The sequence below is a fragment of the Mesoplodon densirostris genome, chromosome 17 (genome assembly GCF_025265405.1).
Source record: "Mesoplodon densirostris isolate mMesDen1 chromosome 17, mMesDen1 primary haplotype, whole genome shotgun sequence".
Taxonomy (NCBI): Eukaryota; Metazoa; Chordata; class Mammalia; order Artiodactyla; family Ziphiidae; genus Mesoplodon; species Mesoplodon densirostris.
The window spans coordinates 18043483-18115327 of NC_082677.1; the positions used below are offsets into that span (position 1 = coordinate 18043483).

Genomic DNA, 71845 nt, shown 5'->3' on the forward strand with positions numbered 1-71845 from the left:
TGTTCTAAGAGCAATGGTAAATCATTATTAAGCAAGGGTGATGATAGGAGAATTGTGTTCAGTAACAATCATTGGCTGGTAAGGTAAGGACAGGAAATGTACTTTGGGTTTCGTGATGTGTAAGGTCGAAATAGTGTGAAGCCCTGAAGTAAGAGATGGTGAACAGTGGATGGGATCAAGAGATACTTGGCAGCTAAAACAGACAGGAGTAGGCGATGCTTACTGAAGTTTGGGGAGAGGGAAGTATCAAGGATGATTTCTGTGTTTCTGGGTTGCTGTAGCTGATGAATGTAAGTAGAGTAAGATAAGCAGCACTGAGGGGGAGTTCCCTGGTGGTCCAGTGGTTAGGACTTGGTGCTTTCACTGCTATGGCCTGGGTTCAATCTCTGGTCGGGGAACTAAGACCCTGCAAGCCTTGAGGCGAGGCCAAAATACAAAAAGAAAAAGAAAAAAGGTAAGCAACACTGAGAGAGACTCAGACATAGGGAGTAGAGGGTGATGAATTCAGTTTGGATTGTGTTGAGTGGAGACATCCAAATGACGGTCAAGGAGGGCAACTGGAAATACTGGTCTGGGGCTCAGAGGAAGGGGCTGGGCTAGAGAGATTTGAATCCCCTATTTTGGTGATTATTAAAGCAGGAAGTGAGGGTGAGACTGCCTGGGTTCAGCATTTGGAGTGAGAACAGGGCTTAGGACTGAAGTTCCAGCATTCAAGGGGCATGTAGAGGAGGATGAGCTTGCAAAGGAAACAGAAGGTATGGTTAGGGAGGGGGGAAGAAAAGCTGTGTGTTTTCTCAGAAAACTGAGGGAAAAGAGATTCAGTGCCCAGTGATGCTGTTGAGAGGTCAAGTAAGGTAAGGAAAGGAAATGTCCTTTGGTTAGTGATGTGGAGGTCACTGGTCACCTTAGTGAGAGCTGTATCACTGCAGTAATGAGGGTGGAAACTAGAGTAGGAAGGACTGAGGAAAGGGCAGAATATGAAGACAGTGAATCTAATCAGTTTCTTAGGCTTTTATTTTGCTCAGAAGGGGAACAGGGCAGGATAGTCGCTAAAGAGTGGTGTGGGGAAATTGATGGGGGAAATCCAGTTGAGAAAGACATTGAATATACAAGAGAAGAGCAGTCATCAATTTTCCAAGTTACAGGAGAGAATCCAAGGCATAGGTGGCAGGATTGGCCATACTCCTTCAGTCAGCAGTTATTTAATTGAGAAACTAGTATATGTCAAACTCTGTAATAGGCGCCAGAGATACAGCAGTAACCAAGCCAGACACCTGGCCTTGTGGAGCTTATACTCTAGTGGCAAGAGACTAACATACATGTATAAATAAATAATTTCATCTAGTGTTAACTGCTATGTAAAAAATGATATGGAGTAACTAAGGGGGAAAGTTTTTGAATTTGTGTTCAGTGCCAGAAATCATTTTTTAAATTGTGTAAAATACACATAAAATTTCCCATCTTAAACATTTGCAAGTGTACAGTTCAATAGTGTTAAGTGTTTTTATATTGTTGTGCAACCACACTCCAGAACTTTTTCATCTTGCAAAATTGAAACTCTATAGCCATTAAACAAGTCACCTTTTCTCCCTCCCCCTAGCCCCTGGCAAATACCATTCTGTATTTCTGTCTCTAGGAGTATGCCTACTTTAGGTGCTTCATATAAGGGAAATCATGCAGTATTTGTCTTTTTGTGACTGGCTTATTTCACATAGCATAATGCCCTCAAGGTTCATCCATGCTGTAGCATATCAGGATTCCCTTTTTATGGTTGAATAATATTCTATTATATGTACAAACCACATTTTAAAACAACAAATGACTTTTTAGCATAAGTACCCTAGTTATATGCTAGTATAAGTATATACTTAAAATTTCATTTTTTAAAAAAATCTGAAATTCAGATTTATCTGAGCATTCTATATTTCACCTGGCTACCCCAAATTGAAAACACATGCTTGATCAATAAGGGTTACAATCTTTTTTAACTCTGACTTCTTTCTCCAGTGCCAAGTCTTTAAGTAACAGAGGCCTATGGAAGGTAGAGGGAGAAGTTTAAAAGCAAACAAAAAGATGAGGAAAAAGTAGAGAGAAAAGGTTAACATGGTGATCGGAACAAAGGGGCACGTCACTCGAGGAGAGCTATACAGTCGTCCCTCGGTATCCACAGGACATTGGTTCCAGAAGCCCCCGTGTGTACCAAAATCCTTGCACGTTCAAGTCCTATTAGTTGGCCCTTCCTATCCACAGATGCGAATCCTGCGAATATAGAGGGCCGACTGTAGTTGTCAATATATTAAGTATCCACTCACACTGCAGGGTCAAAAAGCAAAGAAAGGCCTTGGGGACACCCAATCATGGGCTCTGGTCTCGGCCCAGCCACTAAGCGTCCTTAGACAAATTATTTAATGTCTGGGCCTCTTTTCACATTTGTAAAATAAGAAAACACTGAACTCCTAGGGTTGCTGTGAAGATAAGATACCACAGGTAAAAGCATCTAGTACTAAGCTGATGTGGCCTATTGCTCCTCTCCCCCATACTCTTTGCTGCTTTTTGGATTAAAAAATTTTTTTAATTTATTTATTTTTGGCTGCGTTGGATCTTCGTTGCTGCGCGTGGGCTTTCTCTAGTTGCGGTGAGCGGGGGCTCCTCTTTGTTGCGGTGTGCAGGCTTCTCATTGCAGTGGCTTCTCTTGTTGCGGAGCACTGGCTCTAGGTGCCCGGGCTTCAATAGTTGTGGCACACGGGCTCAGTAGTTGTGGCTCGTGGGCTCTAGAGCACAGGCTCAGTAGTTGTGGTGCACGGGCTTAGTTGCTCTGTGGCATGTGGGATCTTCCCAGACCAGGGATCCAACCCGTGTTCTCTGCATTGGCAGGCGGATTCTTAACCACTGCGCCACCAGGGAAGTCCCCGCTTTTTGGATTTTTAAGATATAGGGTCAGAGTAAGCCACAAGGGCTTTAAAATGCCTAATGGTGGTTGCTTGCAAGAGCCTAATTAGAACCTTTTGTCCCTAAAATTCTCCCCGCTCTATTGGCAAAATTTCCACCATCTGGATTTCACTTTGTGGTGTAAGGCTTTGAACCTTGTTAAAAATCACACTGCGTCAAATGGTGTGGTCCTATTACCAGTCCTTCGGGCGTGGTCTGGGAAATAGGTTTGGTTCCGGCAGTAAAGCGAGGAGGTAAGCACGTTCCTGGCTTGAGAAAACCTCCGGGTTCTGGTAGCCAGCGACTCGGCGGGGCTGCAGGGCGGCCAGGCGGAAGGGTAAGCCTCCCTCCGCTCCGCTCCGCCCCGCCCCGGCCAAGTAGCCCCGCCCCCTCGCCGCCCCGCCTCTCCCGGCGCACCGGGCAATCCTGGCTGTAGGTGCCCCGCAGTCGCGCCGGGAGCAGGAAGCATGCGCGGCGGCTGGGAGCTGGGCGACGCGGCCGGAGGCCCGCTGCTGCTGTGCGCCGCGCTGCTGTCCGTGGGCTGCGCACTGGGTCTGCGCCTGGGCCGCGGGCTGGGGGCTGCGGACCGCGGGGCGCTAGCCTGGCTCTGCTTCGACGCCTTGGTACACTTCGCACTGGTAAGTGTGGTCTCCTCAGCATCGAAAACGCGGGCGGACGCCGCCTTTCTTGGGACCCTTCCCTCCCTCGTCCCAGAGAGTTTCCAGAAAATGACATGGACGACTCGGCCGCCCCGTCCCCTGTGGCGGGAGACCCGGGAAACCTCTGGAGGCCGCGGTGCCCGTGGCCTTTGGCCATATGCTACACCTCTCCGAGGTCCCAAGTCTGTAAAATGAGAGCGCAGCCTCCCTATGGTGCCAATTCCTCTACCAAAAAAAACAAAACCCAAAAAGTCAGAAAACCATGAAAATTGTTATTCGTGTACGGTGTTGTTAGTCGGTTTGTAAACTGCCGAAAGGCCTTGGCTTACTTAACATCTTATCCTGCACATAAATGTTGAACGTAATTGAGAGAGTTTTTGAATGCCCCAGAGGGAGCAGGGAGAGGTGATGAGGCATGCTGGGCCCTGGACCAAAACCAGCCCCCCGCCCCGCTATAGTAGTCACCATTTATTGGGTGACGACTGTATGCAGGCACAGTACTGTGTTTAAAATTTCTGACCTATTTCTGAACACCCCATAAGGTACTTATTACTGTCCCCATTTTACAGAGGAGAAGACGGGCCCTGCAAAGTTAGGTGACTTTATAGTGCCACACAACTGGCATGATTCAGAGTCAGGTTTAGTCTGGCTCCAAAACTTGCACTTTCTTTCACGCCAGGCCTTAGGAAACATATCCTTAAAAGTTCAACTCACTTTATAAATGGCCAGGACGGTTCTATTTAAGGGATTCTATTGAAAATGCCCCCCTCCCTGTGCACGCACCTCTTATTTTAAAGCTTTGTTTAAAACTATGCCACAATATCTTTTGCAAATTTGACCTTGCTTAAATCTAGGCAAACCTATAGCTAATGTGAAGCCACAGTCTATACAATCCATCCTCCTCGGCAGCTGCGGATTCAACCAGTGGAGAATAGAAAATACCAGAAAGAAAAAAAAATTCCAGAAATTTCCAAAAAGCAAAACTTGAATTTGCCACCCTCACAACCTACTTCCCTGCAGCTATTTGCATTAGCGTTTCCATTGTGTGAGGCATTAAAGGTAAGCTAGAGACGAGTTAAAATATAAGGGAGGATGTCAGGTTCTATGCAAATACTACTCCATTTTTACCTAAGGGACTGGAGCATTTGCGGATTTTGGTATCCCCAGGGGTCCTGGAAGCAGTCCACCTGAGGATACTGAGGGAGAGATGGAGTATTGAGAAAGAAAGAGAAAGCAAAGTTTTGGATAATCATCTAGGGCTATAGATGTTTATCCGTTGGATATGTGAACATACCAGATGTTGCTGGAATGATGAAATTCCTTCTTTCCTAATAGTCAACTTGTGGAGATAACAGACAGTAAATACTTCCCTTAACTTCTTTATTTATAGAGTTGATTTTTAAGCTGTCACTGAACACAAGGTGTCCCAAAGAACGGGCAGTAAACAGGTTGCTAGGCCCACTTAAGAGAGTATTATATTTTAGACCCACAAAAAAGTTATAAAAGCACTAAAACATATACACATATGTCTACCACCTGGTTTAAAATTAATTCTACTTTTCACGCACAGACTGTGACAGGTAGCACTACACACATCTCCATTTGTGGCAACTTGAGGTGTAGCCCCATGGTTGGAATCATTGCTCCACTCTCCCCCGTCCTTGTTCTGAAGGAAATGCCTCCCTGCCCCCACCCACGGCCCCATCTTGTGCCATTTACCTGTCCCAGGTGCAAAACATCCCACTGTTTGAATGCACCATATCTTAGTTCTTTAATTCTAAAATGCACATTTTTTCACACGTTGCAACAATGAATGACATAACCACTGTGGCTTCTTTTGTTGATATTTTATGTCTCTGAGATTGGGATATATCTTACAATTGATGAAGAAATATAAATAAAAACAGGCCCGTTAATATTGGCTGGTTAAATTTACTATTTACACACTGTTTCAACCAGCATCTTGGTACACAAGTCTCAGAGATTGGTGAGAAGGCACTTGACTAAGTGGTTGAGGCCTGCAAGACAAATGCATGTCCGTATTATCTTTGGGATAATTGGGAGTTCGTTGCAAGAATGCCTAGAAATGTGGCAGGAGCTAAGATTGGAATGTAGAGGCTGGAGGAGATCTGAAACCACAACTCACTTGTTCCCACTAGAACCTGAGCTGCCGCTCCTCACCCCTTTTGCCTTTATTTCTCAAATAGAGATGTTTGGGTTTGTTGGCCGCCATCAAATGCAGAGCTCCCCTATTGGACAGAGTTTCAGACCAAGCATTCCCAGAGGTAGTTCACCTCCCAGATGTCCAGCCAGACTGTGGTTATTTGGGGCTGCAGAACTGACCTTCAGTTTGGTCAGCTATGGCCAAGATGAAGGTCTGGTTCGTTTCCCATCTGGTAGGAGCCATGGTGACATACATTAGGAAATCAATGGCGAGACTCACCATCCCTCAAAAGTTGGCAATAGGCATTTCTTGCACTGGTGCTTCATGGGTTTTCCCTCATCTGCAATCTAAGTATAGCATTCTAGGCATGGCCAGAGCCTGGAAGCAGGATGTGTACTCCTATGTTTGGGAAACATCTGGAAGTCCAGATTGATTAGAGCACAAGATTTACATAGGGTAAGATTCCAGCAACATCTCTCCAACTGACAAACATCTACAGACCTAGATGATTATTGAAAACTTTACTTTCTCTTTCTTTCTCAATACTATAATCCTCCTTTGGTATGCATGGTAGGTTGCTTCCATGACCCCTGGGGATACAAAAATCCTCAAATTCTCAAGTCCCTTATATAAAGTGGGAGGACAGGCAGGAAAGGGAACTTGAATGACAGGTAAGACTTGGAGTTTTATTCTGTGGTAGGAAGCCATTGAAGGGTTTCAAGCAAGGAAGTATGGCCAAAGTAGATCTTTCAAAAGATAGTTTGGTGGTGGTGTAAGTCAAACTGTAAGGGGTCTGAGATTCTACCCTTCTTACAAGTTAAACAAGTTAGCCTGGTTGATTCCCCAAGCTCCACAGGGCAATACAGTGAGGGCCAGATGATACCTGTGCATGCTGGGGGTGCATTACAGGAGAAAACCCCCAAATTAGGCTCCCTTCTTTTTTTTTTGGGGGGGGGGGTGGGGTACGCAGGCCTCTCACTGCTGTGGCCTCTCCTGTTGTGGAGCAGGGAAGCCCAGCCTCCCTTCTTATATGGAGCTGCTGGTGACCTGCTCGTACTTCTCTCTGGAGAGAGACTGTATCTTTACTCAGGCATGAAAACAAATCCCTGGGGGAGAGGAGGCGAGGACTTTTTCTCAGGAGGGAGATGTCTCTAAGCTCTACTTCCCTGGAATGTCTCCTTACATAAATATTCTTAAATTATCTGTAAATGCCTGTGCTCAGACACCCCAGACAGTGCAGGACGAGGAGATAGTCAAGGAGAATTGTCTCCCAACAGGTGCAGGGTGGATTGGAAAGGGCAGTTCAGGGGCGAGAAGATCAGCTAAAAGCAATTGTAGTATTTTAGGAGTGAGAAGAAAGAGCTGAGCTAAGGTGATGGTGGAAGTTAAAATGGGAGGAAAGATAAATACGAGAGACTTTGCAGGGGAGAATTTTGTAAGTCAAAGTGACCCTTTTTACATTGTGGGTGGAGATGACCTTGGGGTTTAGAACCTGGCCGACATGGATAATGTTGATAACGTTAACGAAGACAGGAAAGTCGGATTTTAGAACTGTGCATCTGGGGCTGGGGGTGTGGTTGAGGGGAAATGGCCAGAAGGCATTGAAAATGTAAGACCTGTTGGGAAAACAGTCAGGGCAGAATAGAGAGTTGGAAGCTCTTCACTGCCTTGGAGGAGACAACAGGAAGCCCTGGAGATGAGTGACTTCTGAGTAAGAGAAAACAGAAACGTGAAAAGGCTGAGGGATGACAGCAGAGTCTTTTAAAATGTCTGCATTGAACAATCAGGGAGAGGAAGATCAGGAAGGGGAGAAAGTGGGAAAGACCAAGAACAGGATAGTGCTGGGTCCTGGGACCCAAGGGAGGGAATTTCAAGATCCCTGTTCGATGCGCAGCACCATTAAAAAAATTAAAATTTAACATTTAAAGAAAGGTAAGGCTGAGCCAGGGCCTCTGGGACCAGCCATCAGGAAGTCAGTGGTAGAGTAGTAGTGCTTGAATGGAGGGACCAGGAGCCAGAGGCAGGGGCTTAGCAGGTGGGATAAAGAAGACGTGGAGGCTGCATATGCAAGACCTTCAGGAGATTTGGTGGTGGGAGCAAGGAGAGTGTAGGGAGGCACCGGCTTAAAGAAAAATGGACAATCTAAGGGTTTTGAGTTTTATTCAGGGACCTTACTGAAGACTATGGCCTGGGAGACAACCTCTTGGGAGCTCTGAGGAAACTACTCCCAAACGATGGGGGAGAAACCAGCTTGTTTATGGTTTTTGGCTCAGGAATACGTGCAGTCAACCTACATCTTGGTAAAAGATCACTGCTAGTAGCAAAGAGCAGATATCTCCAGTTAATGATATCAGTGCTTTTCCATGTAGAGGAAGATGCAAGAATCTGGGCTCTTAAAAATTCTTCCTGAGATATGCATCTAACTACCTGTGGGGCCTGTTTTTCTGAAGCACAGAGTGTCTCACCCTGTCTTTCATCCCAGGTTCCTCTCAGGGTGCACTGTCAGCGACTGCAGTGGCTATTAACTTAATTCTTGTAGAGCTGGGAGCTGAGCAACACCCTTTGTTCTTCTTTGTTTACAAAGGAAAGCTCAAAAGACAGGCGGGGCAGGCGAGAGACTCTGGGTTTAGGATGGGAAGGTCTGAGCATGTTTGTGAGCAAGAGCCTGGTCAAGGGGAGAGTGAGGGGCAGAGGTGTGTGCACACAGACACCGTGTGCTGCCTGGCCGCGTGAACTGACCTCCAGCAGAGCTGCATCTGCCTGAGTCTACCACTTGTCCTCTGCTCAAGCCCCTTGACTGGTCACTCCCACCTTTTCATCACTGTGGAGCATGACTTGGGCTTGTCCGTCAGGGTGCAGGGCAGTTGTCACAGAAAATCTGGGCTGGGTAGTCTCTCCATTCATTCTGCCTTAACACCCACGGGTAGTCTTTCTTCAAGAAGTCCTGAGGCTGCTTAAGTCCATATTGATTTGTGTATTTTGGACATTACCCTTTTCCATTTAACATCACCATCTGTTCTTCGCCTTCCACCACAATAACTTCAGCCTCCGACCTTGGGACTTTCTAAAAATTTCTTCCTCCTCCTACTTTACCATGAGGTCTGAAGTTGCCTTTTAATTCACCGTCTGTTACTGGCTCCTGTCTTCCTTTACTTTTCTGGCATCATCATCTTCATCAGTTCTACTCTAAGATAGATATCCTCTCTGGTAAATGAATGTATAGTCCTTGTGCTGTTTGGTGAGCCTGATAAATCACAGTTAGTTTAGGTGTGTATTAATGGTAAATGTTTATTATGGTTAATTTTACGTGTCGGCTTGACTGGGCCATGGGGTATAAAAAAAGATGTTTTTTTTAACATCTTTATTGGAGTATAATTGCTTTACAATGGTGTGTTAGTTTCTGCTTTATAACAAAGTGAATCAGTTATACATATACATATATCCCCATATCTCCTCCCTCTTGCGTCTCCCTCCCTCCCACCCTCCCTATCCCACCCCTGTAGGTGGTCACAAAGCACCGAGCAGATCTCCCTGTGCTATGCGACTGCTTCCCACTAGCTATCTATTTTACATTTGGTAGTGTATATATATCCATGCCTCTCTCTCACTTTGTGCCAAATTACCCTTCCCCCTCCCCGTATCCTCCAGTCCATTCTCTAGTAGGTCTGCGTCTTTATTCCCGTCTTGCCCCTAGGTTCTTCATGACCATTTTCTTTTTTCTCTTTTTTTTTCTTTTTCTTTTTCTTTTTGTTTTTCTTTTTTTTCTTTTTTTTTTTTTTTTTTGCAGTACGCGGGCCTCTCACTGTTGTGGCCTCTCCCGTTGCGGAGCACAGGCTCCAGATGCGCAGTCTCAGTGGCCATGGCTCATGGGCCCAGCCGCTCCATGGCATGTGGGATCTTCCCGGACCAGGGCACAAACCCGTGTCCCCTGCATCAGCAGGAGGACTCTCAACTGCGCCACCGGGGAAGCCCTTCTTTTTGTTTTTTAGATTCCATATATATGTGTTAGCATACAGTATTTGTTTTTCTCTTTCTGACTTACTTCACTCTGTATGACAGACTCTAGGTCCATCCACCTCACTACAAATAACTCAATTTCGTGTCTTTTTATGGCTGAGTAATATTCCATTGTATATATGTGCCACATCTTCTTTATCCATTCATCTGTCGATGCACACTTAGGTTGCTTCCATGTCCTGGCTATTGTAAATAGAGCTGCAATGAACATTGTGGTACATGACTCTTTTTTTTTTTTTTTTTTTACAACTTTATTGGAGTAAAATTGCTTCACAATGGTGTGTTACTTTCTGCTGTATAACAAAGTGAATCAGTTATACATATACATCTGTTCCCATATGCCTTCCCTCTTGTGTCTCCCTCCCTCCCACCCTTCCTATTCCACCCCTCCAGGTGGTCACAAAGCACCGATCTGATCTCCCTGTGCTATGCGGCTGCTTCCCACTAGCTATCTATTATACATTTGGTAGTGTATATATGTCCATGCCTCGCTCTCGCTTTGTCACAGCTTACCCTTCCCCCTCCCCATATCCTCAAGTCCATTCTCAAGTAGGTCTGTGTCTTTATTCCTGTTTTACCCCTAGGTTCTTCATGACATTTTTTTTCTTAAATTCCATATATATATGTTAGCATATGGTATTTGTCTTTCTCTTTCTGACTTACTTCACTCTGTTTGACAGACTCTAGGTCAATCCACCTCATTACAAATAGCTCAATTTCGTTTCTTTTTATGGCTGAGTAATATTCCATTGTATATATGTGCCACATCTTCTTTATCCATTCATCCGATGATAGACACTTACATTGTTTCCATCTCCTGGCTATTGTAAATAGAGCTACAATGAACATTTTGGTACATGACTCTTTTTGAATTATGTTTTTCTCAGGGTATATGCCCAGTAGTGGGATTGCTGGGTCATATGGTAGTTCTAATTGTAGTTTTTTAAGGAACCTCCATTCTCCATAGTGGCTGTATCAGTTTATATTCCCACCAAGAGTGCAAGAGGGTTCCCTTTTCTCCACACCCTCTCCAGCATTTATTGTTTGTAGATTTTTTGATGATGGCCATTCTGACTGGTGTGAGATGATATCTCATTGTAGGTTTTTTTGTTTTTTGGGGTTTTTTTGCAGTACGCGGGCCTCTCCCGTTGCGGAGCACAGGCTCCGGATGCACAGGCTCAGCGGCCATGGCTCATGGGCTTAGCCGCTGCACAGCATGTGGGATCTTCCCGGACCAGGGCACGAACCCATGTCCCCTGCATCAGTAGGCAGAGTCTCAGCCACTGCGCCACCAGGGAAGCCCCTCATTGTAGTTTTGATTTGCATTTCTCTAATGATTAATGACGTTGAGCATTCTTTCATGTGTTTGTTGGCAATCTGTATATCTTCTTTGGAGATATGTCTATTAAGGTCTTCTAACCATTTTTGGATTGGGTTGTTTGTTTTTTTGATATTGAGTTGCATGAGCTGCTTGTAAATTTTGGAGATTAAGCCTTTGTCAGTTGCTTCATTTGCAAATATTTTCTCCCATTCTGAGGGTTGTCTTTTCGTCTTGTTTATCGTTTCCTTTGCTCTGCAAAAGCTTTTAAGTTTCATTAGGTCCCATTTGTTTATTTTTGTTTTTATTTCCCTTTCTCTAGGAGGTGGGTCAAAAAGGATCTTGCTGTGATTTATGTCAAAAGAGTGTTCTGCCTGTGTTTTCCTCTAACAGTTTGATAGTGTCTGGCCTTCCATATAGGTCTTTAATCCATTTTGAGCTTATTTTTGTATATGGTGTTAGGGAGTGTTCTAATTTCATTCTTTTACGTGTAGCTGTCCAATTTTCCCAGCACCACTTGTTGAAGAGGCTGTCTTTTCTCCACTGTATATTCTTGCCTCCCTTATCAAAGATAAGGTGACCATATGTGCGTGGGTTTATCTCTGGGTTTCTATCCTGTTCCATTGATTTATACTTCTGTTTTTTTGCCAGTACCATACTGTCATGATTACTGTAGCTTTGTAGTATAGTCCGAAGTCAGGGAGCCTGATTCCTCCAGCTCCATTTTTCTTTCTCAAGATTGCTTTGGCTATTCGGGGTCTTTTGTGTTTCCATACAAATTGTGAAATTTTTTGTTCTAGTTCTATGAAAAATGCCAGTGGTAGCTTGGTTGGGATTGTATTGAATCTGTAGATTGCTTTGGGTAGTAGAGTCATTTTCACAATGTTGATTCTTCCAATCCAAGAACATGGTATATCTCTCCATCTGTTTGTATCATCTTTAATTCCTTTCACCAGTGTCTTATAATTTTCTGCATACAGGTCTTTTGTCTCCTTAGTTAGGTTTTTTCCTGATATTTTATTCTTTTTGTGGCAATGGTAAATGGTAGTGTTTTCTTAATTTCACTTTCAGATTTTTCATCATTAGTGTATAGAAATGCAAGAGATTTCTGTGCATTAATTTTGTATCCTGCTACTTTACCAAATTCATTGATTAACTCTAGTAGTTTTCTGGTAGCATCTTTAGGATTCTCTATGTATAGTATCATGTCATCTGCAAACAGTGACAGCTTTATTTCTTCTTTTCCGATTTGGATTCCTTTTATTTCTCTTTCTTCTCTGACTACTGTGGCTAAAACTTCCAAAACTATGTTGAATAATAAGGGTGACAGTGGGCAACCTTGTCTTGTTCCTGATCTTAGTGGAAATGGTTTCAGTTTTTCACCATTGAGGACGATGCTGGCTGTGGGTTTGTCATATATGGCCTTTATTATGTTGCGGTAAGTTTCCTCTATGCCTACTTTCTGGAGGATTTTTATCATAAATGGGTGTTGAATTTTGTCAAAAGCTTTCTCTGCATCTATTGAGATATCATATGGTTTTTCTCATTCAATTTGCTAATATAGTATATCACATTTATTGATTTGCGTATATTGAAGAATCCTTGCATTCCTGGGATAAACCCCACTTGATCGTGGTGTGTGATACTTTTAATGTGCTGTTGGATTCTGTTTGCTAGTATTTTGTTGAGGATTTTTGCATCTATGTTCATCAGTGATATTGGCCTGTAGTTTTCTTTTTTTGTGACATCTTTGTCTGGTTTTGGTATCAGGGTGATGGTGGCCTCGTAGAATGAGTTTGGGAGTGTTCCTCCCTCTGCTGTATTTTGGAAGAGTTTGAGAAGGATAGGTGTTAGCTCTTCTCTAAATGTTTGATAGAATTCGCCTGTGAAGCCATCTGGTCCTGGGCTTTTGTTTGTTGGAAGATTTTGTTGTTGTTGTTGGAAGATTTTTAATCACAGTTTCAATTTCAGTGCTTGTGATTGGTCTGTTCGTATTTTCTATTTCTTTCTGGTTCAATTTTGGAAGGTTGTGCATTTCTAAGAATTTGTCCATTTCTTCCAGGTTGTCCGTTTTATGGGCATAGAGTTGCTTGTAGTAATCTCTCATGATCCTTTGTATTTCTGCAGTGTCAGTTGTTACTTCTCCTTTTTCATTTCTAATTCTATTGATTTGAGTCATCTCCCTTTTTTTCCTGATGAGTCTGGCTAATGGTTTATCAATTTTGTTTATCTTCTCAAAGAACCAGCTTTTAGTTTTATTGATCTTTGCTGTTGTTTCCTTCATTTCTTTTTCATTTATTTCTGATCTGATCTTCATGATTTCTTTCCTTCTGCTAACTTTGGGGGTTTTTTGTTCTTCTTTCTCTAATTGCTTTAGGTGTAAGGTTAGGTTGTTTATTTGAGATGTTTCTTGTTTCTTAAGGTAGGATTGTATTGCTATAAACTTCCCTCTTAAAACTGCTGCATCCCATAGGTTTTGGGTCGTCGTGTTTTCATTGTCATTTGTTTCTAGGTATTTTTTGATTTCTTCAGTGATCTCTTGGTTATTAAGTATTGTATTGTTTAGCCTCCATGTGTTTGTATTTTTTACATATTTTTTCCTGTAATTGATATCTAGTTTCATAGCGTTGTGGTCGGAAAAGATACTTGATACGATTTCAATTTTCTTGAATTTACCAAGGCTTTATTTGTGACCCAAGACATGCTCTATCCTGGAGAATGTTCCATGAGCACTTGAGAGGAAAGTGTATTCTGTAGTTTTCAGATGGAATGTCCTATAAATATCAATTAAGTCCATCTTGTTTAATGTATCATTTAAAGCTTGTGTTTACTTATTTATTTTCATCTTGGATGATCTGTCCATTGGGGATAGTGGGGTGGTTAAAGTCCCCTACTATGATTATGTTACTGTCAATTTCCCCTTTTATGGCTGTTAGTATTTGCCTTATGTATTGAGGTGCTCCTATGTTGGGTGCATAAATATTTACAATTGTTATATCTTCTTCTTGGATTCATCCCTTGATCATTATGTAGTGTCCTCCTTTGTCTCTTGTAATAGTCTTTGTTTTAAAGTCTATTGTATCTGATATGAGTATTGCTACTCCAGCTTTCTTTTGATTTCCATTTGTGTGGAATATCTTTTTCCATCCCCTCACTTTCAATGTGTATGTGTCCCTAGGTCTGAAGTGGGTCTCTTGTAGACAGCATATATACAGGTCTTGTTTTTGTATTCATTCAGCCAGTCTGTGTCTTTTGTTGGGAACATTTAATCCGTTTCCATTTAAGGTAATTATCGATATGTATGTTCCTATTACCATTTTCTTAATTGTTTTGGGTTTGTTTTTGTAGGTCTTTTCCCCCTCTTGTGTTTCCTGCTTAGAGAAGTTCCTTTAGCATTTGTTGTAAAGCTGGTTTGGTGGTGCTGAATTCTCTTAGCTTTTGCTTGTCTGTAAAGGTTTTAATTTCTCTGTCAAATTTGAATGAGGTTCTTGCTGGGTAGAGTAATCTTGGTTGTAGGTTTTCCCCTTTCCTCACTTTAATTATGTCCTGCCACTCCCTTATGGCTTGCAGAGTTTCTGCTGAAAGATCAGCTGTTAACCTTATGGGGATTCTCTTGTGTGTTATTTGTTGTTTTTCCCTTGCTGCTTTTAACATGTTTTCTTTGTATTTAATTTTTGATAGTTTGCTTAATATGTATCTTGACGTGTTTCTCCTTGGATTTATGCTGTATGGGACCCTCTATGCTTCCTGGACTTGATTAACTCTTTCCTTTCCCATATTAGGGAAGTTTTCAACTATAATCTCTTCAAGTATTTTCTCAGTCCCTTTCTTTTTCTCTTCTTCTTCTGGGACCCATATAATTTGAATGTTGATGTGTTTAATATTGTCCCAGAGGTCTCTGAGACTGTCCTCAATTCTTTTCATTCTTTTTTCTTTATTCTGCTCTGCAGTAGTTATTTCCACTATTTTATCTTCCAGGTCACTTATCCGTTCTTCTGCCTCAGTTATTCTGCTATTGATTCCTTCTAGAGAATTTTTAATTTCATTTATTGTGTTGTTCATCACTGTTTGTTTGCTCTTTAGTTCTTCTAGGTCCTTGTTAAACGTTTCTTGTATTTTCTCCATTCTGTTTCCAAGATTTTGGATCATTTGTACTATCATTATTCTGAGTTCTTTTTCAGGTAGACTGCCTATTTCCTCTTCATTTGTTAGGTCTGGTGGGTTTTTACCTTGTTCCTTCATCTGCTGTGTGTTTCTCTGTCTCCTCATTTTGCTTAACTTACTGTGATTGGGGTTTCCTTTTTGTAGGCTGCAGGTTCATAGTTCCCGTTTTTTTTTTTTTTTTTTTTGGTGTCTGCCCCCAGTGGCTAAGGTTGGTTCAGTGGGTTGTGTAGGCTTCCTGGTAGAGGGGACTAGTGCCTGTGTTCTGGTGGATGAGGCTGGATCTTGTCTTTCTGGTGGGCAGGACCACATCTGGTGGTATGTTTTGGGGTGTCTGTGGCCTTATTATGATTTTAGGCAGCCTCTCTGCTAATGGGTTGGGTTGTGTTCCTGTCTTGCTAGTTGTTTGGCATAGGGTGTCCAGGACTGTAGCTTGTTGGTTGTTGAGTGGAGCTGGGTCTTAGCGTTGAGATGGAGATCTCTGGGAGGCTTTCGCCGTTTGATATTACGTGGAGCCGGGAGGTCACTTGTGGACCAGTGTCCTGAACTTGGCTCTCCCATCTCAGAGGCACAGCCCTAATGCCTGGATGGAGCACCAAGAGCTGGTCATACACACGGCTCAGAATAAAAGGGAGAAAAAAAAAAAGAACGAAAGAAAGAAGAAAATAGAATAAAATAGTTATTAAAATAAAAAATAATTATTAAAAAATTTTAAGTATTAAAAGAAAAGAAAGAAAGAAAGAAAGAAGAGAGCCATCAAACCAAAAAACAAATCCACCAATGATAACAAGCGCTAAAAACTATACTAAAAAAACAGACAAGCAAACAAAAAAAATAATGGACAGAACCCTAGGACACATGGTAAAAGCAAAGCTATACAGACAAAATCACACACAGAGCGTACGCATACACACAAAAAGAGAAAAGGGGAAATATATATATATATATATCCTTGCTCCCAAAGTCCACCTCCTCAATTTGGGATGATTTGTTGTGTATTCAGGTATTCCACAGATGCAGGGTACATCACGTTGATTGTGGAGATTTAATCCGCTGCTCCTGAGGCTGCTGGGAGAGATTTCCCTTTCTCTTCTTTGTTCGCACAGCTCCCGGGGTTCAGCTTTGGGTTTGGCCCCGCCTCTGCGTGTAGGTCTCCTGAGGGCGTCTGTTCTTCGCTCAGACAGGACGGGGTTAAAGGAGCAGCTGATTCGGGGGCTCTGGCTCACTCAGGCCGGGGGGAGGGAGGGGCACGGATGCGGGGAGAGCCTGCGGCGGCAGAGGCAGCATGACGTTGCACCAGCCTGAGGCGCCGTATGTTCACCCGGGGAAGTTGTCCCTGGATCCTGGGACCCTGGCAGTGGCGGGCTACACAGGCTCCCGGGAGGGGAGGTGGGGATAGTGACCTGTGCTCGCACACAGGCTTCTTGGTGGCGGCAGGAGCCACCTTAGCGTCTCATGCCCGTCTCTGGGGTCCACGCTGATAGCCGTGGCTCGCACACGTCTCTGGAGCTCCTTTAAGCGGCGCTTTTAATCCCCTCTCCTCGCGGTCCAGGAAACAGAGGGAAGAAAAAGTCTCTTGTCTCTTCGGCAGCTCCAGACTTTTTCCCGGACTCCCTCCCGGCTAGCTGTGGTGCACTAGCCCCCTTCAGGCTGTGTTCACGCCGCCAACCCCAGTCCTCTCCCTGGGATCCGACCTCCGAAGCCCGAGCCTCAGCTCCCAGCCTCCACCCGCCCCGGTGGGTGAGCAGACAAGCCTCTCGGGCTGGTGAGTGCCGGTTGGCACCGATCCTCTGTGCGGGAATCTCTCCGCTTTGCCCTCCGCACCCCTGTGGCTGCGCTCTCCTCCGTGGCTCCAAAGCTTCCTCCCTCCGCCCCTGCAGTCTCCGCCTGCGAAGGGGCTTCCTAGTGTGTGGAAACCTTTCCTCCTTCACGGCTCCCTCCCACTGGTGCAGGTCCTGTCCCTATTCTTTTGTCTCTGTTTTTTCTTTTTTTTTTTTGCCCTACCCAGGTACGTGGGGAGTTTCTTGCCTTTTGGGAGGTCTGAGGTCTTCTGCACAGCGTTCAGTAGGTGTTGTGTATGAGTTGTTCCACATGTAGATGTATTTCTGATGTATTTGTGGGGAGGAAGGTGATCTCCACGTCTTACTCCTCTGCCATCTTGAAGCTCCTCGGTACCCAGATATTTTGGCAAACGTTATTCTGGGTGTTTCTGTGAGGGTGTTTTTGGATGAGGTTAGTATTTAAATTGGTAAAGCAGAGTGCCCTCCCTAACATGGGTGGGCTTCATCCCATCAATTGAAGGCCTGACTAGAACAAAAAAACTGGCCTTTCCTCAAGTCAGCAAGAAATCCTTCTGCCTGACTACCTTCAAACTGGGACATTGGCTTTGTACTGCCCTCGGACTTGAACTGAAACAGTGGCTTTTCCTGGGTCTCAAGCTTGCTGACCTTCAGACTAGATCGCCACCATTGGTTCTCCCTGTTCTCAGGCCTCTGGACTTAGAACTACATTAGCTTTCTTGGGTCTCTAGCTTGCTGACGACTCACCCTGCAGATGGTGGGACATGTCAGCCTTCATAATTGCATAAGCCAGTCCCTTATGATAAAGCTCTTTAGATAGATAGATAGATCTAGGTAGATAGCTAGACCTATACATACATATAGATTTAGATATAGATATAATCTCCCAGTGGTTCTGTTTCTCTGCAGAACCTTAGTATAAACTTAGAAATGGTGCCTAATTAAAAGCCTAGGGAATAGCACCCATAATGACCCACTGTCCATTATTTAGGGTGTGGGTAGACAGCCCTTGTACTTCTGCAGACCAAAATTCAGTCTGTTTTCTAACATCATGAAGAAGGATGTTCCTTAGCAATAGGGATAGCTGTCTATGTAGCCACATCTCAGAAATGACGTGTTTTTCTGTTGTTCCTCATTTCCACAAAATTTGAATGCCTGCTGGGGTACTTGCGTCTTGCTGTGCTAGATGCAAACAAAATGGATGGCCCTTGTCCTCTCAGAGCTTATGGAATAGCAGAGTTTTTCTCCTATTGTTTCGTTTGGAGAATAATAGGTACTAATATCACTCTCAATGTGAAACCCATATGAGAAATTTCTTTTGCAGATAAGTGCTAGGAGAAGCTTAATTTCTCCTAAAAAAATTGGTCTATTTCTCTCTGGCAGCAAGAACAATAGAAATGTTTCTCCTTTTCACTTTGGCTGCTTGGTAACTCAGAATCACATTAAGCTCTATAATAACAACAAAAGATGGTCTGCATATAGACATTCTTATTGACCCTGATCCAAATTCAAGGTAAATTATATATATTTTACCATTTAATGAATGTTTTTGTTGTAATTGACCTAAAATCTTTTGTATAAGGAGGAAGTATGTAAATACTTCAAAAAATTTTAATACAAGTAAAATTTATTTCCTTTGAAATGGAAACGATACTCTAGGGAAATATCATTTGTCCTTTATAACACTAAGCACAATTTGTAGCTGTTTTGTCTTTCTCTGTCTCTAGTACCTGGCATGTTTGCCTGGTTTGTAGGAGCTATTATGGAATATTTGTTAATATTGAATGAATGGAAGAATGATTCTATCCTTTCAGTTTATAGCAGTATCAGTCATTTACATTTTAAGCCTCAAATTGCTTGGATATCTAAAATGTCAGTTCTTTTTCTATGTCAGACAGTCTTTTAAAACAAAATTTATTTAAATTGTATACTTCCACAATCATTGCAAAACATAACATTTATATATCTAAAAGGAAGAAAAATTACCTAGAGATAATTATTGTTAGTATCCTTTTTTTTTTTTTTTTTTTTTTTTTTTGCAGTACGCGGGCCTCTCGTTGTGGCCTCTCCCATTGCAGAGCACAGGCTCTGGACGCGCAGGCTCAGCGCCCATGGCTCACGGGCCCAGCCGCTCCGCAGCATGTGGGATCTTCCCGGACCAGGGCACGAACCCGTGTCCCCTGCATCGGCAGGTGGACTCTCAACCACTGCGCCACCAGGGAAACCCTATTGTTAGTATTCTTAATAGTCTTCCAGGGACTTCCCTGGTGGTCCAGTGGGTAAGACTCCGTGCTCCCAATGCAGGGGACCTGGGTTGGGGGAACTAGATCCTGCGTGCATGCCGCAACTAAGAGTTCACATGCCACAACTAAAAAAAAAAAAAAAGCTCCCACATGCCACAACAAAGATCCCATGTGCAGCAAGTAAGACCCAGCACAGCCTAGATAAATAATCTTCCAGAATTTATATGAAAACATATATCCAGATAAATATTTTTTTCAGAATTCTCTTTACAAAAATGGGATCATATTATTCATTCTTTGTTACTTTTTTCATTTAACTATGTCCAGTGACCATACAGATCAGACTACTGAACTACCTCATATTTTTAAATAACTGCATAGGATTCCATTATACTTTATGTAATCTATTTAACCGATCCCTAATTGCTGGACTTACAGGCTCTTCCCAGTTGCTGGCAATTATATAGAATGCTCTCTGTACATTTTCATTCACTTGTCTTAAGTATTTACACAGGATGAATCCTGGAAGTAGAATTACTGGCCCTAAGGGAAGCCAGTTTTTAAAGATTTCAGAAAGATGGTACCCATTTATATTCCCATCAGCTACTTTCTCACACTCATCCAGTACGAGGTATCGATATTGTATCAGATACCTCTTTCACGTCCTCTCAGATCTTATTGGCTTCATCGGACCCTTGACAATATGCTCTAGTCCTGCCACCATGACAGTGACCAACTCCAGCTTCGCTGGGGCCCAACCAGGCAGCACCTGCTCCCACCTCCTGCCCCAGGCCCCTTGGATGCCACTTGGGTGTGAGATCCTGGGGACCCACTCAGCTCCCACACACCTACCCACAGGCTGAACCTTTGACGGTGGTATTTGGGAACTACAGGATAAATTCTTCTTCCATCCTCCCCCAAGATGAAATCCCCAAAGAAGCAGTAGTTCATAAAATCTCTAGAAAAATGTAAGGTTGAGACATCAGTTAGCTTGTTACTAAGCAGCCTTACTGAGTTACTAATCCCAGTAATGCACCCTCATATCTGATTCATCCTTCTCCTTTGTCCCATTTCCCATTTCCCCTCCTCTGCCTCCTTGGGATAGCAATCCCCATAATAGTAGTAGAACAAAGCATGATACTTTCTGTGGGACCCGGGTCAAAATATCCTTTTCCCATAGAATGAATATACCATAATTGAACCAACCATGCAACCTTCAGTTTTGGGTTTTGTTTTTTTTTTTTAAGTTTTTGGCTGCCTTGGGTCTTCGTTGCTGTGCGCAGGCTTTCTCTAGTTGCAGCAAGCTGGGGCTGCTCTTTGTTGCAGTGCGTGAGCTTCTCACTGCGGTGGCTTCTCTTATTGCGGAGCACGGGCTCTAGGTGTGAGGGCTTCCGTAGTTGTGGCTCGCGGGCTCTAGAGCTCAGGCTCAGTAGTTGTGGCGCATGGGCTCAGTAGTTATGGTGCACGGGCTTAGTTGCTCCGTGGCAGGTGGGATCTTCTCGGACCAAGGCTCAAACCCGTGTCCCCTGCATTGGCAGGCAGATTCTTAACCACTGTGCCACCAGGGAAGCCCCTATAGTGCTTTTGAATAGCCAACGAAGCGAACTCATTACCCTTTTTCAAACACGTTACTATATATCCTTCCAGATGAACTTTAGATTCATTTTGCCAAGTTCTAAAATTTGGTATTTTGGTTTGGGATTTTCTTAAACGTATAGATTAATTTGAGATTAAATGATATCTTTGCAATACTGAGTCTCTTCCAAGAATTGAGTGGATCTCGGTTTGTTTAAATAAATCTTCTCTTATAGTCTCTTAAAATTTACTTCTAAATATTTTATATTTTTATTGCTATTATGAGATTTTTCTCCCTTGTATTCTAACAGACTATTGTTGTGATAAGTGAAAATTGCTGGGTTATATCTATATCAATATAGTAACCAGCCACTTTTCTAAATTCTCTTTTTCCCCCTCCAGCTTTATTGAGTTATAATTTATATACAATAAAATTTACCCATTTTGTATATGGTCTGATGAATTTTGGTGATTACATATAGAGTTATGCAACCAACCACCATCACAGTAACAGTATAGAACATTTTCATCTTTTTGGAAGTCTTCTTATGCCCCTTTGTAGATGATCCCAGCCCTGACCTCTGGCCCCAGGAAACACTAATCTGATTTGTTGTCACTAAAGTTTTGCCATTTCTAGAATTTCATATAAATGAAATCATACAGTATGTAGTCTTTCATTTAGCATGATCTGCTGACTAGTATCCCAGTATATGGCTATATCCCAATTTATTTATCCATTTACCAGTTAACATTGGGGTTGTTTCTAGTTTTTGGCTGTTATAAATAATGCAGCTGTGGGTATCTACTTCTAAGTCTTTGTGTAGGCATATATATTATTTCTCCTGTGTAAATGCCTACGAGTGGGATTCTTTAACTAGAGTAGAAACTGCCAAACTGTTTTCCAAACTGGCTCTACCATTTTCCATTCCCACCAGCAATACTTGAGCATTCCAGTTGCTCCACATTCTCACCAGCATTTAGTGTCTTAGTCTGCTAGGGTTGATATAACAAAAATATCACCGACTGGGTGACTTAAACAACAGACATTTATTTCTCATGTTCTTGAGACTCGGAAGTCCAGCATCTACCCATATCCATGTGGGTTGAATATGGGTTGAATCGTGTCCCTACCAAAAAAACCCATGTTGGGGTCCTAACCCCCATGACCTCAGAATGTGGCCCTATTTAGAGATCTGGTCTTTACAGGTATAATTAACTTAAAATGAAGTCATTAGGGAAAAAATGAGGTCATTAGCATGGTTCCTCATCTAATAACGACTGGTGTCTTTATAAAAGGGGGGAATTTGGGGCTTCCCTGGTGGCGCAGTGGTTGCGAGTCCGCCTGCCGATGCAGGGGACATGGGTTCGTGCCCCGGTCTGGGAAGATCCCACATGACGCGGAGCGGCTGGGCCCGTGAGCCATGGCCACTGAGCCTGTGCATCCGGAGCCTGTGCTCCGCAACGGGAGAGGCCACAACAGTGAGAGGCCCGCGTACCGCAAAAATAAATAAATAAATAAAAAATAAAAGGGGGAATTTGGATGTAGGGACATATACACGGGGAGGACACTATGTGAACATGAAGGCATAGATCAGAGTGATGCTTCTACAAGCCAAGGAATGCCAAAGTTTGCCGTCAAGCCCCTAGAAGGTATAGAAGGAGGGGCATGGAACAGAGTCTCCCTTGCAGCCCTTGGAAGAAACCAACCCTACTGACACCTTCATCCTGGACATCCAGCCTCTGGAACTGTGAGACAATAAGTATTTGTGGTTTTAAGTCACCCAGTTTGTGGTACTTTTTTGTGGCAGCCCAACCAAATTAATATACCATGTTTCCTGGTAACTTGAGTTCATTCATAATGTTGATTTGTTCTTGGCCTCTCCTGACCTCTCCTACATATTAATTTTCAGAATCTGATTGGATTCATTCCCTGTTTCTGAATTTGTGTTGCAGAGAGTAAGAATTTCACGAGCCCAGCTCATCTGTGTCTGAGTGTAGCATTTTGGATAGGCTGCTTTGTAGGCCAGGCCCCAGCCTATGCATTGTCTTCCTCCTTGTCCCTTCTGATCCTCTGATCCAGTCACCTACAGCCAAAGGAGTGGCTGTCACAGTGTATAACACGGTCCAGCCCATGGGAACTGGGGGTGGAGTCATGCTGGGCACTGCGTGCATCGTGACCCGCACATCTAAAGGAGCACCCAGGGACTTCCTGGTGATCCAGTGGTTAAGACTCTGCACTTGCAATGCAGGGAATGCGGGTTCAATCCCCAGTCAAGGAACTAAGATCCCACATGTCCTGTGGCCAAAAGATATTAAGAAAATAAAATAAAGGAATGCCCAGGGGCTTCCCTGGTGGCGCAGTGGTTGAGAGTCCACCTGCCGATGCAGGGGACACAGGTTCATGCCCCGGTCCGGGAAGATCCCACATGCCGCAGAGCGGCTGGGCCCGTGAGCCATGGCCGCTGAGCCTGCACGTCCAGAGCCTGTGCTCCGCAACGGGAGAGGCCACAACAGTGAGAGGCCCGCGTACCAAAAAATAAAGTAAAATAAAATAAAATAAAATAAAGGAATGCCCAGTACTGTGTGTGGAAAGTGAGAAAGCCGCCATAGTCAAGCAAGGGCCTTTAGGAGCCAAATAGGCCAGCCTCCCCCTTGTATAGGAATTTTACTGATAGTCCAGACAGATGTTGGGTCATCCACCCTTTGCTTGAAAACTTTGTCAGTGCCGTCTTTCCAAAATAGAATAGCTCTAGTTACAAGAAAATGTTTCCTTATGTTGAGCTAAAATTAGCCTCCTTATGACTTCTACTTCTAGGGTCCTACTTGTGCCCTCTTGTGTAACCCAAAGGGAAGTTGAATCTCGTGTCTATGAAACAGCTCCACTGTTTCTCACGACATGGTTTCCTGGTGCTTCTCTGTCCTGTCACTCACCCTCACACACGCCACAGGCTGCCTTTCAAGGGTGGTGCTGGTTACGCAGGGCTTTTACAGAGGAGGTCTGACTGTTATTCAAGAAGCCTGGGGCAGAGTGGGCAGGTGGGAAGAGTATGGGCTTTGGGGTCCAACGATGTGCTGGTGCAGCTGGCCCAGCCATTTCCCACCTGTGAAACCTTGGGCAGCGCCCCTTTCCCTGCTGAAAACCCTTTCTGTCATGCGGAGGGGAAGGAAGGTCTATATGTGCATTATGGCATATGTGTGCATTAAACGTGTGTGAGAAGTACAGGCTGAGGAGTCTTTGCAGAGCATGTACAGAAAAGTCAAGATTCTCACTACAGTGGTTTCCCCCTTTATTGCATAGTAAAAAGGTACAACTAATTATTTCATAGTTTGCTAAGACTCATATTTTGCATTAAACCCTTTTGGCAGCAAAGAGAAATGAAAAGCAAAATGTATGTTTGCAAAAAAAAAAAAAAAGGAGGGCTTCCCTGCTGGTGCAGTGGTTGAGAGTCTGCCTGCTGATGCAGGGGACACGGGTTCGTGCCCCAGTCCGGGAGGATCCCACGTGCCGCGGAGCAGCTGGGCCCGTGAGCCGTGGCCGCTGAGCCTGTGCGTCCAGAGCCTGTGCTCCGCAACGGGAGAGGCCGCAACAGCAAGAGGCCCGCGTAACGCAAAAAAAAAAAAGTACGAAAGGACTTTTTTCTGTCTTGATTTCTTTATTGTGTTAATCCTTCAGGCTGCTATAACAAAATACCACAGACTGGGTGGCTTATAAACAACAGAAATTTATTTCTCACGGTTCTGGAGGCTGGAAGTCCGAGATCAGGACACCAGCATGGTCAGGTGAGAACCTGCTTCCTGGTTCATAGCTGGCACCTGGGTGGATGGGACCAGGGGTCTCTCAGGAGCCTCTTTTATAAGGCATTGATCCCATTCATGATGGTTCCACCTTCAAGACTTAAGCACCTCCTAATACCATCATCTTTCGGGGGAAAGATTTCAACATGAATTTGGGGGCCATGTCTATAAAGTATGGAAATAATATTTTCTTCAAATGGTTGTTATAGGATTAAATAAAGCTTTGTAATTTAGGGCCGTGCTTCTCAAACTTGACTGTGCATAGTAATCACCTGGGGATCTTTTTATAATGTAGATTCTGACTTCATAGCTCTGGGATAGGGTCTGGGATTCTGCATTTGTCACAAGCTCCCAGGAGGTGCTCGTGCTGTGGTTTGTGGACCACATTTGAATAGCAAGGATGTAGGGCACTGGCACAGTGCCTGGCATTTAGCAGAGTTCAGTAAATGTTAATTCTTCTTCTGTCCCTTTTGTGACCCCTCCTCGCCATACCCTTTAGTTGGATTAACTTTTAATTTTCATCCCATCCCTATGTAATAATGTGGTAATACACATGTCCAATTAAGATGAGCCTTGGAAGGTTTCAAATCTCTAAGAAGTAACAACTGCCTCAGCAGAGAAGCGTATATTCTTAAAACGGGAGAAATATTCTTTAAATCCTAAGTCAAACACTAAGCTGCTATGTTGTAGGAACAATAGGATTTGTGTGGCTGTATGATTCCTGAAGTACACAAAAGGGCCAGCATGGTCCATTGTTAATGTCAGGCGACAGCCCATCTGCTAGGACAGGTTCCGTCAAATGGAAGTCGTCATCTCATTAAGTGGATGACAGCTGGGCGGCATATATTTATGAAGTCACTAAAGCCTTGTCATTGAGGTACTGTAGGAGGCTGAAGCAGCTGATCCTTCCAGAAACAATGATGTATGCTGTTGCCATGATATGGAAAAATCAAGTCTGATTAGACTGAGATTTTGTGAGTCAGATCAGAAAATGCTAATAAATTTTGACAGGATTTATGTACTGATTCTATTCTTATTCCACTTTTTTCTCCTACTCTTAATGCATGTTACACTGTTTTTCTGGTTCTTCATCCAAACGCACTTAAAAAAAACTTGCAAATATATTTAAGTATAAATTCAGCCTTTACAAATATAAACACAAATTACAAAACAGAAAATGTATGTTCTCTTTTGTTTCTATAAAGCCTTTTTGCTGCTAAATTTTTCTTTAAGGGTGAAATGAGTAAACTGAGCATTCTCTACAAAATGGTCATTGAATTATAAATAGTAGAAGCTTGCCCAGCTCAAGCACTTTTTTTTTAAAATCTGACCTTTAACTTGTAGCTGTCTTAAAGTCTATAAAATCCGTTGTTAGAATTACATGTCTGGAATACCTTAAGTGAAAAATGAGACTGACCTCTGTTACTTAATTTATTTGCCATGATACATTTTAGCTTTTAAGCTGATTTTGTTGGCAACTTAATTAGATAGGTGTAGTTTGGTCACATTTTAGAACATCTAGTATGAACTTTCCTATGTTTTTTAAACCAAAATTCCTGATACACAGAACTTAAAAACTTTTTAAGTCAATAAACATTGTGGAATTTTCCTTATCACCCTCTAGGTTAACAGTAGAAAAACTAATGGCAGGGAGAAAGTATTTGTAGCTACATAATAACATATACATGAAAAATTTCTTGAAGGCTACTGTGGAGCTCAACAGTGGTATCTCAGGAGGATGAGATTGGGGGTCAGGAGAGAGACTTTGACCTTTCACTTTATAGCCTTTCATAAATTTTTTTTAACTTTCAGCATGTATCCCTTTAATATTTTTTACTAGTTAAAATAGTAAATGTACACCACCAGAAGGGATGTCAGAAGAGTAAAGAAAAATCTGATGGAAAGTTAGCATGCCGTGGGTGTTGGGAGCACCGACATTGGGTAGGACAGGTGAGCTGTGACAGGAAAAGAGCCCTTATCAGCGTGATTTGTAAAGGCCCACTCTGTGCAGCTTCTCTGCAGACTTAACTGGACAACAAGAGAGAATTCTCTCAGCATGTCACCCAGAGCCGGACACCAGGGCTGGCATTGTGATGGCTGGTCGTTCACCAGAAGGGCATAGGTAATTTGAAAACGGAGTGTGAATAATGAGAGCTTTTTTCCCTTTCTTTCTTTGGTCATGACCATCGGCTCTCCTTACTTTTTATCCCTTTTGTGCAAGTGTCCGTGTGTCCGTGTACGTGTGTCTGTGTGTGTGTAGGACACTGTGGGGCTGGCAGAAGGTGAGCAGGTTTGCCCTGTGGTTTACTGAGGCTGGAGTAATCTGGAGACTCATAGCGGTGACTGTTGAAACACTGGTTTGTTTGATATTAAAGTGCATCCGAAGGGGAAAAGGACAGCGAACGGCTTACTTCTGTGCTGTGCGCGCTCTGCATGCAGTGTGCTGCACCCCTCATTTGGTTTCACCTCGGCTGTGCTAGCCCCGGCTGATCCAGACCCAACACCCAGGCTGCATGGGGTCTAGAGGGGATCCTGGGAGAGCTGAGGCTCAGGCTGTGGAGTCCCAGGTACTCCTGACTGTGGTCCGGGGGCCCCACTTGTGTGTTAGAAGCGTAAAGGCCGAGGGCCTCTGGGACCACGGGGTCCTGAGTCAGGAGTCCAGAAACGCGAGGGGCAACAGTTCTTTTCTGACAAGGTGCTATATATCTTTTTTTTTTTTTTTTTTTTTTTGCGGTACGCGGGCCTCTCACGTAGCGGAGCACAGGCTCCGAATGCGCAGGCTCAGCAGCCATGGCTCACGGGCCCAGCCGCTCCGCGGCATGTGTGATCTTCCCAGACCGGGGCACGAACCCGTGTCCCCTGCATCGGCAGGCGGACTCTCAACCACTGCGCCACTAGGGAAGCCCCTATGTATCTTTTTAAAATTCAGTTTTACTGTGAAAAATTTCAAACATTCACAAATGTAGAGAGAATAGTATAATGAATAGGTTTGGCGTTTTCAAATTTTGCTGCACTTGCTTTTTCTTCTTCTCCCTCCCTCCCCCTTTTTCTTTTGTTATTGCTCAAGTACTTTCAAGGGAATCCAGACCTCCTGTCATTTTGCTCCTACGTCCTGAGTAAGCCTATCTCTGAAAAGTCACGTTGTGCTTCTTAGGGGACAGGTGTCTGCCTCTCAGACGATGGTAGGAATTACTACAATAATAGCACAGGAATTCTTGAAGACATCCTCACGCCCAGCCAGTCATTCAGGGGGTCTACCCTGGAGGTCGCCACGAGCTTGCTCTTCCCGGGGCTGAAGAGCACTGGCAGGTGTAGGACGCACAGCCCGTTCCCACTGGAGAGGCTGGGGCTTAAACAGGCTCTGACCCCACAGTCCTCCATGGGGCCCCTCCCTCCACACCTGACCCTTTCCTGACAGGCACCCACACGGGCCGCTGCTCATCGACCTCACCAGTGAGGTCAGTGGAGCAAGTGCTGCACTCAGGGCTTCCAGTCAGTAAGAGGCACTCTGAAAAGGTGAAGATGGGGATCTAGTCTAACTCTGCTCATTCCTCTTTCATTCATACATCAGACATCTGTTGAGAGCTTTCCTCTGTTCCTTTATGTTGATTAGGGAATTGAAGCTCAGCGAGGTCGAGGTAGCAGGGACTGTAAGAAATAAAACCTACTGTCCTTGTGTTTGCTCAAGCTCACCGAGCTCTCCAGCCCGCAGCACAGGGTTCTCACCCGTACACCGGTTCAAGCCCTGCGTCCCAGTTATAGCAACACCCTACCGACGGCCTTTGCTGCTTACCAAGCTCCTTTCATCTGATGCTTAAAATCTCCAGGTAGCGGTTGAGCTCAAACATGAATTTTAGTTCCGGTTGGCTAGTTCTTCACCATATACACTATGATTAAAGACTTTTGGAGCTGATAATCTTCCAAGTTTATTCTGCAAGTTAATATAAACTTCGTGTTCCAGAGCCTAGAAATAATTTTAAGGGGGGAAGAAAAAGTGCTTTATGGCTCATTTGATATAAAATGTGAATTCATGGGAGGAACTAAGTCTGTTTCCATTCTCTAGAATTCTACAGATAATTTTGGCCCTTGGCAAATAGCAACTAATGTTTCCAGTGACTTCCATCTCAGGCCTGTTTGGTTAGAAGAGATCTGTTTCAGAAGCCCCCAAAGAATCTTTAGGCTCATAAGAACTGGTCTCATTCTGAAGCTGGACCGCTGCCTTGTGCCCCTGATTTGCTCAGTTTCTCATTGAGTCTACTGCTGGTGGAGATTCAGCAGCAGATAGTGGTGGGCTTGTGTTTGTCAATTTATGTTTCTCATGGTGAGTTCCTTACAGGATAAGATCAGACCAAGCCTAGAATCACAGAACCTTCCAGAGATGGAACATCAGTTCCCTGGAACCCTGATATTGACACCTTACCCCTTTTCACTTTGTTCTTTTCCTGGCTTTAAATTGAATGTCCTTCCTGTGGTGCAACATACCAGGACTTGATGGTGTAGGGAAGGGTTAGAAGCCCTTAGAGTTGTTTTGGGGGAAGAATCAAGTAGTTGCTAATGCTAACGGTACATGGCCTATGTTATGAAGGAAAGCCAACTGTGTGTGCATCTGTTCGGCGCCCTTTTTACATAAAGCACAAGGGCAGGGTTCTTGTGAAGACCCATTGCACCATCCAGGTCTACACTGACCCACCGGACCTGCCCCAAGTCTGTGGCCATCCTATTTCTCCTTTCACACAAGAGCATTTTCTCCATATAGCGAATGTTTTACCCAAAGACCTTTGAAAACCATGTGTCTGGACCCATTTCATCTCTGTTATAGCTAAGAAAAAACTGCAGACAGAGAAATTAGGAGACCCGGCCAATTCTACGTGATTCGAGGATAGCTGTACAAAGTTTGCACATTCAGCTTAGAATTGTCTGTTAAAGCTCACCATCCATGTATTCCAGGTAAATTTCATTAATCAACACCTGGTCCTGCAATTGAGCTTTGCTAGAAGGAGAAACGGACAGAAAAATAAACCATTATTGTGCAGTCTGGTAAGTGAGTGGTAGAATTGTGTCCGGGTAAAGAGGTAGCATGGAGAGAAGTCACTGGGGTTTTAAAGACTGCAGAGGTGGGCTTCCCTGATGGCGCAGTGGTTAAGAATCCGCCTGCCAGTGCAGGGGACACGGCTTCAAGCCCTGGTCTGGGAAGATTCTACATGCCACAGAGCAACTAAGCCCGTGAGCCACAACTACTGAGCCTGCGCTCTAGAGCCCATGAGCCACAACTACTGAGCCCACGTGCCACAACTACTGAAGCCCACGCACCTAGAGCCCTTGCTCCGCAACAAGAGAAGCCACCACAATGAGAAGCCCACGCACTGCAGCGAAGAGTAGCCCCTGCTGGCCGCAACTAGAGAAAAGCCCGCGCACAGCAACAAAGACCCAGTGCAGCCAAAAATAAATTAATAAATTAATAAATTAATAAATTAAAAATAAATAAATAAAGACTGCAGAGGAGTTTATCAGGTGACAAGAGAGTAAAGGCACTCAAGATTCGCTGCAGACCCCTTGCTCCCCATGATGGCCTGGCAGATCTTGCCCTTTGATAGTGGCCCCCACTCTGCTGTGCCAAATGCTTTGACTTTAGCAGAATAATTGGTTAATCATGCCCATGGGGCAGCCTAGCCCATCAAGTTCAAGTACCAAGTGGTGATCTCTCCACTGAAAAACATTTATATTCTTAACAACAAATAAACAGTTAAAAATGGGCAAAAGGGGCCTCCCTGGTGGCGCAAGTGGTTGAGAGTCCGCCTGCCGATGCAGGGGATACGGGTTCGTGCCCCGGTCTGGGAGGATCCCATGTGCCGCGGAGCGGCTGGGCCCGTGGGCCATGGCTGCTGAGCCTGCGCGTCCGGAGCCTGTGCTCCGCAACGGGGGAGGCCACAACAGTGAGAGGCCCGCATACCGCAAAAAAAAAAAAAAAAAAAAAAAAAATGGGCAAAAGATTTGAACAGACATTTCTCCAAAGAAGATAATACAAATGGCCAATAAGCCATAAGATCAGTAGTCATTAGGGAAATGCAAATCAAAACCACAATGAGATACCACTTTACACCCATTAGGATGTCCATTATAAAAAACAGCAACAGCAAAGGAAAATAACGAGTGTTGGCAGGAATGTGGAGAAATTTGGAACTCTGGTGTACTGCTGTTGGGAATGCAAAATGGTGCAGCCACTGTGGGAGCTAGCATGAGGGTTCCTCAAAAAGTAAAACAGGAACTTCCCTGGCAGTCCAGCGGTTAAGACTCCATGCTTCCGATGCAGGGGGCACGGGTTCGATCCCTGGTCGGGGAACTAAGATCCCAAATGCCGCGTGGCCAAAAAATAAATAAAATACATAAAAAATTTAAAAAAAAATTTTTAAAGGTCAAATCAAAAAAAAAAAAAGTAAAACATAGAATTACCATATGATACAGCAATTCCACTTCTACCTAAATACCCAAAGGAACTAAAACTAGGGACTCAAATGGATACTTGCACACCAGTATTCATAGCACCTTATTCATGGTAGCCGAAAGGTAGAAACAACCTACCTAGATGTTCGTCAGCAGATGAATAGATAAACAAAGTGTGGTGTATACATACAATAGAATATTATTCAGTCTGAAACAGACATGAAATTGTGACACATACTACAACATGGATGTACCTCGAGGATATTATCCTAAGTGAAATGTCAGACACAAAAGACAAATGAGGTAGTTAGAGTAGTCAGAGTCCTAGAGGCAGAGATAAGGTGGTGGCCACCGGCAGCTGGGGGGAAGACGGAGTGGGAAGTTATCGTTTAATGGGGACAGAGTTTCAGTTTGGGGAGATGAAAAAGTTCTGGAGATGGACAGTGGTGATGGCTGCACAACAGTGTGAATGTACTTAATATCTCTGAATTGAATACTTAAAATGGGGTAAAATGGTAAATTTTATGCTATGTATATTTTACCGTGATTTTAAAAATCCATAATATTTACATACTTTTTGGTGGGGGGAAAGCCAGGCACGTGTACTCTAGGTGGAAGAGCAACTTGTACGCAGGCCTAGAGGCCCGCCTCCTCCTGGAAGTCTTCCCTTACTGTCCCAGCCACTGCTCCCTCATCTCCCTCCAGTCGTTATTGAGCAGAATGTCAATGTAGCACAACTAGGTAACAAGCTGTCTGAGGCCAGGGCCCAGCTTACTCTAAAAAAAAAAGTCCTGACAATTTTCTTTAATGTTATTAATTAGTAATGTTACTCTTTCTTCCATGTCTCTCTTTCTACCTGTCTGGTTTTTTTTTTTTTTTCATATGGTTTTTATTTATTTATTTATTTTTTTATTTTACAAATTTAATCAGTTATACATATACATACGTTCCCATATCCCCTCCCTTTTGCGTCTCCCTCCCACCCTCCCTATCCCACCCCTCCAGGCGGTCACAAAGAACCGAGCTGATCTCCCTGTGCTATGCGGCTGCTTCCCACTAGCTATCTACCTTACATTTGGTAGTGTATATATGTCCATGCCGCTCTTTCACTTTGTCACAGCTTACCCTTCCCCCTCCCCATATCCTCAAGTCCATGCTCTAGTAGGTCTGTGTCTTTATTCCTGTCTTACTCCTATGTTCTTGATGACATTTTTTTCTTAAATTCCATATATATGTGTCAGCATACAGTATTTGTCTTTCTCTTTCTGACTTACTTCACTCTGTATGACAGACTCTAGGTCCATCCACCTCATTACAAATAGCTCAATTTCATTTCTTTTTATGGCTGAGTAATATTCCATTGTATATATGTGCCACATCTTCTTTATCCATTCATCTGATGATGGACACTTAGGTTGTTTCCATCTCCGGGCTATTGTAAATAGGGCTGCTATGAACATTTTGGTACATGTCTCTTTTTGAATTATGGTTTTCTCAGGGTATATGCCCAGTAGTGGGATTGCTGGGTCATATGGTAGTTCTATTTGTAGTTTTTTAAGGAACCTCCATACCGTTCTCCATAGTGGCTGTACCAATTCACATTCCCACCAGCAGTGCAAGAGTGTTCCCTTTTTTCCACACCCTCGCCAGCATTTATTGTTTGTAGATTTTTTGATGATGGCCATTCTGACTGGTGTGAGATGATATCTCATTGTAGTTTTGATTTGCATTTCTCTAATGAGTAAAGATGTTGAGCATCCTTTCATGTGTTTGTTGGCTGTCTGTATATCTTCTGTGGAGAAATGTCTATTTAGGTCTCCTGCCCATTTTTGGATAGGGTTGTTTGTTTTTTTGCTATTGAGCTGCATGAGCTGCTTATAAATTTTGGAGATTAATCCTTTGTCAGTTGCTTCATTTGCAAATATTTTCTCCCATTCTGAGGGTTGTCTTTTGGTCTTGTTTATAGTTTCCTTTGCTGTGCAAAAGCTTTGAAGTTTCATTAGGTCCCATGTGTTTATTTTTGTCTTTATTTCCATTTCTCTAGGAGGTGGGTCAAAAAGGATCTTGCTGTGATTTATGTCATAGAGTGTTCTGCCTATGTTTTCCTCTAGGAGTTTGATAGTGTCTGGCCTTACATTTAGGTCTTTAATCCATTTTGAGCTAATTTTTGTGTATGGTGTTAGGGAGTGATCTAATCTCATACTTTTACATGTCCCTGTCCAGTTTTCCCAGCACCACTTATTGAAGAGACTGTCCTTTCTCCACTGTACATTCCTGCCTCCTTTATCAAAGATAAGGTGACCATATGTCCGTGGGTTTATCTCTGGGCTTTCTATCCTGTTCCATTGATCTATCTTTCTGTTTTTGTGCCAGTACCATACTGTCTTGATTACTGTAGCTTTGTAGTATAGTCTGAAGTCAGGGAGCCTGATTCCTCCAGCTCCATTTTTCGTTCTCAAGATTGCTTTGGCTATTCGGGGTCTTTTGTGTTTCCATACAAATTGTGAAATTTTTTGTTCTAGTTCTGTGAAAAATGCCATTGGTAGTTTGATAGGTATTGCATTGAATCTGTAGATTGCTTTGGGTAGTAGAGTCATTTTCACAATGTTGATTCTTCCAATCCAAGAACATGGTACATCTCTCCATCTATTTGTATCATCTTTAATTTCTTTCATCAGTGTCTTATAATTTTCTGCATACAGGTCTTTTGTCTCCTTAGGTAGGTTTATTCCTAGATATTTTATTCTTTTTGTTGCAATGGTAAATGGGAGTGTTTCCTTGATTTCACTTTCAGATTTTTCATCATTAGTATATAGGAATGCCAGAGATTTCTGTGCATTAATTTTGTATCCTGCAACTTTACCAAATTCATTGATTAGCTCTAGTAGTTTTCTGGTAGCATCTTTAGGATTCTCTATGTATAGTATCATGTCATCTGCAAACAGTGACAGCTTTACTTCTTCTTTTCCCATTTGGATTCCTTTTATTTCCTTTTCTTCTCTGATTGCTGTGGCTAAAACTTCCAAAACTATGTTGAATAAGAGTGGTGAGAGTGGGCAACCTTGTCTTGTTCCTGATCTTAGTGGAAATGGTTTCAGTTTTTCACCATTGAGGACGATGCTGGCTGTGGGTTTGTCATATATGGCCTTTATTATGTTGAGGAAAGTTCCCTCTATGCCTACTTTCTGCAGGGTTTTTATCATAAATGGGTGTTGAATTTTGTCAAAAGCTTTCTCTGCATCTATTGAGATGATCATATGGTTTTTCTCCTTCAATTTGTTAATATGGTGTATCACATTGATTGATTTGCGTATATTGAAGAATCCTTGCATTCCTGGAATAAACCCCACTTGATCATGGTGTATGATCCTTTTAATGTGCTGTTGGATTCTGTTTGCTAGTATTTTGTTGAGGATTTTTGCATCTATGTTCATCAGTGATATTGGCCTATAGTTTTCTTTCTTTGTGACATCCTTGTCTGGTTTTGGTATCAAGGTGATGGTGGCCTCGTAGAATGAGTTTGGGAGTGTGCCTCCCTCTGCTATATTTTGGAAGAGTTTGAGAAGGATAGGTGTTAGCTCTTCTCTAAATGCTTGATAGAATTCGCCTGTGAAGCCATCTGGTCCTGGGCTTTTGTTTGTTGGAAGATTTTTAATCACAGTTTCAATTTCAGTGCTTGTGATTGGTCTGTTCATATTTTCTATTTCTTCCTGATTCAGTCTTGGCAGGTTGTGCATTTCTAAGAATTTGTCCATTTCTTCCAGGTTGTCCATTTTATTGGCATAGAGTTGCTTATAGTAATCTCTCATGATCTTTTGTATTTCTGCAGTGTCAGTTGTTACTTCTCCTTTTTCATTTCTAATTCTATTGATTTGAGTCTTCTCCCTTTTTTTCTTGATGAGTCTGGCTAATGGTTTATCAATTTTGTTTATCTTCTCAAAGAACCAGCTTTTAGTTTTATTGATCTTTGCTATCGTTTCCTTCATTTCTTTTTCATTGATTTCTGATCTGATTTTTATGATTTCTTTCCTTCTGCTAACTTTGGGATGTTTTTGTTCTTCTTTCTCTAATTGCTTTAGGTGCAAGGTTAGGTTGTTTATTCGAGATATTTCCTGTTTCTTAAGGTGGGATTGTATTGCCATAAACTTCCCTCTTAGAACTGCTTTTGCTGCATCCCATAGGTTTTGGGTCGTCGTGTCTCCATTGTCATTTGTTTCTAGGTATTTTTTAATTTCCTCTTTGATTTCTTCAGTGATCACTTCGTTATTAAGTAGTGTATTGTTTAGCCTCCATGTGTTTGTATGCTTTACAGCTCTTTTCCTGTAATTGATATCTAGTCTCATAGCATTGTGGTCGGAAAAGATACTTGATACAATTTCAATTTTCTTAAATTTACCAAGGCTTGATTTGTGACCCAAGATATGATCTATCCTGGAGAATGTTCCATGAGCACTTGAGAAAAATGTGTATTCTGTTGTTTTTGGATGGAATGTCCTATAAATATCAATTAAGTCCATCTTGTTTAATGTATCATTTAAAGCTTGTGTTTCCTTATTTATTTTCATTTTGGATGACCTGTCCATTGGTGAAAGTGGGGTGTTAAAGTCCCCTACTATGATTGTGTTACTGTCGATTTCTCCCTTTATGGCTGTTAATATTTCCCTTATGTATTGAGGTGCTCCTATGTTGGGTGCATAAATATTTACAATTGTTATATCTTCTTCTTGGATCGATCCCTTGATCATTATGTAGTGTCCTTCTTTGTCTCTTCTAGTAGTCTTTATTTTAAAGTCTATTTTGTCTGATATGAGAATTGCTACTCCAGCTTTCTTTTGGTTTCCATTTGCATGGAATATCTTTTTCCATCCCCTTACTTTCAGTCTGTATGTGTCTCTAGGTCTGAAGTGGGTCTCTTGTAGACAGCATATATATGGGTCTTGTTTTTGTATCCATTCAGCCAGTCTGTGTCTTTTGGTGGGAGCATTTAGTCCATTTACATTTAAGGTAATTATTGATATGTATGTTCCTACTCCCATTTTCTTAATTGTTTTGGGTTCGTTATTGTAGATGTTTTCCTTCTGTTGTGTTTCTTGCCTAGAGAAGTTCCTTTAGCATTTGTTGTAAAGCTGGTTTGGTGGTGCTGAACTCTCTCAGCTTTTGCTTGTCTGTAAACGTTTTAATTTCTCCATCAAATCTGAATGAGATCCTTGCTGGGTAGAGTAATCTTGGTTGCAGGTTTTTCTCCTTCATCACTTTAAGTATGTCCTGCCACTCCCTTCTGGCTTGTAGAGTTTCTGCTGAGAGATCAGCTGTTATCCTGATGGGGATTCCCTTGTGTGTTATTTGTTGTTTTTGCCTTGCTGCTTTTAATATGATTTCTTTGTGTTTAATTTTTGACAGTTTGATTAATATGTGTCTTGGTGTATTTCTCCTTGGATTTATTCTGTATGGGACTCTCTGTGCCTCCTGGACTTGATTAACTATTTCCTTTCCCATATTAGGGAAGTTTTCAACTATAATCTCTTCAAATATTTTCTCAGTCCCTTTCTTTTTCTCTTCTTCTTCTGGAACCCCTATAATTCGAATGTTGGTGCGTTTAATGTTGTCCCAGAGGTCTCTGAGACTGTCCTCTGTTCTTTTCATTCTTTTTTCTTTATTTTGCTGTGCAGCAGTTATTTCCACTATTTTATCTTCCACCTCACTTATCCGTTCTTCTGCCTCAGTTATTCTGCTATTGATCCCATCTAGAGTATTTTTTATTTCATTTATTGTGTTTTTAATCGATGCTTGATTCGTCTTTAGTTCTTCTAGGTCCTTGTTAACTGTTTCTTGCATTTTGTCTATTCTATTTCCAAGATTTTGGATCATCTTTACCATCATTATTCTGAATTCTTTTTCAGATAGACTGCCTATTACCTCTTCATTTGTTAGGTCTGGTGGGTTTTTATCTTGCTCCTTCTCCTGCTGTGTGTTTTTCTGTCTTCTCATTTTGCTTATCTTACTGTGTTTGGGGTCTCCTTTTTGCAGGCTGCAGGTTCGTAGTTCCCGTTGTTTTTGGTGTCTGTCCCCAGTGGCTAAGGTTGGTTTAGTGGGTTGTGTAGGCTTTTTGGTGGAGGGGAGTACTGCCTGTGTTCTGGTGGATGAGGCTGGATCTTGTCTTTCTGGTGGGCAGGTCCACGTCTGGTGGTGTGTTTTGGGGTGTTTGCGGACTTTTTATGATTTGAGGAAGCCTCTCTGCTAATGGGTGGCGTTGTGTTCCTGTCTTGCTAGTTGTTTGGCATAGGGTGTCCAGCACTGTAGCTTGCTGGTCGTTGAGTGAAGCTGGGTGCTGGTGTTGAGATGGAGATCTCTGGAAGATTTTCGCCGTTTGATATTATGTGGAGCTGGGAGGTCTCTTGTGGACCAGTGTCCTGAAGTTCGCTCTCCCACCTCAGAGGCACAGCACTGACTCCTGGCTCCTCAATTTGGGATGATTTGTTGTCTATTCATGTATTCCACAGATGCAGGGTACATGAAGTTGATTGTGGAGCTTTAATCCGCTGCTTCTGAGGCTGCTGGGAGAGGTTTCCCTTTCTCTTCTTTGTTCTCACAGCTCCTGGGTCTCAGCTTTGGATTTGGCCCCGCCTCTGCGTGTAGGTCACCGGAGGGCGTCTGTTCTTCGCTCAGACAGGACAGGGTTAAAGGAGCAGCCTCTTCGGGGACTCTGGCTCACTCAGGCCGGGCGGGAGGGAGGGGCACGGAGTGCGGGGCGAGCCTGCAGCGGCAGAGGTCGGCGTGACGTTGCACCAGCCCGAGGCGCGCCGTGCGTTCTCCCAGGGAAGCCGCCCCTGGATCCCGGGACCCCGGCAGTGGCAGGCTGCACAGGCTCCCGGAAGGGCGGCGTGGACAGTGACCTGCGCTCGCACACAGGCTTCTTGGCGGCGGCAGCAGCAGCCCCAGCGTCCCACGCCCGTCTCTGGGCTCCGCGCTTTCAGCCGCGACTCGCGCCCGTCTCTGGAGCTCCTTTACGCGGCGCTCTTAATCCCCTCTCCTCGCGCACCAGGAAACCAAGAGGGAAGAAAAAGTCTCCTGCCTCTTCGGCAGCTCCAGAGTTTTCCCGGACTCCCTCCCGGCCAGCCGCGGCACACCAGCCCCCTTCAGGCTGAGTTCTCGCCGCCAGTCCCAGTCCTCTCCCTGCGCTCTGACCGAAGCCCGAGCCTCAGCTCCAGCGCCTCCCGCCCCGGCGGGGGAGCAGACAAGCCTCTCGGGCTGGTGAGTGCCGCTCGGCACCGCTCCTCTGTGCGGGAATCTCTCTGCTTTGCCCTACCCAGGTATGTGGGGAGTTTCTTGCCTTTTGGGAGGTCTGGGGTCTTCTGCCAGCGTTCAGTAGGTGTTCTTCTCCGGAGGGACCGAATCAGCGCATGTCCCCGCGCCGGCTGCCCCGGGGCCGCAGCGCCGCCGCGCCGGGTCTGCGCCTGGCCAGCTCGGCCGGCCCCCAGCCCACCCGCCAGCTGCAGCAGCCGCTCCCGCCGCTCCCCAGCAGCCGCTCCCGCCGCTCCCTCTACCTGTCTGGTTTTTTTAAATAAATTTTTTTAGAAATAATTGACTTTACGGTCAATTTAGAGATTGACGTACAGTTGTTAAAAAATAACAGAGATCCCTTGTGCATTTTGTCCAGTTTCCTACAATGGTAATGTTTTTCAAAACTATAGTATAATATCACAACCAGGACACTGACATTGACAATCCACTGACCTTAATCAGATTTCCTTAGTTTTGCTTGCACTTAGGTGTGTGTGTGTGTGTGTGTGTGTGTGTGTGTTAAGTTCTACGCCATTGTACTGACCAGGTAGGCTCGTGTATTCAACCACAGCAGTCAGATACTGAACAGTTTTAACACCATGAAGATCCCTAGTGTTTTTCTTTTGTAACTACCTGCACTTCCCCTCCCTCCACCCCCTAACCTGAAAACCACTAATATGTCCTCCGTTTCTAAAATTTATCATTTCAAAAAGTGTTATATAAGTGGAATTATAGAGTACGTAACCTTTCGGGGTTGACTTTTTCACTCAGCATGATTCCCTGGAGATCCATCCAAGGTATTGAGTGTGTCAGTAGCTGGTTCTTTCTTATTGCTGGGGAGTAGTCCAAGGTATAAATGTACCATGGTCTATTTAACCATATACCTTTTGAAGTACATTTGGTTTTTAGCTATTACCAAAAAAGCTGCTGTCAACGTTTATGTACATGTTTTTGTGTGAACATAAGTTTTTATTTTTCTGGGATAAATGCAATTGCTAGATCATATGGTAATTGCATGTTAGTTTTAAGAACCTGCCAAACTCAGGTTTTCCAGGGAGGCTGTTCCATTTTCATCCTACCAGAAATGTATGAGTGATCCATTTTCTCCACATCCTCATCAGCATTTGGTACTGCCGCTATTTTTTATTTTAGACATTCTGACAGATAGATAATAATATCTCATTGTGGTTTATTTATTTATTTTTGGCTGTTTTGGGTCTTTGTTGCTGTGCGCAGGCTTTTTCTAGTTGCGGCGAGCAGGGGCTACTCTTCGTTGTGGTTGCTTCTCTTGTCGCGGAACACGGGCTCTAGGCGTGTGGGCTTCAGTAGTTGTGGCATGCAGACTCTGTAGATGTGGCTCGCGGGCTCTAGAGCGCAGGCTCAGTACTTGTGGCACACAGGCTTAGTTGCTCCGCAGCATGTGGGATCTTCCCGGACCAGGGCTCGAACCTATATCCCCTGCATTGGCAGGCGGATTCTCAACCACTGCACCACCAGGGAAGTCCTCTCGTTGTGGTTTTAATTGGCATTTCCCTGGTGGCTAACAATGTTGAACATCTTTTCATATGTTTATTTGCTACCTGTATATTCACTTTGGTGAAATGTCTCTTCATTTCTTTTGCCCATTTTCTAATTTAATTGGGTTTGTGTTTTGTTTTTTCTTTTAACTCATTCCCTCCACCCTTCCTTTTATTTCTTATTCTTTTAGTAAGCATTTATTATCATGTCCCATCTATCAGGCATCTGGAATACAGAAACAAAGGCAAAGACTTACACGAAAGAACTGATGGTTTTGAGGAGGAGACAAGTATGCAGGATTCTGTTCAGGAAAGACATCTACCTCCTATCAAGAATTAGTGAAGGCTTGTTTCCTGGAGGAGGTAACATCTGATCAGCATTTGGAGGGTAGATATGTTCATTATACTTTATATGCTATACTGCCTTTACACTTAGAGTAGTAATATAGTAAGAAATATATAGTGCCTTCTAAAAGCCCCACAGGGCACCTTTCTTTCTAAGTAATTCATTACGTGGACTTGTCATTAAATCAAGGTTAGCAGACACTGAACACAAAATATCACCCTGGGTTCTTGAGGGTTCTAAGACAGAGAAGACAACATCCCAGGCCCCCAAGATGTATGATCTAATGGGGACTGGAGATCCACCACCAGCAGACAGTTGATTACAGAAACACAAATTTAGTATCAAGGGAGAGTGAGAAATTAATTTTTACCAGGAAGTTTGGGAAGGTTTCTTGGAAAAAGGAGAGTTTGAGCTGGGATTTGAAAAAGGAGTAGAACTCCAACAGGTAGATGTAAAAGGGAACAAATTTGGTATACACTCCTGGGTTCCTGCATGTTATAGATTCCAGGTTTCCATCTTGCTCTTACCCAGGGAATTGCTTCTGAGGAAGGATTCTAGACTGGATGTCTGTGTCCATGTTTGGCTCCAGTTGAAGAGGTTGCTAGTGGAAGTCACATCTAGTTTTAGGATGAGATCAACAATCTAATTTTGGGAAGTCCTTCATCTCACAGATAGATATCCTGAGGCCTAGAGAGGATCAAATTCAGTTCAGTCTTGTGGCCCCTACTGGCCAATCAGTGGATGTGTTTTGTCTAGAAAGTTCCCAGGTCATGCCAGGGAAGTGGTGTGGATTTCCTATGGCTCTGCTAAAAATAAAAAGATCAATTGGTGAAAATAAGAAGTTGCAGAGTGGATGGGGAGTACTTCTTGTTTAAAAACATTGTTTATCTCACATGTAATTTTTTTTTTTTTTTTTTTTTTTTTGCGGTATGCGGGCCTCTCACTGTTGTGGCCTCCCCCGTTGCGGAGCACAGGCTCCGGACGCGCAGGCTCCGGACGCGCAGGCTCAGCGGCCATGGCTCACGGGCCCAGCCGCTCCGCGGCATGTGGGATCCTCCCAGACCGGGGCACGAACCCGTATCCCCTGCATCGGCAGGCGGACTCTCAACCACTTGCGCCACCAGGGAGGCCCTCACATGTAATTTTTTAAAATCTCCTTTAAGGAATATAATTTTTACATATGCTCTGAAATAAACCACACTTACCAATTAAGTAACTTACAGAGTGTCAGGAAAAGAGAAGATAAACCAGCTTCAAAGCCTCTGTTCAGCAAAGATTGGAAAGGATAAGAAGCTGGAAGATGTATTAATGAGATGGGGAGAAAGTCAGGTTTCTTCTCTCAATTAGAGAAAAAGAAAGGCAATTACAAACTGTAGCATAAACAAAAATATCTTATAACAAAGTCATGGCCCAGATATGAAGCAAACTAAAATGTAGAATAAAATAAAATGTAGCCTGATTTTGAGAAATGTGTGAGTGTAAGAAAAAATATTCCATTTGCCACATTCTTCTTAAGTGACAAAAATACTGGATTTGTAGAGGAAGAAGTTGTGGCCCATTGCAGTGAACACTATTTACATAATCACCATATTGTAAATGCTGTTGATTGAATGGAAATGCAGTCAGTTTCAACAACATACAAGCAAAGTGGACAGAAGTTGAGAGTTGGAAATGGGGAGGAGAGAGGGAGAGAGGATGGTGGGTGTTCTCATGCTTGTCTGATATCATAAGAAGTCCAGATACTACACAACATTGATGAATGGGTAAGCTGAGGCTTTAAGTTTTACTTTTTTTTTTTTTTTTTGGCCACATCATGCGCCTTGCAGGAACTTAGTTCCCTGACCAGGGACTGAACCCACATCCTCGGCAGTGAAAGCGAGGAGTCCTAACCACTGGACCGCCAGGGAATTCCCCAAAGTTTACTACATAAGTTACACATTTGGGTAACTAATAGAAGAATTAAAGAGAATTCATATAGAGACTTCCCTGGCGGTCCAGTGGGTAAGACTCCAAGTTCCCAGGGGGCCCGGGTTCAGTCCCTAGTCAGGGAACTGGATCCCACATGCCACAACTAAGAGTTCGCATGCCACAACTAAAGATCCTGCATGCTGCAACTAAGACCCGGCACAGCCTAAATAAATAAATAAATAATTTTTTAAAAAAGAGAATTCATATAGCTATTAAAGGGATTCAGAACATGCTACTCCAAAATATACCACTTTGGCATATTGATTATTTTGAACTGAAGGCAATTGAGAAACTGTAGGTGCAGGAAGCGCTCTCTGACCTCCCTCTTTCTACCTAAAATCAGGTCTTTGAACTTCCCATGAGAAAGGTGCCCTCCCTTTACCAGGACGAAAAGAACATTCTTATCACTGGGGACTGGGCCTCAATGCTGAAATGGTCCTGTACAAATAAACCTACCAAAATAACCCTTGTCTTCCATTACTTTCTCCCCATGTATCTCCTAGTCACTTTCCCACAATTTACTGTCCTCAGCTCAAGCCCCTTTGTCTTGTCACATCCCTGCAGTTTATTGTTCTTTTGTGTAAAAAGGCATATAAGGGCCTCCCTGGTGGCGCAGTGGTTAAGAGTCCGCCTGCCGATGCAGGGGATACGGGTTCGTGCCCCGGTCTGGGAGGATCCCATATGCCGCGGAGCGGCTGGGCCCGTGAGCCATGGCCGCTGGGCCTGCGCATCCGGAGCCTCTGCTCTGCAACGGGAGAGGCCACAACAGTGAGAGGCCCGCATACCGCAAAAAAGAAAAAAAAAAAAAAAAAAAAAAAAAAGGCATATAAGTTTTGGGGCCTAACAGCTTATTCAGGTCTTCATTTTCCCTTCAAAGACTCCCATGTACCTGTAAAAATATTAAATAAGATATGTATGCTTTTCTTTTTAATCTGTTTATGTCAATTAATTCTTAGGCCAGCTACAGAACCTAAGAGGGTAGAAGGAAGTTTTTCCTCCCCTCCTATCAAAAATTGGAAGAAGGGAAGGGGAGGGGAAACTGTAAATTATACTGTAATTTTTCAGGACGGGCTGTCAGTTGATAATGTCTAAAGAAATAGTAATATATTACGTGTTATGAAAATAGTTGCCAGAACTACAGACAGAAGTGGTTAAGTGTGGTGCCTCTGGGAAGTTGTACTAGAATTGACCTTAGGGATCAGGCAGAGACACAATTTTGATGTCACATAAGTGATTGTTTTGGTAAAAAGAAATGAGAAGGGTTGTATTGACCAGGAACAAAATTTGTTCAAAGTATAATTGCAGCTATTTCATTACCTTACATTTTAAATATAGCCTGTAAGCATTTCTCATTTTCCTAAATTTGCCCTTGTGCAGGAAAAAGAACTAGTTCAGCTCTGATATAGATATTTGAATGCCACTTTTGTTAAGAGAGATCTTGGATTTTTTTGAGGTGAGACAAAATGAAGTACTGTGAGGTACTTCTCAATGGTGTCAAATCCCTGGATTAATCCAGAGTTTAGCTTATTTAATATGCCATTTAAGCTCTTTTCTCGTGCAAAATCTTCAACTTATTTTTTCCCCATCAGAGCACACCTCTGGTTTTATAATGCCGATCATTGAAAACTGACATTTATTATATAAACATTCCCTTTGGACATATCCATTTCCAAGGTCAGGGAGCCAGGCTCCAGGAACCCAGGCACGCACACCGGGACTGTGTGGTGTGGGGCAGGGCCGGGGACGCTGGCCACACTGTGGTGCCATCCTGTGGTTGTGATGCTAAATTAGAGCATGTTTTTGTTTTCTTCTCTCTAGGAAGGCCCTTTTGTCTACTTGTCTTTGGTAGGAAACATCACAGATTCTGATGCCTTGATCGCTTCATTGTGTAAGTAATTTAAAACGTTTGCATTTGCCGTGTTTGAGGGATTAATTGCAAGTACGGCTGTCAATTAAATGAGTACCAGTACCCCATGCTGTATGATTCTATTTACATGAAATGTCCAGAATAGGCAAATCTATAGAGATAAATTATAGATTAGTGGTTGCCTGGGTGTGTGGGGAGGGGGCGGGATCATAGGCCAGAAATGGGGAGTGACTGATAATGGGTACAAGTTTCTTTTTTGGGGTAGAAACATTATAAAATTACATGATTTGTGGTGATTCAGATCTGAGAATATACTAAAATTTGTTGAATTATACACTTTAAACAGATTTCAAAAAACAGGTCTGGCACGTGAATTATATCTCAATAAAGCTATAATTTCAAATTTTTTTGTTTTTATTTATTTAGTTTATTTATTTTTGGCTGCACTGGGTCTTTGCTGCTGTGCGTGGGCTTTCTCTAGTTGTGGCAAGCAGGTGCCACTCTTCATTGCGGTACGTGGGCTTCTAATGGCAGTGGCTTCTCTTGTCGCGGAGCATGAGCTCTAGGTGTGCGGGCTTCAGTAGTTGTGGCTCGCGGTCTCAGTAGTTGTGGCTCACAGGCTCAGTAGTTGTGGCTCACGGGCTCTAAAGCACAGGCTCAGTAGTTGTGGTGCACAGGCTTAGTTGCTCCGTAGCATGTGGGATCTTCCCCGACCAGGACTCGAACCCGTGTCCCCCTGCATTGGCAGGCGGATTCTTAACCACTGCACCACCAGGGAAGCCCTATAATTTCCAATGTTTATAGTGAGTGCAGATTGAGGAGTTTGCAGTATTTAAACTGAGTGTTTTCCATATTTTTATTATTAACTTTCATATATATATACATATATATATGGTCTTGTAGATAATTTCCAGAAATCTTCCTGCTCTGCAGAGATGTTAACTAGTTTTCCGTATCTTCATCATGTTGCTGTAAATCAATCAACATTCAGTCAGTCAGTATCGACTACCTCCAGTGTGTCGGTACTGACACATAAATGAGCTGTGCAACATCTGGGTTCTTTGCCACCATTATAGAGCTGCCTTGTGCAGGATAACTTCTTTCAGATTTTGCATCTGAAAATCTGCATTGTTTATCTCATTTCTTCCACAATTCTGAAATCGTGTCCTCCAGCCAGGATCTGGACTCCTGTTCACCACTAGTGTTGTAAAACTCTTCTAGAGCATTGAGTCAGCTACAATTAGTGCTTCCCAAAGCAAAACACGTGTTATCTTTGATGTCCATCAGGTCCTAGCCATGGTAGCTCAGGGCACCTGAGTGCCACATCTTGAGGCCACCTGCTCAGTTCCACGGGCTAAGGAAAATGCAGCTGTGCACCTTTTTGGCAAGTCTGCCAGATTAAACTGTGCTTGAGAATTGCTAGGGAAGTCTGGGGTTGAGGATTCCAGCTCAAGTCACTGTCCTCCTACCCCAGCTGCCCTGCTCAGCCTCAGAGAAAGCAAACAGCCCAGATTTGGCTCAGTCCCATGAAATGCAAATATCTAATTCGATCTTGATCAGTCATCTTCAGTCTACATTTTCACCTTTAAAAAAATGAAAACTCAGGCTTCCCTGGTGGCGTAGTGGTTAAGAATCCTCCTGCCAATGCAGGGAATACGGGTTCGAGCCCTGGTCTGGGAGGATCCCACATGCCTCGAAGCAACTAAGCCCGTGTGCCACAACTACTGATCTTGCACTCTAGAGCCCACGAGCCACAACTGCTGAGCCCATGTGCCACAACTACTGAAGCCCACACACCGAGAGCCCATGCTCCACAACAAGAGAGAGGCCTGCGCACCGCAACAAAGAGTAGCCCCCGCTCGCTGCAACTAAGAAGAAAGCCTGCATGCAGCAACGAAGACCCAATGCAGCAAAAAATAAATAAATAAATAATTTTTTTTTTTAAGTGAAAACTTATTTAATGGAGGTACCCTTTATTAGTGTGAAAGTGAAAATCCAGTAGATACTGTCAAGTAGTGCTTCTTGGACTTTAAAGTACACAGATTGCTTGGGGTTCTTGTTAAAATGCAGATTCTAATTCAGAGTGTCTGGGGTAGGGCCTCCCAGATATTGATCTGTGGACTCTCCTTTGATTCAACAGGATGTAGAACTTGTTAAAGATGGTAAGGAAGACTTTATTCAAGAGGGACTATGGCAAAGGGAGAGAGATTGGGCTCAACTAAATACAAGGACAGGTGGAGACTCATAGGCAAGGAGCAGGGTTGGGGGTCAGTGGATGGAAAATTACTGAGAAGAAACATCAAGGCTGTGAGACTCTTGATAGACTGACTCAACAGGATCCTTGCTGAAGACAGGTCAGGGTATTAAGATATAGAGGGTGGGAGATGAGGAATTTGATCAGATACCAAGATTATCTACACTCCCATGTTCATAGCAGCAGTATCTACAATAGCCAAGACATGGAAACAACCTATGTGTCCATTGACAGATGAGTGGATAAATAAGTTGTGGTGTATATATACAATGGAATATTATTCAGCCATAAAAAGAAGGAAATCCTGCCATTTGTGACAACATGGATGGACCTTGCAGACATTATGCTAAGTGAAATAAGCTAGACAGAAAAAAACAAAAACTGTAATATCTCATATGTGGAATCTAAAAAACAAACAAACAACCCAAACTCATAGAAAAAGAGATCAAATTTGTGGTTACCATAGGCGAGGACTGTGGAGTGGGGGAATTGGATGAAGATGTTCTAAAGGTACAAACTTCTGGACTTCCCTGGTGGCGCAGTGGTTAAGAATCTGCCTGCCAGTGCAGGGGACACAGGTTCGAGCCCTGGTCTGGGAAGATCCCACATGCTGCAGAGCAACTAAGCCCGCGAGCCACGACTACTGAAGCCCACATGCCTAGAGCCTGTGCTCCACAACAAGAGAAGCCACCGCAATGAGAAGCCCACGTACCGCAATGAGAAGCCCACGTACCGCAATGGAGAGTAGCCCCCGCTCACCACAACCAGAGAAAGCCCGCACACAGCAACGAAGCCAAAAATAAATAAATTTATTTAAAAAAAAAAAAGGTACAAACTTCTAGTTCTATGATAAGTAAGTATTAGGGGGCTTCCCTGGTGGCGCAGTGGTTGAGAGTCCGCCTGCCGATGTAGGGGACACGGGTTCGTGCCCCGGTCTGGGAAGATCCCACATGCCGCGGAGCGGCTAGGCCCGTGAGCCATGGCCGCTGAGCCTGCACGTCCGGAGCCTGTGCTCCGCAACGAGAGAGGCCACAACAGTGAGAGGCCCGCGTACCGCAAAAAAAAATAATAATAATAAGTACTAGGGATGTAATGTACGACATAATTAACACTACTGTATGGCATATTTGAAAGTTGTTAAGAGAATAAATCCTAAGAGTTCTCACTACAAGGAAGAAACCATTTTTTCTTTTTCTTTTTTTTGTATCTATATGACATGATGGATGTCATTAAATTTATTGCAGTAATCATTTCACAATGTATGTAAGTCAGTTCATTATGCTGTATACCTTAAACTTACACAGTGCTGTATGTCAGTAATATCTCAGTAAAACTGGGGGTTGGGGGGAGTGATCAGATACCAAGAGTGAAGGATTTTCACTAAACTTACGCAGCAGGATTCTTGCTGAAACTGGACTAAGTGGGCCAAGCACAGAGCCCAAGGTCGAGACCTTTTGGAGAAGAGGGCTTGGAGGAGGCTGCCTTGAGTTTGGTCAAGAAGAGTTGGGCCCCTAATCTCCGCTCTGTGGCAAAGGGCACAGCCGTGGCTTGGCTACTGGAAACCTCCAGCCCTTTGTGTGCATCTTTCCCTCTAAACCTCTGCCTGAGCCTGGCAGTCAGTCACAAAATAAAGGATGAGGGTCACATCATTAGGTTTGTTAATGCTCTGTTTGCCCTTTCGCTGTTGTAGGTGTTTAACCTGCAAAGAGTTGGTCAGGGTTAAGCAGTAGATGAGGAGATGCCAGAGGCTTGATACACGGGGGCCAGCAGATAGCAGGGCCTGCTTCCAGCGCCTGTCCCCACCCCCCTGCCCCCCACTTTCACTTACACACACGCTGTCTCCTTCAGCTTTGCTGAATTTCCTGCAGTTTCAGACACACCGAGCGCTCTCAGCCCCAGGCCTTTGCTCAAACTCCTCCCTGAAATACCCTCTCCCTCCGCTCGCCTCTTGTGATGTAAGCCCTGAGATTTTTTTTTTCATGCAAATGTGCTTTATTTCTGTAATTTAGAAGAGGCCTTTTTTTTTTTTTTCTTTTTGCGGTATGCGGGCCTCTCACTGTTGTGGCCTCTCCCGTTGCGGAGCACAGGCTCCGGATGCGCAGGCCCAGCGGCCATGGCTCACGGGCCCAGCCGCTCCGCGGCATATGGGATCCTCCCAGACCGGGGCACGAACCCGTATCCCCTGCATCGGCAGGCGGACTCTTAACCACTGCGCCACCAGGGAGGCCCTAGAAGAGGCCTTTTGATTTAGGGAATGGGAGCTGTGTTTCAGTTCATACATATCGTCACACACTTCCCCAAGGCGGGGGGGCAATTGACAGGCCACACGGGGGTCCTGTTATATGACACCCTCATCCAACTGGCCCTCGAGACTGGACCAGGTCCCCTTCAGGACAGAAATGAACGCTGGGCTGGCCACTGATCTTGCCTGGTGGTCACCCTCACCTTCATCCCAATCCAAAGCCTTGATTTCTGACATTGTGGAAAGTACGGGACTAAGAGAAAGGCCTGAGATTAAGATCCAAGATTACGTGTGCCTTGACGTCTGGTAAAATCCAGAAGGGCTCAGATGTCGTAAGAGCCAGGCCCCTCTGCACCCTGCTTCCTCATATAAGGTCCCTAGACAAGCAGCCCTCCTGGTCTCTGGGGCCAGCACAGTGCCTTTATACCCCTGAGGAGCCGGCTTCAGTTCCCTGCCAGCCCTCAGAATTACTCAGACAGTCCTATCACATCCTGCCGCGGGGACCAGGGGTCACCCGCCCTGGTGTTACTGCAGAGCCCCCCTCCCACAGTCCCTCCTCGTTCACTCCAGTCCCTAGGGCAGCCCCACGCGGCGCAGTGTGCTTCTGCCCGAGCCTGCGAGTGTTCTGTGACTAAGGAACGGCCATCAACCTCACCTGCCCAATGTCACCTGTTGTGCATTGAGCCACCACATAAGCCCAGGGCGGGAACCCTTCCCTCACGTCTAGGGTGAAGACGAAGCGATCAGAATACCTCATCTCCTAGCTTGGGCAGTGCCTTTTCTCCATGTCCCTATTCTCTGTCCCCGTCACTTATTGCATGGTTTGAGCTCGCTACAGTATGAACCACCAGCAGCAGACTTTGTGTCCTGGTCACTGCTGCATTCTTGAGAGCTAGCATAGAGGCGTCTATACGCTACAAAAAAATTGTTGAATTAAAGAATGAATGAAGGGGACTTCCTTGGCGGTCCAGTGGTTAGACCCTGTACTTCTAATGCAGGGGGCATGGGTTCGATCCCTGGTCAGGGAACTAAGATCTCACATGCCACGCGGCCAACAAATAAATAAATAAATCAAAAATTTTTTTAAAAAGAATGAAAGAATGGGGTTATTTTTGTGAATGTCTGAACACCCACTAATCTCTTAGCTCCTAAAGCATTGACCTTTTACTTGTGATATTTTCTTAGATTTTGGCTGCACTAGGTAGTATATTTCACCTATTCTATCTATGTGTTTTGTTTTTTTTTTTAATTTAGTTTATTTATTTTTGACTGCATTGGGTCTTTGTTGCTACGTGCGGGCTTTCTCTGGTTGCGGCGAGTGGGGGCTACTCTTCGTTGCGGTGCATGGGCTTCTCATTGCGGTGGCTTCTCTTGTTGCAGAGCTTGGACTCTAGGCACGTGGACTTCAGTAGCTGTGGCATGCAGGCTCAGTAGTTGTGGCTTGCAGGGTCTAGAGCACAGGCTCGGTAGTTGTGGCACATGGGCTTAGTTGCTCCGCAGCATGTGGGATCTTCCCAGACCAGGACTCGAACCTGTGTCCCCTGCATTGGCAGGCAGATTCTTAACCACTGAGCCACCAGGGAAGCCCTGTATCTATGTTTAAATTTATAGGGAAAAGTTTTACTTTCACTATGATGTTGTTTTCCAGTTAGGTCATGGCAGGCAGTCGGCTAAGGACAGGCTGGACGGCTCTGCCTGGTCTGCCAGTTGCGTCTGGCCTTTCACAGAATCTCCGCTCAGCGTGTGTCTGTGTGTTATCTCATTAAATAGCTAATCCTGTTTACTGACCTGTCCTTTCTCTGGGGACAGCCTTTCATGGGAACCCTTTGTCCCTGGCCCTGGAGGGATCCTAACTCTAACCATTAAGAGAGACTATTGCTTTGTGCTGCTCAGACCAATCAGATCATGCAGCTAATTTTTGACCATTCATACCTTTTCTAAGTAATGTGAGAACAGTAGTTAAAGGGAGAGAAGAGGTGGGGACTTTGGGTTTTTTTTCCTCTGGTTATTTGAGATCTTAGCACCAGCACGTATTACTTTGTTAAAGTAAAAAGGAAAGAGAGACAGAGAGAAAGAGATGGGGGGAGGTGGGGAGGAAGGAAAGAGAGAAAGAAAGAAGGAAGGAAAGAAGAGAGAAGGAGGGAGGGAGGGAGGGGAATATGACTTCACCTAGTGCATGGCCCTTGGTCCTTCACTAAAAAGACTGACCCCATGGTGCTTCCTAGAAGTAACCATCCTGATAACGGGGCCTGGAAGGATTTCTTAGGGCACACCTGCTCCCTGATCAGCACAATTTCGTGGTAGCTGTGTTAGTGAATTCTGTCCCTGTAGCAGACCGAAATGCCCCTTTGTCCATTTAGGATTCATTCTGTAGTCCAGGCTGTGGTATTCGCCGCCCCTCCCTGCTGTCTGCTCAGCACTCAATTCCTCTTCAATCACTAATAAACGTGTGTTTTTTTATAAACATTTCCTTAATAATAATTTTCCCACATCTAACTAATACAGACTTTATGCTGAAATTTTGAAGTAAGGAATTATAATGCATTTACCAAGATAACTATTAAAGATTATCTTTGCAAAGCCTGACTGTGTCAAACTGATGTAGAATTCTGCTGCTTACGATGAAAAGGGAGAGGGTGGAGAGGGCACACGTGTGAAAGCACTTTGGAAAATGCAAATCATTTTACAAATATAACATGATATTGTTATTATTACTTGTGTCCGGTGGCAAATGCATTTTCGTCATAGGGCCTCTCTCGCCTTCCACTAAGGCATTATGAAGACTATAGAGAGAGTGGCAGTTCCTCTTTTATCTCCTCCTAACGGGAAAAAAAAAGGTCATTTCCTCTAACTGTCATAAAAGTGATTGCCAGATGAGTAACAAAATGTATTTTGTTTTCAGGGAAAGAATACGGCAAAGCTGATGCAAGATGGCTTTATTTGGATCCAACCATTGTGTCTGTGGAAATTCTGACTGTAGTTCTGGGTGGGTTTCTGGCACTGGTTCTCATTTATGCCATCGTCAGAGAGGAACATTATCGGTAAGTGCCCTTCTCCTGTCCTACGGAAAAGAGGAGGAACATTAGCTGTCCCAACGCCAGCATGACATTTGGAGGGGATAATGACCAGAGTTCTTTGTTAGACAAAAAGTAGACTAGAAACGAAAATTGTTACCTATTAGTTAAGGTTCATGGTGCCACCAGGATAATTTCAGACCATTCAAAATAAAAAATATGAGAAATATGATTGTATTGGCAACCTAGATGCTGTGTAGACAAGCACGGTGGTGACAGCATTGGATGATTTGCCACCAATATTTTGGAGAATCAAAAGGTAATATTTGGGGCTTCCCTGATGGCGCAGTGGTTGAGAGTCCGCCTGCCAATGCAGGGAACACGGGTTCGTGCCCCGGTCCGGGAAGATCCCACATGCCGCAGGGCGGCTGGGCCCGTGAGCCATGGCCGCTGAGCCTGCGCGTCCGGAGCCTGTGCTCCGCAACGGGAGAGGCCACAAGAGTGAGAGGCCCGCGTACCGCAAAAAAAAAAAAAAAAAAAAAAAAAGGGAATATTTGCATCCTTTCCCTCCAACTCATTCTAGAAAACTCCCATTCCGCTTGACACAAAGAAAAATCTCTTATGTAATTCTGAGGTAGACATGCAAGATAAATAAGAAATCTTTCCAGAAGCAGGCTGTGGAGGGTATGAGGAAGGCAGAAGAGTGAGGAGACGAAGGAGAAAGATGGCAGATTAACCATCCATCAGTCAGACCCTGAAACTTCGAACTCCGCTGCCTCCCTCCCTTTCCTTCCTCTCCATCTTAGGGACAGGGTGACCTGAGACAAACAGATTGCTATCCTGGGGATGATTCCCTAAAACAATGTCAAGTAGGCACAACGGCATTCCATTTTCCACCATCTTGTATCAAAGAAGAAGTCTTATGTAAAGCTTCATCATAAAATTTCAGATTTTTTTTTTTTTTTTTTTTGCGGTACATGGGCCTCTCACTGCTGTGGCCTCTCCCGTTGTGGAACACAGGCTCCAGACGCGCAGGCTCAGCGGCCATGGCTCACGGGCCCAGCCGCTCCGCGGCATGTGGGATCTTCCCAGACTGGGGCATGAACCCGTGTCCCCTGCATCGGCAGGCTGACTCTCAACCACTGCGCCACCAGGGAAGCCCAAAATTTCAGATTTGAAAGAGACCTCAAAGGTCATTTAATCCACTTTCCCCCACCCAGTTTTACATAGAGAGTTGGCAGGAACAATTAAATTTCTCCTGGGTGCCTTACATGTCCTTGACTCCATGATCATGGTTGTAGATTTACTACATGCACCCATTTGTTTATTATTTCAAACATTTAACACATACGCATTGTTGAATATGTGCCGGGCACAGTGCTTTATCTACATATCTCGTTTAATCTCCACAATATTATTCAAGGAAGGGACTATTATTATCCCTTTTACAGCAAGTGAAATTGCGGCTCATAGAGAGATTCACATCCAAGTCTCTCTTTACTGGGTCAGTTGTGACCTCACTAAATCTTCCAAAGAATAGGACAGGATACCCAAGAGACCTTCTTCAACTCTGAGGATAATCTTCTAGGAAAGGCACTATTGCTTCTCCAAGGAAAGCATGGGTCTTCATTAATTATCAATTTGCCCCATCAAAGGAGCTCTACGTAAAACCTGAGGTCCAACTTCAGTGAGGTTTTCTGCCGTGGAAGACTGTTGATGCTGCTGGCAGTTTCATCCCTTGTCTCTTTCTCTCTAACAGGCATTTCATACAGATCACCCTGTGTGTGTGTGAATTGTATGGCGGGTGGATGACCTTCTGCCCAGACTGGCTTATGGGAAGCCCCAACCTCAACACCAACAATTGGCTCTACTTTTGGGTCTATCTGGTATTTTTCAATGGTGTTTGGGTTCTGATCCCAGGACTGTTACTGTGGCAGTCATGGGTAGAACTCAAGAAAATGCATCACAAAGGATTCAATTCAGGCAAAAAGTTTCAGTGAATTTTCAAAATCATAAACACCATCAGCGTGCTTTGAGCCAGAATGAATCAGACCTGTTTGTTGGGCCAAAATGTAATACATTCCAGTCTATACTTTTCTTTTATATTGTCATTCTTGAACAACCTAATTGCTTTCAATTGAATCAATTTCAAATGGACTGTAAGGTTGACAAGTTTTGGCTGTTGTTTTTTCCAGTTAAATGGCAATACCGGGAACAGAGAATAAATTTTAACTTGTAATAATAACACATTTAATTATATACTTTTATGGCTAGCATTAATTGTTCTACATTAATAAAGCCAATATCGTGAAACGCTGTAGAGCATGTTATATTAATTTTTTATTTCAAAGAACATGTTGTTGCTTCAACCTTTGATCTTCCCCCCAGTCTTTTGGTTACCAAAGTGAAACCAGAAACGAAATGAGTGCTTCTGTTTTGCATTTGTACTTTATCAAATTTGTGAAGCCAACAAAAATGATAGTGGAAGGAATTTGTGAGTGGGCTAACTCCTCATGGATGAACATTGGGGTTTCACACAGATGATTGATTTATATCTGTCCTTTTTTAAGGAGGAAGATTTAAGATACCTTACAAAAATACGATAAAAAGTAAATCAGGAAATAGGAACATAGGGAAAATGAGTGAGAAACAATAAGATGAAGGTAAAATTCATATGCAAAATGCATGCCGTGACGTCGTATGTAACTGATAGAAGTGAAGCATAAATTTAACACTTACCTTCAGTACCAAGAGGGAGACACGATCACCCTATGTTTCAGAAAACACTCGTTTTGGCAGATGGCTATAGCACTTCCGTCGGAGGTGGGGAGCGGGTACTCACATTCACTTGCTCAACACCTGACTTTCTTACTAGCCCGTTAGCTCACAGATGTATTCTCTGCCTAGAAGGGTGCCCGGCATATACACCAGGCACTTGGTTGGTTGTGGCAGATGCTGTCACTTAGCTCAGTCTGCATTCCCCCTCCTTCTAGGTGTCCTCTTATCCTGCAGAGAGCTGCAGCTTGTGGTCCTGGATGCAAAATTGTTGTCATCTTTCAGAGGTACTTGTGAGCGGTTTGGAGGGTGAAAGCATGGAGACTGTTTTCAGCTGTTCCTTTTTTACTTTTGCTGTTTTGTGGCGACAGGTAATGTCTATGACTGTGGAAACGTGAGGGTTTGGAGCGTTGGCACATCGAGCGTTCAACTTCGTGGGTACTGAGAGGCAGTTGTGGTTGGGGCAGTGGGAGTAAAGGGTGTGCGGGCTGAGGAGCTCCAGTGGTGGCCTCACTGGCAGTGCCTGCCTTGGGAGGGTCCATCTTGTGGTCATCTGGGAGCCATTCCTAGAAGCTGAGCCAAGCACCTACTCTTGGAGTCCTCCAGTGATTTTTATAAGCATGCTCTATTAAATCCTCCTGCTTACAACGCCTAGAGTAATTGCCGTTTTCTATGCTTTTATCCTGAATGACACCTGACTATGATATTCGTTGAATATTGAGTAAGTCTGGCCAAGTAAGTTTGAGGAATATTACGTTAGCACATTAAAGACTTTAGAAGTCCTGCAGTGAAGAAACTAGATTAACTTGTTTAACTCAGCTTTTCCCAACATATTTACCAGACCACTTGAACAAGTAGGATGGTGTTTCATGGAACATCAGATAGGGAAGCACTGAGTACCAGAGTTCCGTTTTCATAGATTAAAAACAAACCAGTTGCCAATAAACAATTAAAATAGAATTTTTAAAAATACCATTTACTATAGCATCAAAACATTCTAATATTTAGGGGGAAATTGAAAGATATTAAGGCTTACACAGAAAATAAAAACAACTATAAAACATTGAGAGAAGTTAAATAAGACCTAAATAAGCAGAGAGATATGTCATGTTCATGGATTGGAAGGCTCAATATTGCAAAGAAGTCAATTCTCCCCAAATTGAGCTATAGATTGAATGTAATCCCAATCAAAATCCCAACAGATTTATCTATTTATCATTTTTTAAATGATAACAAGCTGATTTTAAGATATTTTATGGCAATGCAAAGGGCCAAGAGGGCGAAGGCAATGTTGTAGAAGCATAAAGCTGGAGGACTTACTCTACCATACATCAAGTCTTAATATAAAGCCATAGTAATTAAGGCAATGTGGTATTGGCACCAGAAAGCCAACAGACAGATAGACCAATGGAACAGACTAGAAAGTCCAGAAACAGACCTTCCTGTATATGGACACTGGATTTAGGAAAAAGGTGCCACTGCAGAACAATGGGGAAAGGATGGTCTTTTCAATAAATGGTGCTGGGTCAGTTGCATGTCCATGTGGGAAAAATGAATTTTGATCCTTACCTCACATCATGCACAATATCAACTCCAGGTGAATTGTTGATTTTAGTTTTTTAAATTAATTAATTTATTCATTTTTGGCTGCGTTGGGTCTTTGTTGCTGAGCGTGGGCTTTCTCTAGTTCTGGCGAGCGGGGGCTACTCTTCGTTGTGGTGCGCGGGCTTCTCATTGCAGTGCCTTCTCTTTGTTGTGGAGCACAGGCTCTAGGTGCGTGGGCTTATTGATTTTAATGTGAAAGGCAAACAATAAATCTTCAAGAAGAAAAAAAGTAGAATATATTCTTAAAAAGGATACAGAAAGCTGCAATAATTTTGACTACATTAAAATCAAGTACTTCTGCTCATCAGAATTCACCATTAAGAGAATAAAAAAGGAAGCCAGGGACTTCCCTGGTGGTGCAGTGGTTAAGAATCTACCTGCCAGTGCAGGGGACACGGGTCCGATCCCTGGTCCGGGAGGATCCCACATGCCGCGGAGCAGCTGAGCCCGCGAGCCACAACTACTGAGCCTGCACTCTAGAGCCCGCGAGTCAAGACTACTGAGCCTGCACTCTAGAGCCCGCGAGTCAAGACTACTGAGCCTGCACTCTAGAGCCCGCGAGCCACAACTACTGAGCCCATGTGCCACAACGACTGAAGCCCGCACACCGAGAGCCCGTGCTCCACAAGAAGAGAAGCCACCGCAATGAGAAGCCCGCACACCGCAACTAGAGAAAGCCCACATGCAGTAAGGAAAACCCAAAGCAGCCAAAAATAAATTAAGAAAAAAAAAAAAGCAGAAGGTAGAAGACGTTTGTAGTACATATAATTGACAAAAGACCTATCCCAATGGGTAAATCAATTAGAGAAAGACAATCTAATAGAAAAGTTGACAAGATATTTGAATAAATACTTCACAAAAGAGAAGGCAATTCAGGAAATGATAATTAAGGCCACAGTAAGATGTTGCTGTACACCTATAAAAATGGCTAAAACTAAAAGGACTGACAATTGTGAGGGTTGGTGAAGATGTGGAACCACTGGAACTCTCATACACTGCTGGTGGAATGTAAAGTGGAAAACTACTTTGAAATTAAACTGAACGTGTGCAAGCCCTGAAACCCAGCAATCTGACTCTTAGGTATACTTCACAGAAGTGCTTACTATGTGTACCAGAATGGCAGCATTATAACCCCAAGCCGGAAACAACCTAAATGAGTAAATTGTGGTATATACATACAGTGGACTACTGTACAGTGAAAATTATAGGAATGAAAATTAACAACCTACTTCTCATAACAACATGGATGAATTAGTGATAAGTGAAAGAAATAGTGATAAGTGAAAGAAGCCAGACTAAAAGGATACATATTGTGTGATTCCATTTTTGTAATGTAATCAAAAACAGATAAAACTGTGGTGTTAAAGATCAGGACAGAGATTGCCTCTGGGGAAGAGGGTGGGTATAGTGATGGGGAGAAGGCATGAAGGGGCTTCTGAGGTGCTGGTAATGTTTTATTTTTTTCCTTTGAGCGGTTGTTATAATTTGCCATAATTCATTCAGCTGTACCTTTATGAATGGTGTGCTTTTCTCTATATATGTTATACTTCAATTTAAACATTTTATTTGTAAAGATTCCTGGTATGAAGACCTGAAATATGTCTCCAGTGGGTCCTCATGAAGAGGACGCTATGTCCTTGACAGCAGAATTTAGTACAGCTCGGGCTGTTTCTAACAGTGTCCCCCACGTGGGCTGAAGGCAGGATGCCAGAGAGAGAGTCTGTAAAAGCCTTTTTATGAGGGATTACCCAGTTGTTTCCAGTACTTTGCTCTCTGCTGATCTGGCTCAATCCAAGGGTAAACAGAGTAGAGAAAAATGGATGGGCTGCATATCCTGCAGGCAGTCCTGAAAACATGATTTTTCTCAACTGAGTTTTTGCTGAGTATTGGATGGGAGAGAAATGGAGATTATAGACTCTGACAGGAACTTGGAGGACAGATACATTCTACTGCCAAGTAAGGACAGATCTAAATGTTTTAACCCTTAAGTGAGTTGGAAGAAAGATTGATGTCCCCATATGAAGTCTAACAGGTCACTGAAAATAGAAGCCCATCTCCCTGTGACAGGGAGGTAGGGGAAAGGTGACATAGGTAATACTGTATTTCATTAACTCTAAGATAGATATTTTCCACCCACATTTTAACATTTTAAAAATTAGGATGTATTTTACAGTTGATGTGTCCTAATTGAGTTGGCAGTGTTTTTTCTTACAAAAATATGATCCATCTTATAATTGATGGCATCTTAGATTCAATTAAATAAGTCACTGCCTTCAATATCGTTCCTCTTTTCAAGCCTCGATATCTCCAACTACTTGGAGGTGACAGTTCAAATATATTTTAAGTCTAAACTTTGCTTGGGACCTTAGGAATCATTTACTTCCCTATCCGCCCCCCCCCGCATACCCCGCTTCTATCACATTCGTTTCCTAGGAGCCAGCCATAGAAGGAATATTTGGATGAACATATCAAATGATTTGCAATAAGTTATGAATTGCTTATGTTGATGGTAACTGGATTCCTTCAGACTGTCCATCACTCCCCAGGATTGTTTACACTATAAATTTCCTCTGCATACTCTGCCTTTCCAGATAATGTTGAGGCAGCTATCGGCATAACCCATCTAAAATCAGAGTCTAAATGATGACGTTTCCTTGTATTTAATTATGTCAGCTTTACAACTCCTGAAGTGCTAGCACTGAGGCTCCAGGAAAAATCTGCAGACTGCAATATGAAATAGTAAAATAAAACTTGGTCCAAGCAAGGCTTGATGGAAACCAAAATGCACAGAGTTTGGAGAAGAATCCTTTGTTTTCTTTTTTTTTTTTTTTCCAAATTATTCTTAAAATCCATGAGCACTTTTTTGTTTGTTTGGTTTGAAAGCTGGAGTTTGGATCTAAAAATAAATAATTTATAATGAGAATAATTGGGCCAAACCATGAATGAGAAAGGTTAACTGTTGCTGTCCTTACCTGTAATAAAATGCCCTTGAGGTAACAGGGAGGGGCCTGGCAGGCCTCCTCCACCCACTGTGCTTTTGGAAACTACATCTTCTCTCCCCTTCCAGTGGCAGACCCGACCTCACAAAATCCATATCCTGCGCCACTTCACTGCAGGAAGCAAATCACATCCATTAATTCCCATTAAGATGCTAATAACTGATAGTGGTTTGATGTATTATCTGTCCCAAATATATTTGCATTAAAAAAATATACAATTGATTCATGTCCGTTGCTGAAAAATAAGCAGATAAGCAAAAAGAATAAAATAATCATTACCCCCAGTATCATCAGACAGAACCACTATTACACATTTAGTTTCCATTTCTCAAGCTCTTGTCCGTGCTTGTATTAACATCTGGGGGAGGCTTTTAACACTTGAAGAAGGACTTTAACCTCCCTCCTTCCTTCCTCTCTGTCCCTTGCCCCAGATTTATCATCCAAGAAGTAGCAGTTGTACATGTACACACAAAACCGACTGGTAGTATTACAGAACATGCTCCCATTCTTGAGATATTCATGCGCCTATAGAGGTTGATAGGTAGCAGTTATCATTTATTTTATGTCCACACAGATCAAGTTGACATCTTAAAATATTGGATTGGCCACCTCCCAGCTCTTCAAGGGAGGGATGCAGTATGCTGAGCGTGCTGCAGTGTTACCTTTTAGGTGTTTAATCCCTTCCCCTCCAGAAGCCTTCCCTCAGTCCCCCAGGAGTCGGAAGGGGAGGACTCTGAATTCTTGTAGCCCTTGTCTGTGTCACTTAAGTGGCCCTGTATTGTTTTATTATTTTTGACATCCACCTTCCCAACTACACAGGGGCCCCTCAAGGCCACGCTGAGAACCCTAGAATCATGTATAGTTTAAAGGGGCCTTGAACGGGTCCAGTTCATATACGAGGAGACTGAGGCTCAGGGGGGTTAGATAACCTGCCCAAGGCCACAGAGCTTTTCAGTGAACTAGAACCTAGTTCACTTAAAAGTACTCTTTCTAGCCCAACAGTGTTAGACCTGTTTCCAGAAGCCTACAAGCTATGAAAATTATTCAATTTTGTGGGAAAAAAAATTTAACCTCAGCACATTTCTGATCATCTAGGTCTATTCATTATACTTGAGTAGCCTCTCAATTTCATTGTTTTGATCTTGTGTTTTGTATTGTCCTGTAAGTATTTTTCACTGGTTGGACCAAGTGGTCAGGTAGCAGCAGTTAACATTAATGCTTTGGTTTTTCTAGGGGGAGGGGTGACAAAGTGGAGGACTCGCTCTCAGGGTCCCCACTTTTTCAAATTTGAGCAACACTCCAGCACAGCACATGACTTCTTGTTCCCCACAACTGTGTTTGCTGATGATGCATTTTAGTTTAAAAATAAATTAAATATTCTGTCTTGGCCTCTCATTTCTGATTCACTGTATTGTGCTGAAAGTAACTGTGAACAGATTTTTGGCATTTCTTGGTTGCATTTTGGGAGTCGGACTGATTTTGGTCCCGGGGGTGGGGATGGGAGGGTGGGATCGAATCTCCAAGAACTGGAAGCAGGAAATGGATCTCACTGGTGTGCCTTGAGGGCCCACAGTTTGAACTGTCTCCATAAAGTCAGTGCTTGTCTGGAGATGGGACCGCAAATATTCATGCCCCCTGCAACAGTGACATCTGGTGGCCCTGGGGTAATAGGACAGCAGTCGAGTGGCTGATCTGTGGATTTTGATGAGATGACCTTATTCTATATATACTTGTTGCTGTAGGAGCCACTGCCCCTTCCCAGGGAGCCCCGTTTCCTCCTGTGACACACCCACCTCCAATCACCCTACACCCAGGAAGCACCTGCAGCAGCGCCCCTGCTTCCTGGGGGCACTCTCCTCCCAGGCCCCCTGGCAGCCGGGCTGGGAAGAACTGGACTTGCCCCATCTGGCGCGTGTCAGCCGCCAGCGGCCACGTCAGGCCAGGCCTGGCCTGAATTCTGGTGTTCGAGGGCCAGTGATTTACTGCCTGCCTGGGCAGCAGGTGGCTGGGGTATTTTTAGTGTGTGGAGCCTTTAGGAGTGGGGTTGGGTGTGGGCAGGAGGCAGCGGTGAGGTCTGGGGGAGTTAGCTCTTCCAAGGTTCAAGTTGAAAGCCTCCTAATTGGGTGGGGGGGTCTGTTTCCTAACCTCCTGTAGGCTTTCAGGTTCTTGGTACGTCTTCTTCAATCTGTCTGCCTTTTTCCTTTGCTTGGTCAGTTTGTAAGCATGAACTAGAGAAAGTGGAAACCTTCGGGATGCCAAGTTGTTTGGTATCTAGGAAAACACTGGGTACTATTAACGCCCTGCACCTGTATTCATTCCACTTCATAGCTCTTTTCTGTTCATTGTATTATCTGATCCTCACGATAATCCCTCACGCTCTGTGGACAGGGATTATCATCTTCCTTCTACAGAAGAAGAACTGGCCACGAAAGGTGAGCATCTGTCCCGTGCCACAGGGAGCACACGGGACAGAACCCGGAGCCGAGCTGTGCGGGTTTTGCCGCTAAGCGGTGCTGGGTTCGAACCCGCTGCCCCGGCTCACGTGCCGTGGGATTTGGGGCCCAGATGCTTGGGTCCTGAGTCTCCTTATCCAGAAACGGAGTCGTGGTACTTGGCACACACAGCTGTGAGGATGAGCACATATCAAACACTCCACCCGCTGTTCTGATCCAAGTAAAAGCTTACACGTTTATTTAGCTTTTGACTGGGTCTGTTACCCGGGTTCTGAACATATGACATCGCCGCTGCCTCTGTGTGAGAGACAATCTCAGAATCAACAATTAAACGTGCCAGGCGCTCAGGCCTCGAGCAGAGCAACCGGCCGAAACCTGGGGCTTCTGAGCAGGCACATCAGAACAAAATTAAGACGCCTGTGGGCCGGGAAGCTTTGCCAGTCTGACCATCTGAGACTGAGTTTGTTACTTTCCCGCTGCTGTTACTTGGTGGCGTCAGGGCTTTTGTGATTGCTTGTCCTCGGAATCTTTTTGTTTCCTTTCTAAGGAAACATTCTGCTTGTGCTTCAGAGAAGAGGGATTTTCGTCAGCACCTGGATGGAGGGTTGTCAGCACCAGGAGAGACCAGAAGAAACTGGGAAAATACGTGACAGAGCCTCCTGTGGTGAGGGAGCTGGAAACAGCTATGACTGTGAGTTGCCGACTCCTGCATTTCACCCAGACCAGCTGAGCTGGACCCCTGGGGTTGTCCTCTCCGCGGCTGCCCCTACCATGTCCAGAGCCAAGCCTGACAAAGCCTGAGCCTCGAGGTCTATCCCCAGTTGGGGGATAGGGCTGCTGCCAGGCTGATCTTAGTTTTGGGTGGGGCTGCCATGGGTCTGTGGGCCCACTGGGCCCCAGCCTCCCAACTGGGTGCCTGGGTACCTTAGAACTGGACCTGTGCCTCTGTGGCTTTGTGTAGTTAGCACTTCAGTTTGCCATGGGGATAGAATCTGTCGTGAACCTCAGTTTATTTGCCTGTTGGCCCTGAAACTCTAAGTAGACCTCACTGGTGGAGAGGGGCTTGGCGGTGGTGGTGAAGGTGACATGTGGGAACCAGGTCCTTTTCCTGTTGGTGCCGGCTCCAGTAGTTCAGTAAGAAAGCGTCATCAGTAGTTCACTAGTCTGAAGTCACGTTCTGTGTTGAAAGGGTTCCGTGGTCATGATCAAAGTGGTATACCATACCCCTGCCTGCCTTGCTTTAGAGATTGACTATTCCCATCATCATATTCAGGGCTCTGAGATGTCCTACAGTGGAGAAACCTGTGTAATTCCATTAAGCCCACATTTCCCAAGCTTGTTGGACCATGGAACCCTCTTTTCAGGCCAGTAGCCCTTCACAACCTCCAGAGCTAGTGTTTCACAGATCCTACCTTGGGAAGCACGGGCACAAACCACGCCACAGCCATGAGAGCTGAGAGCTGTGAGAGCTGTCAGCTGCCTTAACTCGTGGCTGCATCCACCCCCGATGGCATCTCCTTGGACACTGATCCCTCCTGAAAGTGAACCTGAGCTCATCCCATCATGAGTCAGCCCCGCCTGGCCCATGTCCCCACTCCTAATCCCACTCAGCCCTGGCTTTCTACCACCTCCCAGTTGGCCTGGTAGCTGAGCCATCATAAGGCAGCAGTGGGGGTGGGGAGGATTCCCCTGTGTCTCCAAATCTTCCCAAAGATGCCACAGCCATTTTCCCCGTCCCTGCCCCCATCAACACCCAGAGGTGCCTCTCACCTTGAGGCCAGGAGCCCCTTGGGCAGCGATCTTCTTGCTTTTCCCTGCTTTCCTCCCTTCCGGTTCCTCAGCCTATGCTTCCTCACATCTGCTTAGAGCTCCCTGGGCCTGGGAGGAGCCTTTTATTAAGTGAACCCGTCCCACACACAGCCTCAGTCCTGATTTGGCAGACTTCAGCCCTGGCTACCCTGGCCATTCTGAGAATGTATTACCCTATTTTTTTCCTTAAATCCAAGCAAGATGTCAACCACAGTCCTTGAATCTGCCTGTCCTTCATCCCTGGTTTCCCTCCTCTTCACATCCCCAGACCCCCAAGTTTCGGATGAGTCTCTCCCACCTGGCAGCCCCATTCCAAGCAGAGGAGACACTACAGGAAGGACGAGGGTGGTTTGTTACAGGACTGGGTGAGATTAAATCCCAGGGGGTCCCGCCCAGCTAAGGTGCATTTTCCCCTATGCTTTATGATGTTTTCCTCCTCTCTGCCTTGGTCAGCATCATACGGGAGTCACTGCTTTGAATCCATTCTGGGATCTCTGGCTTTAGAACCCATCGCCTGCTCCTCATTCTTTACTGAAACCTGCTCTCAGCGTAGCATCTGATCAGTACATTCCCATGAAGTTAGAATCAGCTAAACACCCCCAAGATGGGAGAGAGTTCTGTGGCCAGGGACTCCTCCTGGGAGCATGTGAAATTGGGAAACTAAGGAATCTAAGAAGTCTAATATGCAATTTCACACAACTTATAGCTGAGAAGTAGCCGTTGTCACCGCACACTCACCCTCAACATCTAGGGGTGCATATCCCCCTGGCATGGCCACATTTATATTAGACTGTCTTCAGTAAAAAAATGTCAAAGCATATGCTAAGTAAGTAGGACATCTCTGTCATCCACCACACCTGTCTGAGGTTAAGACTTCTTTTCCTTAGCTCGTAAATGATTAAAGACTCAAGCTCTTTTTATGATTTGACCTTGGGAAACCACCCCTGAGCATTATTTTATAAACCTGTGAAGTCTTGGTATAAAACTGTAGATGGGTGGTTTCCAACACTTTGTGCCTGTGTTAGTCACCCAGCACTGAGGGGGAAAAAAACCACAAAAATCTTCTCAGTGGCATGCAGCAATAAGCATTTGTCTTCAGAGCTCTGCGGATCATCCGGGATTTGGCTGACCCAGGCTGGGCTCAGCTGGTCGACTCTGCTAAGGCTGCAGTGGCTCGGTGGCTCTGCTACTCACTTCAGGTCTCTGGACCACTCGGTCATTTTGCTGTACATGCCTCTCATCCTGTCCTCCTTAGACAGCAGGTTAGCTGAAGCTTGTTCTTCTGATGGCAGAGGCGGAAGAGGGTAAACCCCAGTGTGCAAGCGCTTTTCAAACCCCTGCTTGTGTCCGTGTACTGACATCCCATCGGCAAAGAAAGTCACATGGCCAACCCCAATATCGACAAAGAAGGACACTCCATCCATGATGAAGCCATAGCAAGTGTGTGGATGGAGAAAGGAGTGAAGAATTTGGGGCCAGTAATACCACCATGCTCACCTGTGGCACACAGGGACGAGATAAAGGGTTTCTTCTGCCAATTGCTGCTAGCAGTGTTCTCTTGCAACAAAGATGCTACAGGGAGCCCAGCAGTCGGGGGAAACTTCTGAGGGTTAAACAGCTCACAGGCTCCCTGTGACCAGAGAACCAGGTGACCATCCTGATCAGTCCAACTCAGGTTCCGGTGGGGGTGGGTAGCCCAGGGGCCCAGGTGAGGAGAGAGCAGGCAGCGGAAGTGTGGAGGGTGGTGCGGCCACCAAAGTGCCCTTCCACGGCTAAGGGTGCGAACCGTTATGCTCTGACATAGAGATGCCAAGGAAAGCACTGAGGAGGTCAGGACTGGGGCCAGCCAGGGGAAGACCAGCTTTACCCAAAATCAGAGCAGGAAGGAATACCAAATAGACAAGGTTGAGACCCTGACTCGAGCCTACAGTTAGTTGGGTTTATACGCTTAAATTAACCATTGGGTAAGCAAGGTTACCCGTGAAGTCCTGGTTGCTCTTGCCTTATTTATTTATTATTTAAAATGTAGTTTTTATTTATTTTATTTATTAAAATTTATTTATTTTTGGCTGCATTGGGTCTTCATTGCTGTGCGCAGGCTTTCTCTAGTTGTGGTGAGCGGGGGCTACTCTCGTTGTGGTGCGTGGGCTTCTCATTGCGGTGGCTTCTCTGGTTGCAGAGCATGGGCTCTAGGCACGTGGACTTCAATAGTTGTGGCTCGTGGGCTTTAGAGCACAGGCTCAATAGTTGTGGTGCACGGGCTTAGTTGCTCTGCGGCATGTGGGATCCTCCTGGACCAGGTATCAAACCTGTGTCCCCTGCACTGGCAGGCAGATTCTTAGCCACTGCGCCACCAGGTAAGTCCCTAGTTTTTACTTTTATAAAAATAACACAAGTATCTAGTTTAAGAAGTGAAATAAAAACAGAGGCTTATAATGGAAAACAACAGTCTCCTGCTCATCCCTACTAAGCCCTGACTGCTTCTCCCCAGAAACAACTGTTTTAGCTGTGCCTTCTTATCTTTTCCCTACATTTTTTTTTTCCAAATTTGTGTCGCTGTTTCTTGATTTTTCAACCTTAAACATAATCTATTCTCTTCCTACCTTGGAAAATGAGAATTTAACTCTCTTACATTCTCCCCCATGCTCTACCTACACACATATATTTCCCATCCCCGCATCTTCCCAATATAGATATTTTGGTTAAACGAATATTTTCGTATTTACATTATTATGACTTATGTAAAAAATGTTCACAACTGAGCCATTTAGTATGCTATGATTACGAAAAGTGCAACTTTCGTTTCCCTAGGAGCTTTTTTTTTTTTTTTTTTTGTCTGTTTGCTTGGTTTTCTAAATACTTATCAATAATACAACCCTAGAGGGACTTCTCTGAAAATGTCATTATTCTATCTTCACGATTGATAGCTAGATTGGGTGTAAAATTCTATGTGGGAAATAATTTTCCCTCAGAATGTTTTAACTTTTCATTTTGAAATAATTTTAAGCTTACAGAAAAGTTCCGAAAACATTACAGAGCTCTATCTAGTGCCTTTACCCAGCTTCCCCTAATGGTAACATCTTACATAGCTGTAGTACAGTGATCAAAATTAAGAAATTAACTAAAAAAAAAGGGAAGAAAAGAAGTTAGCTCTGATGCACTTCTCAGGGTACAACATCAAAAAAAAAAAAAAAAAGCAAGTAAGTCATTAACGTTGGTACACTGCTGTTAACAAAGTGACAGACTTTGGATCTCACCGGTTTTTCCAGTACTGTCGTTTTACTTTTCCAAGATCCTATCCAGGATCTCACATTATATTTATCTGCTGAATCTTCTTAGTCTCCCACATCTAGGACACATCCTCAGTCTGTCTTTGTCTTTCATGATCTTAACAATTTTGAAGAATACTGGTCAATTATTTTGTAGAATGTCCCTCAGTTTGGATTTGTCTGATATTTTCTCATGATTAAATTGAGGTTATGGATTTGGGGCAAGAATACCACAGAGGTGATGTGCCCATCTGAGTGCATCCTATCAGGGGGACATGATGGTGCTGTGTACTGCTCAGGGTGTTCATCTTGATCACTTGGCTAAGTAGTTTATGCCAGGCTTCTCACTGTCAAATTACTACTTTTCTTTTTATAATGAGTAAATATATTGGTAGACATAATTTAAGACTATGCAAATATCTTGTTTATCCTCAAACTTTCACCTACAAATTTTAGCATCCATTGGTGAATCTTGCCTACAATTATTACTGTACTGTTCTTAATGATAATTTTCTATTTCCCTCATTTCTTTAACATTTATTAATGAAATTCTTTTGTAAGATAGAGCTGTCCCTTCTCCTCCATGTACTTAGTCATTCATTTATTTACTTGTATCAACGTGGACTCATAGATATTTATTTTATTCTAGAGGTTATAGTACAATTTTATTGTTCAAATTGCCCTCTGAATTTTGAAGGCTTTGCAGATTTCAGTATTACTATTAAGAAATTTAATAGTAGCCTGATTCTTGACCTTTCATAGTGACCCATTTTTCTTTTTTAGGATGTTCTGAAATTTTACAATATTGTGCTTTTTTGTTTATCTTTATAACATGCATTTGTATTCGGCACTCCATAGACCCTTTCAAGCTGGAAACTCATGTGTTTTGGGGAAATGCTCATATTTTATTTATTTATCTGATAATTCACCCCCTCTACTTTTCCCTTCTTTTTTTTTTCTTTTTTTTTTTTTTTGTGGGATACCCATTATTCTGATGCAAAACTTTTGGACTAATCCTCTAGTTTTCTTATGTTTTAATTTCCAATTTTTCATCCTTAATCTTTTTATTCTACTTTTTAGGAGATTTTTGTTTCTACTTTATCTTCCAAGTTTGTACTGGATTTTTCAGTGGCAATTTCCAAGAACTCTTTCTTGCTTTCTAAATATTTTTTATAGCCACCTTGCTTCATGGCTGTGATATCTTCTCTTATTTCTAAGGAGATTTGCCATTAGGGGGAAGTTTTCTTTTGCTTCCTTCAGTGATCGCTCTTTCCTCTGAGTTGTTTTTTTCCTGCTTGTTTTTGTCTCTCTCTCTTACGTTGGAGACTTTTTCTCAGATGTCCTGTCATCCTTTGTTGTCTGTTCCTGCAAGGCGTTGAGCAGGATATTCACACTGTGTCACGTATTACCCAAGGTCCCTTCACATTGGAGTGATCCAACAACCACTGCCTTTACCGAGAGGTGGAGCTTTGCTTCCCCACTAGTGAGATAAGCAGACGTTGTCTCTTGATGAGATGCAGCATGAAGTAGAGAATGTCACCTATGTGTCTTACCAAAAACAACTGATCTGAATCTAATCGCACCTTTAGATCTAACTTCCACTTGACAGGATTTACAAGAGATATGGGGACAAGTTCAATGACACAAGACCCAATCAGACAAATCAGCTGTGAGACACTTCTTCAGTTAATGGCCTGGTCCCTTCAGAAAGTCAACATTGTGGGGCAAACAAAAGGAAGGAGGACTGTTCTAGGAAGGAGACTAAAGAGACGTAATAACCAAATGCAATGAGATTCTAGGGACAGTGGGGGAAATTTGAATGGATTGAATGGATTTTGAATTTGAAATGGATTGAATATTAGAATATATTTGGAAGCTTTTTTTTTTTTTTTTTTTTTTTTTTTGCGGTATGCGGGCCTCTCACTGTTGTGGCCTCTCCCATTGCGGAGCACAGGCTCCGGACGCACAGGCTCAGCGGCCATGGCTCACGGGCCCAGCCACTCCACGGCATGTGGGATCTTCCCGGACTGGGGCACGAACCCGTGTCCCCTGCATCGGCAGGCGGACTCTCAACCACTGCGCCACCAGGGAAGCCCTGGAAGCTATTTTAAATTTTCTTAGGTGTGATGCATTTGGGTTATATAAGATCCTTATTCTTTGAATAGAGATACTGAAATATGTAGAGGTGAAATATCATAATGTCTGCAGTCATTTTCAAATGGTTCAGAAAATACTGTATGTACACCTATATCTAAAGATAAAGCATATATGTTAAAATATTAACAATTGTAGAACTTAAGAGGTAGGTATATGGGTGTTCATTATAGTATTTTTAAAATTTTTCTATATGTTTACATTTTTCCGTGATAAAAATGTAGGTGGAGGAAAGAGGGAGATACCAAAAAGCTGCTAGAAGTTTGTGTGAGTCCTGGTACCTGGGCAGGAAGGGCTCCTCAACTGGTGAGCCAGCTGTTTCATCCAGAGAACTCCAAATGTCAGTGCTGTGTGTCTTCTCTCCAGCCAGTCAGTTCCTGGAGAGGGGCTCCCAGTTTCTGCCTCAGTGTGTAAACCTCATGGCCAGCCCCTGCGAGCTGAATGGAGAAGGGGTCCAGGCAGCCTCTCCAGTCAGTTCACAAACTTTGACAGAATTTTTTCATGGATGTCTCACCCCATCCTCAACTGGGTAATGCCTCCAGAGAATAAACTGAAGGGATCCTACCAGGGAACAGAGGGGCAGTCGCCTGGGCTGAGTAAAAGCGGGGAAGGAGCCTGAGAGTATGTCTCTTCATACAGACTCTCCACCAGTTCGGTTTCCTGCCCCACTTTGTTGCTCCTTGATATCCCAAGTCCTGAGATCCCCTGGGGTTTGGGTCAGAAGGGCTTGCTCATCACGGTGAGGCTGTGTAGAGCATGGTTTGTGGGCCACACCCCTGCAGAGTTTCACATTCTGCTGTGTGACCTGGGACAAGTTATTTAACTTCTCTATGCCTCATCCGCAAAATCAGGTTACAGGCTTTCACATTGTTGGGGGATTACGTAAGTTAATACACCTTCAACATTTAGACCAGTGCCCTGTACAGGGTTAAGTCCTTTGACTAACACACACACACACACACACACCTCCCAGCCCCCACCAACTTAGGTTTCTACTTTCTCTGGTCTGTGAGGTCTCTTTGTATCTTCTGTAATTTTAGTGCTATATCTCAAGCCTGCTATATGCACTTCGGCTTTCTTTTTCCTTGTGGGGTTTGGCCTTTTAAAAAAAAAATCCCTTTACTGTCCCTCAAGTCAGGTTTGGGGAGATAGTAGAGTTACATGTATGCGTACATTTCACAACATTAAACCACAAGTCTCAACAGCTTGCTTTCTTTCTTTCTTTGTCTCTCCCCCCTTCAGTACATTCATCGTATTCTAGCCTGAACTCACAGAGTGTTGCAGGCAGAGCCAGGGGAGTGAACACCAGTCTTCTTAGATCTGGAACCAGCTCCTAATGGTCTAGAAAATGCTGAGAAGCACCTCAGGATAAACCTGCTGGTTGAGTGTTCCCTGAGCTCCTTTCCGGAATCTCCTGAGTCACCATCCCTGGCAGAGGGGAAGGAAGGGTTTGTGGTGGAGCCACCCTGAAGCTTGTGTAAGAAGCTGTGGCCCATGGCTGTGTCAGCACCGGACAGCCAGCAGGCTTCTCGCCCCACCACCCAGAGATCTTGATTCCTAGGGATCACCCGATCGACCCAGAGAACTTGATCCTGTCTTCACAGTGGTAGAAGGGGGCACCTTTGCAAATGACTTGCTTGAAGAGTTTGGAATGCTGGTTTAAAAGAAAGAATTCCTCCCCAGGTAGGATTAGGCCCACGGAGTTTTGTGATCCTCTTCTTCTGCCTGGGTCATGACTGTTGCCCTTTTAAACTCAGAAGCCCCACCCGAAGTGTAGGATACATTTGAGGGAGAGTGGCTTCTCCAGTTAAACCTGAAGCCACCCTCTGGCTGGTCGTCCCTTGGACTTCAGTGCTTTCTACTGAACGGTAATAAAGAGCTTGGGCTGCTTATTTCCATTTTCCATTCCCCACCCGACCCCGGATCCATTCTGCAAACCTGCCTGCTCTATTCCGTGCCCTGGGAAGGCAACTGCTGATAGAGACACTGGACTGAGATGAGAGGGTGGGAGGAAGGAGAGGCCACATGATTCTCTGCCCACTCGCAGCCTAAAGGGGTGCTCCTGGCCCAGCCCCCTAGCTCTGCACTCCCTGGCTCGAGGCCACCTTTTCCAAGTGCCTGAGAAGATGGTGGTCCACACACCTAGACCCTCCCTTCTGGGCCTTCTCTCTGGATACAGTAGGTCCTCGCTGTGTGTACAGTGAGAGGGGGCGGCCACGTTCATCACAGCCTCAGGCAATCTGTGAAGTCTGGTTCATTCCTTTTTGGCAGCCCCCGGCTCCCCAACCACACTTTTTTTTCTTTTAGCTGCATCACAAGGCATGTGGGATCTCATTTCCCTCATCAGGGCTGGAACCCATGCCCCCTGCATTGGGGGCGCAGAGTCTTAACAGCTGGACCTCTAGGGAAGTCCCCCCACCTCCTATACTTCTTTCAGCCATTCTCAACATTTAGCTTTGCTTCCTTTACACAACCTCTTCTGAAAAGACCTTGACAATTCGTTCACATTACAATGCCAATAACTATCCCTGCTACCTTTCTTCTAGGGATATTTTCTTTGAAAAACCGAAGTCCAAGGGATGAATCTGTAACTGTTGAATTTCAGAGAGGAATAGAATTGAGGGTGGGATTCAACCCCCCATCTTCTCAAATCTTTCCTGTCTATTCAGTCCACCCGCCTTTGCAAGGGGAGGGTGCATTTAAAGTGCGTGGAAGAGATACTAATTCTGGGCTTTGGCTACTCGAATTAAACATGCTTTGGCGTGGGAAGGACAGGGGAGAAACTCTAGAATAGGGATGTTAAACAGAAGTGGTAGGGAAGAGGGTACAGGCTAGGTGTCTGGAGTTCAGACGTCAGAAGAGCAGTCTAGGGCTCTGCACCCCTAACCCCTGTACCCTTCCACCAGCCCCGGCCCCCTCTTCACTCCAGAACAAGTCTGAGTCTGGAGAATTCTGAGGGTGGGAGAGGGATCTGCATGAAAAGCCTGGGCCCCCAGAACTCTGGTTCATTTGCATTTGTAGCGAGCTTCAGTGTGACAATATTAACCGCTATCCCTTATTGAAAGCTAGACTGTATGTCGAGGGCAGGGACAGTGCCTCCATCCTTGTAGCTCTTGCACATTGCTCAGTGTTTTTTTTTTTTTTTTTTTCTTTTTGCGGTATGTGGGCCTCTCACTGCTGTGGCCTCTCCCG

The 71845-nt window shown here is 44.1% G+C and overlaps 1 protein-coding gene across 1 annotated transcript; it reads left to right on the forward strand.

Moving 5' to 3' along the window:
* The first annotated feature begins 3378 nt into the window (after nt 1-3378).
* On the forward strand, nt 3379-53846 carry EBPL (EBP like). The gene is made up of 4 exons (XM_060080116.1): nt 3379-3566; nt 44031-44100; nt 51478-51616; nt 53349-53846. Exons 1-4 carry the CDS (start codon nt 3396-3398, stop codon nt 53587-53589), a joined length of 621 nt encoding a protein of 206 aa, XP_059936099.1. The 5' UTR covers nt 3379-3395; the 3' UTR covers nt 53590-53846.
* Nucleotides 53847-71845: the final 17999 nt, after the last annotated feature.

Bases quoted from the DNA above. Each gene is read 5' to 3' on its own strand.
- EBPL (XM_060080116.1), top strand. From the start codon at position 3,396: ATGCGCGGCGGCTGGGAGCTGGGCGACGCGGCCGGAGGCCCGCTGCTG. The intron at 3,567-44,030 runs GTAAGTGTGGTC...TCTTCTCTCTAG, and splicing joins CCTTGGTACACTTCGCACTG to GAAGGCCCTTTTGTCTACTT. The intron at 44,101-51,477 runs GTAAGTAATTTA...TTTTGTTTTCAG, and splicing joins TGCCTTGATCGCTTCATTGT to GGAAAGAATACGGCAAAGCT.